This window comes from Nothobranchius furzeri, chromosome 12 (assembly GCF_043380555.1).
Source record: "Nothobranchius furzeri strain GRZ-AD chromosome 12, NfurGRZ-RIMD1, whole genome shotgun sequence".
Taxonomy (NCBI): domain Eukaryota; kingdom Metazoa; phylum Chordata; class Actinopteri; order Cyprinodontiformes; family Nothobranchiidae; genus Nothobranchius; species Nothobranchius furzeri.
In genome coordinates this window covers 51733296-51798049 of record NC_091752.1, presented here as the reverse complement: position 1 = coordinate 51798049, position 64754 = coordinate 51733296, and the positions used below count along the sequence as shown (strand labels likewise).

At 41.4% G+C, this 64754-nt stretch overlaps 3 protein-coding genes, 1 non-coding gene and 1 gene segment (V, D, J or C); all 5 read left to right on the top strand.

Moving 5' to 3' along the window:
* The first annotated feature begins 5345 nt into the window (after positions 1-5345).
* Positions 5346-10563, top strand: LOC139062162 (uncharacterized). Of its 3 annotated transcripts, XR_011515749.1 has the most exons (9): positions 5346-5864; positions 6329-6482; positions 7355-7477; positions 7548-7765; positions 7878-7954; positions 8039-8143; positions 8219-8251; positions 8324-8975; positions 9186-9262. XR_011515749.1 is itself a non-coding variant. In XM_070542681.1 (8 exons), the coding sequence occupies exons 2-8, from the start codon at positions 8111-8113 to the stop codon at positions 10274-10276; spliced, it is 789 nt and encodes a 262-aa protein (XP_070398782.1). In that variant the 5' UTR covers positions 7878-7954; positions 8039-8110; the 3' UTR covers positions 10277-10563. The 3 variants fall into 3 exon arrangements, 1 of the variants encoding a protein (XP_070398782.1); XR_011515748.1 differs by lacking the exons at positions 5346-5864; positions 6329-6482; positions 7355-7477; positions 7548-7765; positions 8324-8975 and adding exons at positions 9346-9437; positions 9518-9782; positions 9923-10129; positions 10212-10563 and having other exon boundaries at positions 9186-9233; XM_070542681.1 differs by lacking the exons at positions 5346-5864; positions 6329-6482; positions 7355-7477; positions 7548-7765; positions 8324-8975 and adding exons at positions 9346-9437; positions 9518-9828; positions 9923-10129; positions 10212-10563 and having other exon boundaries at positions 9186-9233.
* Positions 10564-14927: 4364 nt separating this feature from the next.
* LOC129166967 (uncharacterized) lies at positions 14928-44674 on the top strand. The gene is made up of 14 exons (XR_011515747.1): positions 14928-16011; positions 17156-17452; positions 23398-23706; positions 23791-24079; positions 24193-24504; positions 24587-24868; positions 41024-41320; positions 41411-41722; positions 41809-42087; positions 42206-42535; positions 42621-42938; positions 43009-43296; positions 43427-43575; positions 43734-44674. It is a non-coding gene; the product is annotated as an uncharacterized protein (transcript).
* LOC129166898 (Ig heavy chain C region-like) lies at positions 17505-20062 on the top strand. The segment is given in 3 exon segments: positions 17505-19072; positions 19154-19465; positions 19576-20062. Coding segments are annotated over 3 exon segments (1101 nt in total).
* Positions 44675-56793: 12119 nt separating the features above from the next.
* Positions 56794-57549, top strand: LOC139062261 (gastrula zinc finger protein XlCGF8.2DB-like). Its single transcript, XM_070543130.1, has one exon. It carries the CDS (start codon positions 56794-56796, stop codon positions 57547-57549), a length of 756 nt encoding a protein of 251 aa, XP_070399231.1.
* Positions 57550-63281: 5732 nt separating this feature from the next.
* Positions 63282-64754, top strand: part of LOC107374592 (gastrula zinc finger protein XlCGF57.1) — an 18272-nt gene continuing 16799 nt past the window's right edge. The window contains exons 1-3 of the mRNA XM_015942751.3: positions 63282-63340; positions 63571-63714; positions 63987-64075. Coding sequence (XP_015798237.3) covers positions 63282-63340; positions 63571-63714; positions 63987-64075 — 292 coding nt within the window. The remainder of the gene's footprint in view (positions 63341-63570; positions 63715-63986; positions 64076-64754) is intronic.

Sequence of the window (64754 nt, the reverse complement as noted above, 5' to 3'; positions counted from 1 at the left end):
CGCATAAGTCAGCTTGAAACTGTTTTAGCGGCCCTGAGACAAAAACCTTATTTCTCGGAAAATGAACTCTTGCAGGTTTGTGAAGTGTATAGGCGTCTTGTTCTGAGAGAAAATCGCGAGCCTTATCCGATGAAACTTTCTCCCCAATATCTTGTTGTAAACCGGTTCTAAACCTTTCCACACCACCGTAACTACCCTGATGTTCTGGTGTAAAATAAACCTTTTTCATTACCTCCTCCATCTCTGATGAATGGTTGGCAAAAATGATGCACATTTGTTTTCATTAGTTCTTTTTATTTCATAAATTGTACACACAATCTAATCATACTGTAAAAAACAGCAGTCATCAAATATAATCACACAGTCTAATCATACTGTAAAAAACAGCCGTCAAATATAGTGAATAAAATCACACAGTCTACAAATATAATCTAAACACTAGTCAGAACTAAAATCTAATCATACTGTCGTCAAATATAATAATAAAGTTGTAGAAGAGACCCTCCGCAGCTCGCTCACTCCATCACCACCCCGGACAGCGCGTCCAGGTCAGCTTTGGACAGGCGATCGTACACCGGAAAAATGTCTTTGTGAATGGGCATCACAGCCCTGAATCCGTGCAGCTGCGTCACAGCCATGGTGAACAGAATCTCAGTGTCCAGAGGCTGGAAGCCGTGCAGACTGAGAAAACTTTGAAGAGCCGGAATCAGTTTAGGTGTTAAAACCCTGCGAATAATGTCCGTAAAGTGAAAATCGTAAAATAATTCATTTTCAGCTACGTAAAGACATTCGTGTTGCCGTTGACTGGGGTGATCGATCTTGCATCCGTGGCAGATGGTTGGTAAGTGAGCTTTGATTGCCATGTTGACCAAGTGAAGAAGACCCATTTTCACACGGTCTACTTTGTCTTCTGAAAACACCCAGTCAGGCAGACGGTGAGGCTCCTCATCGGTGCTCTGGATGTCGAGGGGTTGCACATCCTCCTCCTCCTCATGACCTGGCGGCGGCTCAGGGTTTGATGTCACCAAAGGTGGATCAGCCCCATCGACCCAGGGCCTGAATGGTACGTTCTCCGGAACCTCCATGATGGTGGGGAGTCGTGGTAGGTTATCCTCTGGAAAACACGATGGTGCCGATGCGGGCCTCGGACTGCCGTTGTATCTCGGCGGTGGTGGTGATGGTAGCGATCTGGACCTCGGACTGGTGTTGTATCTCGGTGGTGATGAATCCGTTAGTACCCAGCTCGGTGGTGGGCTCCAAAGGTCTTTAAGGGTCGTCTGATTGTAGAACCCCGTCATGCTGATGCCTAGATCGTCTGGATGAAATGGTTTCTAACTGTAAGCTCTTTATAACTAGTGCTGGGTGGGGGGCGTGGTATGATGATGCAACCTCCTCCTCCTCCTCCTCCTCCTCCTCCTCCTCCTAAGGCAGGTCTTAGAACTCCAGCTTTTTTCGCACTGTCAGAATGTCGTTCCAACAGCGGCTGGTACGAAAAAATGAAGTAATACGATCCTCCACTTCATTTATTTTTTCACACCAGGCTTCGAAAGGTACAACCTGTAGAAGGCGGTAAATTCCGCATACAGAATGCACATTCTCCAGCACAAAAAAGAGCTCAAATCCTCTCACACGGACCGAGGCCTTGAACATCCACTCTCCATCAGCATCCTCTTCCCCCTCCCATGAAGCGCTGAATGCTGTCACAGCGTTCTGGATTTCATCCAACGTTGGAAGAGCTTGCGGCCCACTGCGATTGACAGGCGGACGAGGTCTCTCAGGATCATCTCTGTGCACCTTGCGTGGAACAGCCAGCCTGAGCACAGCCCAATCGTTGTAGGAGAGAACCGCTGGTGAGTTTGATAAATAGGATTTAAGAGGTTCGCCCTCAGCCACATCTTGGATTAAACACAGTTCCTTAGTGTCGTAGCTGAACCGGTACCCAAAACTACCGGTATAGCCGTAAGGTTCCAGCTGCCATATTTGCTCCAAGATCTCTTTACCGCCGAAAGGAGGAACCTGCACTCTGCAGATGTAAAATGTAGATTTGCGGGGGGCACCAATTCCAGCCGGCATCTGATGTATAGCGATGGATTTTTCACAAAGCATGGTTTTTGACAGCGGCGTATCCACGCTCTCTTCTTTCACTTTTTGAGTTGAAGTTGAAGCATCGGATGTAGTAGACACTTCTTCAGCGCGGCTTGGTGCTTCATTCAGCTCCTCGTGGTTCATCATTTTTTTCTTAGAGCTCGGCTTTTCACCATTCGGACAGATCTGAGCTTTTAAAGAGTTATGCAAAGGGGGTAACACTATAGGAATACACTCAGAAGGGAGGGAGGCTGTGGGAACCGATGGGCTATCACAAAAAGAAACTTCACACGCCATTACACACATTAGCCTATGACGTGGGGATCATGGACATCTGGACACGTTCAACAATACGCCATTGATGATGCGGCGTGGGGGGTCTAGGCCATCTGGACGATCAACAATACACCTGTCCATTTGATTAATGATACGGAAGGGGGGGCAAAGATTGAACAATACACCTGTCCATTTGATTAATGATAGGAAAGGGGGGCAAGGTCAAGGGTCAAATGAACAATAGGACTGAAAGGTCAGAAAGGTCCAAGAACAATAGACCTGTCAAAAAGTTTGACGAAAGGTGTCTTATAATTCTCTCTAACATTATATCTCTGAGCAAAAATGATAACAGAAGAAAGAGACCGTAAACAAGAGGAAAAACACATACAACATGCTTTAAAGACCTGCGGATACCCGGCATGGGCAATAAACAAAGGAAAACAACAAACAACAACAGAAAGAAAAGAACAACCAAAGCAAAGAACCAGAAACCCAGAAAGACAAGAACCAAAACCAGTGATAACCCTACCATACATCAAAGGCATAACAGAAAAAATAAGAGCAACAATGAAAAAACACAACATAAACACACCAACAAAACCATATGCAACAGTTAGAAACAGACTAGCGCACCCAAAAGACAAGATACCAGCTGGACATAAATGTGGAGTCGTTTTTGAAATCCCATGCAAACTCTGCAATAACACACACATAGGAGAAACCGGATGCCAACTCAACACACGAACAATAGAACATAGAAAGGAGTGCGAGAGAGAAACAAGTCGAAGACACACAAGAGCAGCAAAGCAAGAAGCAGAAAGTACAATAAAGAAGTCAGCCGTAACAGATCACTGCACAAGAGAAAACCATATAATGGACTGGAATAACACAAGGATCATAAAGACTGAACAACAGAAATGCAAAACATGGATAAAGGAAGCAATAGAGATAAGGAGATGTGGACGTGGGACTATGACCAGAGACAATGGGGTTTACACATTGGATCGTGCATGGGACTGCATCATCGGAGAGGGGAGATCGGGCAGCAGAGGGCGACAATGTCCTCTGCTGCCCGTGGATAAACGGCGTAGGAAGTGACGCCACCATCAGCGTCAGCTCTGAGGAAGTTTGCAGCCGCGAACGAAACTGTCAGCAGCAAGGTAAAAAAGAAACCTTTTCTATGTTTTTAAAAAAGAACCAACAATGCACCCGATAGAACTCTTTCTTCAGCTTGACAGCATCCCTAACCGCCGGTGTCCACCTGCGGGTTCGGGGGTTGCCACCACGATAGGCACTGACGATCCTGCAACCACAGCTCCGGTCGGCCGCCTAAACAATGGAGGCATGGAACATGGTCCATTCAGACTCAATGTCCCCCGCCTCCCCCAGAACATTTTGAAAGTTTTGTCGGAGGTAGGAATTGAAGCTCCTTCTGACAGGAGACTCTGCCAGACGTTCCCAGCAGACCCTCGCGATATGTTTGGGCCTGCCTGGTCAGACCGGCATCCTCCCCACCATCTGAGCCAACTCACCACCAGGTAGTGGTCTGTTTGACAGCTCCACCCCTCTCTTCACTAGAGTGTCCATGACATGCGGCCGCAGGTCAGATGAAACAACAACAAAGTCAATCATCGAGCTGCGACCTAAGGTATACTGGTGCCAAGAGCACATATAGCACACATAAGGCAGAGAAGTCCAATAACAAAAAACACCACTCAAGTTCAGATCAGGAGGCCCGTTCCTCCCTACCACACCTCACTGTTGTTGCCCAAGTGAGAGTTAAAGTCCCCCAGCAGAACGAGGGAGTCACCGGAAGGAGCGTTCTCTAGCACCCTCTCCAAGGTCTCCAAAAAGGGTGGGTAGACTGTACTGTAACTTGGTGCTTAAGCACAGACCACAGTCAGAACCTGTCTCCCCACACGTGGGCAGAGAGAGGCTAGCCTCTCATTCAGTGGGGTAAACCCCAACGTACAGGCACCAAGATGGGGGTCAACTAGTATGCCCACCCCTGCTCGGCGCTTCTCAGTGGGAGCAACTCCAGAGTGGTAGAAAGTCCAACCCCTCTCAAGGAAACTGGTTCCAGAGCCAGAGCCATGCATTGAGGTGAGTCCGACTATATCTAGTCGGAACCTCTCAACCTCACACACCAAGCCAGAGAGGTGACATTCCATGTGCCAAGAGCCAGCTTCTGTAGCCAAGGACCAGATCTCCAAGGTCCCCGCCCTCGTCTACCACCCGTCACACACTGCACCTGACCCCTTTGGCCCCTCCCACGAGTGGTGAGCCTATGGTAATGGGGACCCAAGTTTCCTCTTTGGGCTGTGCTTGGCCGGGTTCCATGGGTGAAAGCCCAGCCACCAGGCGCTCGCCAACATGCCCCACCTGACCAACAATGTTTCTTGTCAATTGTAGAATTCGATAAATTGAGTTCTTTAAGAGCTCAATATATTATCTCTATTTATGACCAATAAGCTGTGATACTCTATATAAATATAGAATATAAACTTGCTTGGTCTTTACTGTGTTTAATCAGAAGATTCTAGGATTCTTTGCTTATTCAGGGATTGTAAACACTTCATTTTGATTCAAGAAAGAGTCAGGTTTGAAAAATGTGATGATGTCCTTGTCATATCAAAACATTACTGATCCTTATATAAATTCAATTCACAGATTAATCAAAACATTTCATTTAGTGTTCATATAACATTTGTTCATCAAAAAAATTATTCTTCAATGACTAATTAACCTATAAGTTTTAAATGTTCACAGAGTCCTGTAGAACTGTATGGGAAGCTTTGGCCTTGAGGAGGGAACATGATTGTTGACGATACGTTATCATGTGTTCAGAGCTGCAGAAAGACTCTGAGCCAGCTGATGGGATGCAGGATCCGGCAGATTAAAGGAAACACATGCAGACTCGTGTCTCCATGGTCGACCAGATATTGAAGAGTCAAACTGTACTTAAAAACTGACCATTACCCAAGCCCCCACAATGCCGCTCAGAAAATGGTCCCAACCCGGAAGTAAGAAAAATTGCAGTTCCACCCTCATCCGCTGGGGGCTGGTGCCAGAAGCGAGCAAATCCTCATTGACTCCCATGTTGAAAATGCCGATTTCACAGCAGAAATAAACATGTTTACAGCCTGGTGCCAAAACATGTTTTTTGTCTAAATTATCTAGTTTATACTCATGACAACTCTGAGGGGGGTGAATTTTTTTCTCACTCTTCTGTTTAAGTGTATTGAAAGCCTAAAATTCTGTATAATTAATGAGCATCCGACACACGTGACCGCCGCCTCAGACCCACGTGACCACAGAGCTAGCTCCGTGGAAAGGCCTCAGTACAGCCTCGGCCCCTCCTGGAAGCTGTTTCGGGATTTTGAGTGTCTGTGCTTGTGAATTCTGTTTTGGATATTATTGGTGCAATTGTTGGACAAAATGACTTGCAGTGGTATTAATTGCACTAATAGAGCGTCCAAGGAGTCTCCACTTCATTTTTTTCGGTAAGTTAAAATCTATATTCGTATTTTATGTCACTGCTGCCTTTAAACTAGCTGAGTTTACCGAAGTAGCTAGCTAACTATCAGTTTAACATGTAGCATTTACTGTTTAACCATGAAATTTAAATGTAAAATACGGTAAAATAATTAATAGGGCATATTTAGATGGGTAATATGGTAAAAGATCAAAATGGGTTGAAATATGACGGAGCGCTAAGAGGGAGACTTCTGTGTCCAATCTTCCACCCGGTAATCCCCAGCGGTCAGGCCGGGCAGCCTGACCGATCCGGCGCCTACTTGCTGCGCCTAGCTGCTGCGCGGTCTGACCGCTCGTGGAGTTTTTCATGTCTGACTTTAACCGCATCTAATACTGTATTATGGCGTGAGCGCAACAGCGACAACTTAATATCGATGTGTAAGCAGCCTGAGTGGTAGGGTGTTTTCATCTCAACCCTTAAAACCTCCAGCAGGCTTGGAGTGACACCTGTGTCCATTCTAACATCCGGTAATCCCCAGCGGTCAGGCCAGGCAGCCTGACCGGTGCGGCGGCTAGTTTCTGCGCGGGCTGACCGCTCATGGAGCTCTCAGAGACAGATCTGACCGGAGAAATACTGCAGCTCGGTGAGAAGTCTATAGGGCATACAGCGTTTCCCTTAAATCCCACCGCCACGCCGACAAGATCCCAAGTTTCTTTGTTTTTGTTGGCGCTGTTTACCGAAGAAGCAGCGGGAACTAATATGTTGTCGCTTGTGATCACAGCCGGCGGGTAGCAAGTATGTACAGTCTATGATTTTACCTCTCCCTCCTGCAGTCTTCCCCTATTAAAATTTAAAATGTGTAACTTCATGTATTGGGATGAATGACTAATATTCATGTTAAACTCAAACGTTAGGCATTTAGGGGGAAAAAACAAAATAATAAACATTATACAGATGTCAAATAAATCAAACTGTAATTAAACAATATATTTTCAAAGTCTCGATTCTGGATAAAATCCAACAACATATGCTTTATAAATAAACACTACACATGGCTTTTACACACACACACACACACACACACACACACACACACACACACACACACACACACACACACACACACACGTTACATTGTGATTTCTTAGTAAATATTCTATTTGGCGAGAGATAAATTTTATTGTATTTATCCTAGTGAATCTATAATTAAACGGGTAAACTAGTAGCACCACATCCAACATCAAAGAAAGTAAAATGTTACTATCAGGAGAGGGAGAATGATTAAGTGGTTAGCAGCAGTGTGCTAGATGATGGCCCCCTCCATGAGGCCACCACAGCTCAGCAGAACATCATTGTAGCTTCTTCTGGGGAGAAAAACACTTGGAGAAAAAATAAAGTTAACAGCTGAAATAGCAGGAAATAATACAGTTAAAGAGCAGATTGTAGAAGAAAGAAACCCCTGGGTTAAACTGGTCTGTCTACTGCATAATGCTGAACTCTAACATGTGTCCTCAGGGAAGGACCTGATTGGTGTCCAGAACCTGCTGAAGAAGCACCAGGCTCTGCAGGCTGAGATCACAGGTCATGAACCTCGCATCAAGGCTGTCACCCAGAAAGGAGAGACCATGGTGGAGGAAGGTAGAGCAGGTCTGGTACTGACATGTTTCTGAGGTGTCTGCAGGTTCTGGCTCACTTTGTTTGGGTCCAGGTCACTTCGCTGGTTCAGAACCCTCGGCCCGTCAGAACATTCTTATCCACCACGTTCTAACACCAGACCTGTTAACCCGACAGCAACAAGTGGCTCCAACTGACGATGAGACCGGGAAGGAGCTGGTTCTGGCTCTGTACGACTACCAGGAGAAGAGTCCTGGAGAGGTCACCATGAAGAAGGGCGACATCCTCACGCTGCTCAACAGCACCAACAAGGTTCGTGTGCCCTTCACAGCCGAGGAACGACCTCCAGCTCAGAGCGAACATCTCCACACCTGCTTTGTGTTTGTGTGACTTTAGGTTGTTTTACTTGAACTCGCGTCTTTAGCTGAATGAGGATGGAGAGACGGGTCGGACCTGGAGCAGGTCGAGGTCTTGCAGAAGAAGTTTGACGACTTCCAGAAGGTCGGACTTTTCCTCCTCTCCGTCTTCCAGCAGCAGCTGTCAGATCAGCTCAGGTGATAATCAGCAGGTGCTTTTGTCCTGCAGGACCTGAAGGCCAACGAGTCCCGCCTGAGGGACATCAACAAGGTGGCATCTGAACTGGAGTCAGAAGGTCTGATGGCTGAGGAGGCTCCTATGGTTCAGGCTCAGGTGAGCGTCACCTGTCTGCAGCAGCTGGTCCCTCTCACTTCCTGGTTTGTTAACTCTGCTCGTCTCTGTTTGTAGCAACAAGAACATCTGGGTTCTGCTCCTGGAAAGGTGCGTGTTGTCCTCCGCCTCCACCAGAACCAGACGTGGTGTTTTTGTTACCACTCATTTGTTTGTTTACAGGATGAAGCCGACTCTAACCCCGGCTTTCCACAGGAGCCGTCAGCAGCACGTTACTGCAGCAGCACGTCATAGCTGCTGATAGGAACCGCTGTGGTCAACAGAACCTTTTCCACCGGAGCCGTCAGCAGCGCGAGTCGGCCGCGTCTCAGGAGCAGCATGTCGCGGCCTTTACGCGCCGGTTCTATTTTCTACGCGCGACGCCTCTGAAACGGGTCGAGTTCGACATTTTTGGGGGAGGAAAGACAGGAAATCGGACGTGGAAATTGAGAGAAGCTCCCGATATTTTCAGAATAAAGAAAGTACTGCCTTCCGGTTGCTTTAATTTTAAAAACAGTTACTAACTGTGCGGCCCCGTGAGAAGTTATCACCTAGCTAGCGGTCTCCTTTGTTTTTCAGGTCCGTATTGGCGATTATAAAATGGACAGAACATAAAACACAAACCATGTTGTAGTTTTCTCCTGCTTGTTGTTGTGTTTACTGACGAAGTCACTCGTGTGACTTCGTGCTCGGTCGGTGACAGCTGCTCCCCTGCTGCTTCGCGTCTCGTGGGAAGGGCCAAGCAGCAGCTTACGCGAGCAAGACGTGCTGCTGCAGTAACGTGCTGCTGACGGCTCCCGTGGAAACCCGGGGTAACACGGCGTCACCCTGAAAGGTGAGTTCATTCAGCTGATCAGAGGTCACCTCTGATGGCCGCAGTCACGGCCGACCGTGCTGACATCACACAGGAATTCAGGTGACCCGGCAGGCACCAGGTGCTGGTGAAAGTGGGGACATGTCAGCTGGTTGCCATGGCTACAGTTATCTTTATGCATCTGTATGACTGCTGACTGGTGTGTGTGTTTCCTGTGACCTTTGACCTCAGACCGTACGGTTGGGCGTTCAGACGACGGCTAACTTTAATTCCATCAAGGTAAGAGGAAGCTCTTCCCTTCCTGTCTGAGCGATCCGTCTCCAGGTTTCCTTGTCCGGCGTCCAGCCCGCTGGCGTCCACCTTCATCTCACTGGGTTTGGTTTCTCTCCAGGAGCTGAACAACTGCTGGCGCTCGCTGCAACAGCTGGCTGAAGACCGGAGCAACATGCTGGGCAGCGCCCATGAGGTGCAGCGCTTCCACAGGTACCCCGCACACTTATGCGCCGCTTACGGGTCAGTAGAGTTTGGACCCACACTCAGACGGAGTTCTGATGTCTTCTCAGAGACGCTGATGAGACCAAAGAGTGGATCGAGGAGAAGAACCAGGCCCTGAACACAGACAACTACGGCCACGACCTGGCCAGCGTTCAGGCTCTGCAGCGTGAACATGAAGGCTTTGAGCATGACCTGGCAGCTCTGGGTGATAAGGTCCGCTTCCTGATCGGTACCAGGACCCGGGTTGTCTCTGGAGACACGTTCTTCATGGTTCTGGTGACTCCACCCCAGCCGTTCCTGATCAGCAATCAGCGGGGTGCTTTCCTATTTAAGGTGGATGGAGGACACAAGTTGACGCCAGAAGATTGCCTCAGTTTTGGTAGTAACCAGCCACTCGTGTTACCTCTAGTGTTCCTAGGATTAATGTTATTTCGTAGTGTTTTTGCTCTTATATTGGATTTACCATTCTTCAGGATTCCTGTCGACCTCATTGGATACTGACCTCTACTCCAGGATTTGGATATTCAACACACGGACCTCATCACCAGCCTCCATAACCCACCTCTCATCTCACCCAGTGCCCCATCCACCAGGACGCCCCGCTTCTCTCCACCTCTGCTCCCTCTCCTGCGCTTCCTCTTTACCTCTCCCTCCTCCAGCCAACACATACACCCACCACAGTAAGTCTGCTGAACACCTCTGCCTGCCTACAATGGATTTTGAAACCAGAACCTAAGCTCACCTGTGTTCTCCCTCCTCCAGACGCTGAGCTGTTGTTGCAGTTCCAACCACAGACTTATCTGTGCACCTTAAGTTCCTCCTTATAAATAAATCATTTTTTCCATCAGTTTTTGGTCAGTGTTGTATTCTGCATGTCTTGGGTTAAGTACCTTCCTCCAAACATGACACTCCTCTTCAAAGAGCAAATCTGTTCAGCAAATTCTGACAGACAGACCACCATTCTTCTGTCATGATGCTGTACAGGACATTTTTAGAGTTTTTCTTTTTAAAGATAAATAGGATTACATTTAAATAGCAATACTTTCACATTATCATTTTCCCACACTTCTGTATAACTGTATTTTGTTGTTTTTCAATAAAGAATGACAAATTATTTAAGTTTGGATTTGTTGCACACAAATATAGATCTGTAAAAAATATCTACAAAGCTAATGTTTACATAAGTATGATTGGGTTTTGCAATACGCCACTATTTTAGTAAGATTTTCAAACCAAGTAAAGTTAGTAAAGAACACATTTCTATTGTCTGCTAAGAAACTGTTGGGATTTAAAATGGGCCTGTTGTACAAATAACTTGTAAATGATTATTCCTCACTTTTGTCTTAACCAAAGAAATTCCAGTAATTGAGCAAAAACATTTATTTTTAACACTACATTTTATAAAACAGGGCGCAAAGTGTCGGCACATGTATGCATGTATGTCGATGGTCCGCCCCAACCGAACCAGGAGACACAGACGTCAGGGAGGCCAAGGTTGTCGCTGCAGCTCTCTGGGCACCACGCCTCACTCAGCTGTCTCCAATGATCCAAATGGCTATGGAGGAAAAAATAACAGGTTTGTCATAATTGTTTAAAGTACAAAACCATACATGAAGTGGTGAGACAGGTATGTGGAATTTACACTTGCTGCTTTGTGTAGCTGATGTTGGAGACACACAGGCTGCGACCTTTTAACAGATCTAAGAAAAAAATGAAAATTAAAAACTCCAAGACCTCATGTCATATTTACTAATCAGCTATGGCTGATTTATTGTTTGGATCACAGTGAGTTACACTAATTCTAATATATTTTTATTTCTATTATACATACATACTTTTTAACTGTTATTTTCACATGACTGTTATCGGGCTCTCTTGTTCTGGTTCTCATGATAATTCCGTGTCTTCCAGTAAGTTATCTTGTGCTTACTTCATCTGTATAATGTCTCTTTACTTTTGGTAAATTGTACTGAGTCCAGAATAAAGACTAGTTGGCTGTACAAGATACAAACAAGTATTACATTTTGGAAATATATGAAATGTATTTAGGCTGCTAATTTAGCTCGAATACTAATAACTGCCATATTTTCCGGACTATAACTCGCACTTTTTTACATATTCTGGCTGGTCCTGCTACTTATACTCCGGAGCGACTTATATAACAAAATATGTAGGCTACACCGCGCTGCTGCGGGCCGACTCCGACCCACACAAGAATGAGTTCCCCTGTCCCGCTGGGAGGGTTTAAAACACCGCCAGCATCTGTTAGAGCCTGTGGCGGGGTGCTGAGGGCCGGCTCCAGCCCAGGAATGAGCTCTCCTCGCCGGCCGGGAGGGGTGGAAACACCGCCATCCTCTCCTCTGCTGGCTGTTGTTCATTCTGTTATGGTTACCGGTGCTTGTGTTGCAATGTGAAACGCTTGGTCTCAGATTTTGTAAGAAAGATAATAAAATGTCCCCCCAAAATACGACTTAAATATATTTTCTCTTCTTCATGATACATTTAATGGCTGGTGCGACTCAGGAGTGATAGCGCCGAAAAAAACTACTGAAAACTTGCTCAAAGCAAAATGTTTTCATTACGGAAATAAATTATAAACTTACCGATTTAAAACTTTTTTAATACTGGTACTTCTCACGAACAGGCGCAGAAAACCTCCACCTAAACTCCGTGTAAGGTTCAGGTCGATGGGTGTTCCAGTTAGCTCCGGTTGGGTTGAAGCTAGGTGGCTACATCCGTTAGCTCGGCTCCCACCTCCGCTTTAGCTTTGGGTTAGCCAGGGTTAGCTTCAGGTTAGCTCGTAGCTAGTTCGCCAGGGTGTCGTCACTCGAGCCCAGCCTTACAGCCACACCCTCAGCGCTTCCTCTCTTCCCTTTTATGGAATTGTCTGGGCTGGACGGAACCTGTGACACGGTCAAAATGGCGGTGGTGGCCACCTCCCATTATAGACAACAAACGTGTTATTGAAGCCAATGGAATCCGTTTGTCCAGTATATGTACAGTCTATGCCATTACCGGACATTACACAATAAAAAAAAATGGTATGGTATGATGTCATTATCTGTCATGTTTGTAAATGTTAACGTTGTGATCAATGTGCTGACGCTTGATTTGAAGAACATCGAGAATTGAATTCACGTTGGAATTTCTGATAGAAACATCATAATTCGATATTTTCCTAAAAGCTTTGTTGGCCACAGCTGCTTACCACTTTCAGTAACACATCAGCGAGCAGAATAAATATTTTCTATGTTGTACAAACAAAAACCTTATTCAGGGGATTCATTCATTCATTAGATCAGCTCTATCTGTGGCCTACTAATAGTGTTGGGAGTAACGCGGTACAAAAGTAATTAATTACTGTAATGCATTGCTTTTTGCTGTAATGTGGTAACGTAAGGCATAACAGGGAAAGAAAATGGTAATATTTACTTGGTACAATTGTCAGTAATGCTGTAATTACAATGCGTTTTAAACCCAGAATCAAGATGTGGGTTTCCTAAAAATTCAAATTGCGGGAAGCCTGAAAAAAGATCCAGTATCCACATATATTACATCATTCTTGGACTCGGCTTTGCGGGCATTCTGTGAGCAGAGAGGACGCAGCAGTAATGGCTCAAATAGTTCAGCTGTGTCCTGCGCGCGGCCGCTGTTATATTCACAAAATCGTTCCACCAAAACAAAGTAATTCGTTTGTGATAGTTTATATCAGCCCATATTCTCTGGTACTTCATGTACTTTTCAGCTGAGTTCATAATCTGTGCCCCGTTGATTTCAACTCATTGCTGCTGGAGCGCAGCGCTTTTTGTTTTTTTGCGTTCGGTAGATCCCTTTGGCTGACTAGTTAGAAAGTAGGAAATCTAGGAAAAAGTTTTTCTGTAAGACGGAGAAAACATGCAGCATGCAGGAAGGTTAGAGAGAGAAAGGGCAGGAAATCATTCAAATAAAATCAAGAAAAAAAACTAAGTGCTTGAAAAGAAAAAAGTAGGCAGATTTATCCCCAATACACATTTTTACCAGTGAAAAGCAATAATATATAAGCATTTCATATTTATACATGTGATAGAATCAGATCACCCCAGAAGTCAGTCCCACATCCAGGGCTGTATCAAGGCATTTGGGGACCAAGGCAAATATGGACTTGGAGTCCCCACCACCTCACTCCCTGCTCAGATAATATAAGATGGCAGCGTGCTGAGAGTACAGATTGTTGTTGCTTTTATTTAATAAACAATCATTTTAAAGCACTGTTATTATATCTGACTGTTTTTAACAGCAACCCTAGCTCAGATATCACATCACCTTCCACATATATGTCATGAGCTCACTGAGCTTCACATTACCAGATTCATATTGAAGTTGTTTTGGTGAAAGTAACTTAAAGTAATGCAAAAGTAGTGTAATGCCTTACATTTTAAAACCAGTAATATTGTAATGTAATGAATTACATTAAAATGAGGGTAACAAGTAATAAATAATGCATTAGAGTTTTGAAGTAACTTGCCCAACACTGCCTACTAACCAGCTTATTTTTCACTTTTGATTACAAAAGCTAAAGATCATTCATAAGATTAGAGTCTGTAGAGCAGGGGTCACCACCTGCAGTAGAAACACCTTCACACTTCAGCAGACCTGGTTTTAATAAATAAATAAGAGGGTAGGGAGGTGATTAAATCATCAGATACAGGTGTGCTGGAGCAGGAAATGTAAAACCAGTGGTTCCTGAGGACTGGAGTTGGGGATCCCTGATCTAGCAGCAAAACAGAAAATAAGAATTAGTAACAACTTTCTGTTATTAATAGTGATTTAAGCTGTATGCAGCCATGGGAATAGATTACTATTGGGACTGGAGCTGAAATGAGAGCCCAATAAAGAGGAAGTGTGCTGTAACTGATGGCAAACTGACATTATTTTGTACAACGTAGACATAAAAATGAAAAATCTCCTGAGAGATGCTAATAAATAGTGCTGGGTGCCAGGTGGCTTTTATATTTTCTTGATTCAAACAAAGGAAGTGTTTGTAGAAGAAACTCACTCCAGTCTATCACTGTGATGACTACTTTGACTACTGGGGAAAAGGAACAATGGTGACGGTCACATCAGGTAAAAAACTACATTTATTGTCTCTATTCTTTATTTTAATATAAATCACAATTTTAAATTTGGATGTTTCGACCTCATAGTCAATGTCTGTTTATTTTATGTTGAATTACATAAACATTTCACTGTGACCGTGGGGTAAAGGGACAACAGTCACGGTCAAAACAGGTAAAAATATTCTTTATTCAACTTGTATTAGTCACATCAGAAAGTTGTATATTAAGATGTTGATAAGACTGGACATCAGGGGCATCTGCAGGGTCTTTGCAGGGTTTTTGTATGTTGGACATGTTGAGTTATTACACTGTGACGGTGCTCTTGACTACTGGGGTAAAGGGACCGCAGTCACTGTAACATCAGGTAAGATCTTCATATTTATTTGTCTGTGTTGTTTATTTAGACTTTTAAAAAGTTTTATTTTTCTTTTTTGTGTCACACCAGTCCATTTATTTCTGCAGAACTTTATAGCAAACCCATTACAACCAGTAGACCCAGTTTAAGCCCTACTAGAGCAAAATGATTTAGTTAAATCTTTTGTATTTTTATTTCTACGATTATTACAGCTTTGAGACATTAGATTTCAATGAGACGTCCAGTCGTGGTAACCACGTTAACCTGTGAGTAGGTTTTAGTATTGGCTAGTTGGTGATTTGTTTTACTGTGACAACGCTTTTGACTACTGGGGAAAAGGAACAACGGTCACCGTCACTTCAGGTATGAAAATTGACCACTTCCAACTAGTTCATACAATTTGTTGTAACGTAAATAAAAATGTTTTGTTTTTCTAGTTTGAGATAGGAGGACAAACTACAGCAAATAGATTGTAGAGCAACAAAAATGACTCGTTATGGCTGTTAAATTTAGTTTAAACCAAATTCTAAAGGCAGATTTAAATTTGCTTTTTCTGAATTTAGTTATATTGTTAAATTAAATGTTTAAATTCTGAGAGTAAACTTAAAATTCAAGATATTGAGGGTAAAAACTGTTGTCGAATTTAATGAAATTGACAGTAGAGGTAAAAATGTGATGAGTGGCTTAAAATAAAATAAAAAATGATGAAATTAGTTCTAAGTTAGTCACGGAGTCTTCTTGTTGTGAGTTAAGTAGATTCACTACTTTGCTACGATGCTTTTGACTACTGGGGAAAAAGGACGATGGTCACGTCACTTCAGGTATGAAATTAGTCCTCGTTCAGCAAGAAACCCTTTAATTTAATTTATTTTTTCACATTTTAGTGTTCACTGTAATGTGTCAAAATTAAAATATTGTGCTTGTTAAAGTAGTTTCAAACATCAACCTTGGATAAATAATATTTTAGACAGATAAAAACAACATTAAACTATTAAAAAAACATAATTTTACTGTACTGAGTTTTTGTCATAAGAGTGAATCAGCTCTAGTTACTGTGTTAACTGGGCTTTCGACTACTGGGGAAAAGGGACGATGGTAACGGTGACTTCAGGTAAGAATTGAAGAGGCTTATATGTGTTTATATTTCAATAACATGTCTCTAAAACTAAATTAGTAACATATAAATGTAAACTGTTACGGTTTCTGTAAAACAAGCCAATAACATAAAGCGCACAGTTGTTAAAACTGATTATAACTGTGAAAATGTTAAATGTAATTTTAATTTCATTGAGAAAATAGTGATAATAAATACAATTTAAGTACTTTAAGTGAAACGTTAGTTGAAAAGTAGTTTTAGTACTACGAGGTGAGTAGATCCACTACTGTGTTACCACGCAGCTTTGGACTACTGGGGAAAAGGGACGACGGTCACCGTCACCTCAGGTATGAACAGTTTGTTTTAAAATGAGATAAAAGTAAATATATTAAATGTTCACTCAGACATTCAACAGTTTTTATGCTAATAGATGTTTTATATAACAAAGCTACTTGGTTGCTCAAAAATTTGACTCGATAAAAAAAAATGTCTGTTTGGCTAAAAGTTTCTGAAAAGGTTTAAATTATTACCTAAAAATTTTTTCCAAAGAAAAATAAAAATATTTAAAAATTATTTTTGATTCATAATTTTAATGAGCTTTAATTACCTTCTTAAGAAAAGTTATTTTTTATTATAAATACAGTTTTATGGTAACACTATCAAAGGGATTTAAAAGACCATAAATTTGTGATTCAAGACTCTTAAATGTCTTAATTTCGATTTTGATTCCCTGGCTGATAAAATGTTTCTAGACACTTTAAATGAAAGAAATCAATATTATTCAATTTGCAAACGTGAGTGTTTTGGGTAATTTGACTTGACCTATAATTTATTAATAATAATTATATGTTAAAGATCTGGGTTTACTTTAAGTACATTAGTCGTTTTTATACTGCGACACAAGTAGATGCATCACTGTGTCTACGCTGCTTTTGACTACTGGGGTAAAGGTACAACGGTAACCGTTTCATCAGGTAAGAATTTCTTTTTCAGAGGTAAAATTAAGCAAATGTTTAAAACCTGCTTTGTTTTGTGGTATAGACTTTTTTTTTGTTGTTGTTGTTGTATTTAAGGTCACTAACTTGTTTTATTTTTTCTAGGGAATTTTTCATATATCATTGAATTTTTTGTAATTCTATGCATGTTTCTCTTTTTTCAGAGACTTCAAAACCTCCGGTTGTGTTTCCTCTGGTGCCATGTGGCTCTGGGGGCAGTGACACGGTCACTCTCGGCTGCCTCGCCACCGGTTTTACCCCCTCGCCGCTGACTTTCACCTGGAAACTAGACAACACTGCTCTGACGGATGTCATCACATACCCTTCAATGCAGAAAGGCAGTGAATACATGGGGATCACTCAAGTTCGAGTCAGAAGAGCGGACTGGGATGCCAAAAAGCAATTCCAATGTGTCGCAAATAACGCTGCAGGGGAAAGTACTGGTCAAGTTGTAAAGCAAAGTAAGACCTATGCTACATTATAAATTATTGCTTTTTGTTACTTATTTTGAGCCGTAATTAGTTTATGTGTGTCTTACATTCTAGATAAATATGCAGAAATTAACTTATAACTAGATATGTGCAGTTTCTTCAGGTGTAACTTAAGTAATGTGATTACTTACTAATTAATAAGTACTGCTAGTCTGCAGCCTTTAATTGCATCGGTAAGTTTTTAATTTTTTTTATTTTTTATGTATAGGAAAAAAATCAAATATCAACAAGTTATTTTTGTTAAATGTCTCCTACTAAAACAATATGTTCAAAATGTTAAGAGAATGCTTAAATGGGGCAAATGTTTAAAAATGACGCTTATGTTCCGTAAGAAAACAATTACATTACACTGTAAAAAAATTATTTAGCTTTTTAGCTTCTGATTGTAAAACACGGAAAGAAAAAAGGAAAATTAAGGCTGTCCAAAAATCTGAGTCTAACCAAATATCTGCTTTCTCCTGAATTTATGATTTTATATACATGATATAGTTATATATGATATATGATATAGTCATATATGACATATGATATAGTTATATATGATATATGATATAGTAATATATGATATATGATATAGTCATATATGATATATGATATAGTTATATAATATAGTTAGCAGTTGAAAAATAATGTACATTTGGGATTTTTTTAAACACACACACACACACACACACACACATATATATATATATATATCATTTAGCTTATTTAGCAGCCTATTTGCCATTAAATCAAGGTCCACTTTTAACAATAATTAGGACAGCTTTGTTGTAATTCTTGATTTGTTTTAAGTAGTTTTTTTTCATGCTTTTCTTTTTCCATCTGACTGAATACATTTTTATTTTAACCAATGTCCTGTTTGTCTCCACCTCTTGTAGACTACAGTGGTTTGTTCTGCTTCTTTCTGCCTTAAAATCCTTCTCGTTCCTGACCTGTCTGTTGTTTCGTTCCATTAATAAAATCCACTTTCATCTGTGTTTGCTTGCCAGTAAATGTATATGCAGAAGTGAGCCTTACAGCTCTGATTTTCTATTTTACTATGAAAAAAGTTTTTATTCACTTCAGCATGAATACATGAGGAGCATCATCACTGGGTGAAAGTCACATGACATCAAGTTGGTTATTCTGTATGAAGCAGTGATGTTTCAGTAGGAACCTGATAGAACGTTGGTCACCAGGGCTTCTGCATATATATGTTTGATTGCTTGCTTCTGCAAACATATATCTGTGTGTTTGTGTGTTTTTCAGACGTGGTTTATTTGGAGCCAACTGTTAAACTGTGTTCCTCCACTAACGAGGAGAAAAAAGAAGCTTACTTCTCCTGCTTTGCCAAAGACTTTTCACCTCATAATTATGAGTTCAGATGGCTGAAAGATGAGGCGGAAATCACCAGCTGGCAAGACCAGGTCATTACTTCATCTGCAGTGAGAAATGACACGAATGGAACCATCCTGTACAGTGCAGTGAGTCTGCTCACACTCAAGACCGAAGGCTTGCACGAAACAACACTTAAATGTGTGTTTAAGGGGAAAGGGGAAAACAACACTGCAGTTTTCCAGAATGACAGCTTTTCCTACAGAGACGCAGCTCGTGAGTATTCTGTCCATACTTTAGTTCATTTGACCTTTATTTTGTGCATTTTGTAATTCTTGTTAATGATTCTTCACTCAGTACCTGTTGGGTGTAACAAAGCAGATGTAAACATAGAGATCCTAGAACCCACAAACCAGGACATGCTTGTAAAACAAGCAGGGAAATTAATATGTAAAGTCAAGGCCAGTGGGGGGAACTATGAGGTCTATTGGGAGGACACCAAAGGAACAGAACTGGTGTCTGCTGTGAAAAACGGGATAGCAGCACACACATATGAAGCTGTGCTTGACATCACCTATAATGAATGGAGTAAAGGGCTGGAGCGAATCTGTGTCGTTCATGGTGAAAACCTTGTGGATCCATTGAAGAAGCTTTATAAAAGAACAAGGGGTAAACTCCATTTCCTCTCGCTGTGAAACCAAAAGCTTTCAGAGAGTCCTCCTCTCAGAACAGTGTCAGTTTTTGTGTCTCGGGCTCTAATTGTTCTCTCATGCTTGCAGGAGCATCGCTTCAGAGTCCAGCTGTCTTTTTGTTGCCTCCAGTAGAGCAAACTAGGAAAAACATGGTGACCCTGACTTGCTATGTGAAAGACTTCTCTCCTAAAGAGGTTTATGTGGCTTGGCTTGTTGATGATAAGCCAGCAGTGCCAAAGTACCAATTCCTGACCACAGAGCCAGTGTTGAGCAATGGAAGCTACTCTGTTTACAGCCAGCTGACCCTCCCCCTAGCAGACTGGCACCAGACTGACGTGGTCTACAGCTGCACTGTTTACCACGAGTCTCTGATTGGCTCAGTGGGATCCATCGTTAGATCCATTGGATACAGAACCAATGAAAACACCAACCTGGTCAACTTGAGCATGAACATCCCCAACATGTGCAAGGCCCAGTAGACGTGTCTCTGTGTCTTCTGTTCTCTGTTGTTTGTGATCATATTGTGTTTGTGTTTTAATGCATATTAAAATCTAAATAAAAAAAACAACAATTAGCAACTGTGTCAGTGTTTGTCGCTTGTTCTTGTCTTTACTTCAACAGTTTTGTATCTGAATGTTTATCTCAACTTACTCTATGGGTACAAATTTAGATATGTGTGTCATTATATACTCAGTCAAAAAACACAATAACATAAAAGTATTTATAACATATTTGCAGCTAGACTAAAAGCATCGATGTTACTTGTCTCTGTGTTGCTGTGTTTCCTCTACTGGGTCTTGCCCTCTGAACAAGACAGACGAGTCTTTAGTGCAATTTTATTTTGTGTTATTTTAATCACACAAAATACAGATGAAACTCAAAAAATGAGAATATGTTGCAAAAGTTCATTTATTTCAGTAATCTAACTTCGACTGTGAGACCTTCTAAAGGCTCAGGAACTCTTTGCAGATGTTTTGGATTCATTAGCTGATTAGAGCGTTCTCGGCTCTTTGAGTCGAGAATATTGAAACTTTTCACAATATTCTAATTGTTCAAGATTTTGAATTTGGGGTTTTCATCACAATTATAACAAATACATGCTTGAAAAATTAAAGAGTCTGTCTCATATATTTAGTTGAATTACTGACATAAACAAACTTTTGCACCATATTCTAATTATTTGAGTTTCACCTATATATGTTCACAAGTCAAGTCTCATAAGCCTCACTGATGCCAGTCTCTCTAAAGCAAGTCAGTATCATTACAGAACTCGGTTATTAATTAAAATCTAATTACTGTAAATGAATCATTTTGAGTCAAACCAAACCAGCTTATTTATGGGAAATCAGAGTTTTTGATTAGAGATACCCCCATTCTGACCTTTGTGTGACTTTACATATTAAACTGGTTTAGGGACACTTTAGGATGTTTTTATTTGAGGTTTGGTGACAAATATCAGAAGAATTAACTGGTTTAATATTGTGTAGCAAAACATCAGATCCCAGAAAACCTGTTCTCCCACTGCAACAGCACGGCCAACATGGAGACCGAGCAGGATAGCATGGAGAACACAGCACTCACCTTCATCCTCCTCTTCCTCATCTCTCTGCTCTTCACTATTGGAAGTGTCACATTGAAGGTACTCTTGTTAGTGGCACACAGCTTTGAACAGCTTACTTAACCCTTTAAGGTTCCCAAAAATATTTTAAAATGCATAATAAATGTGTTCAATTCAGTAAGATGGTAGAACATAGGTTAAAGTGTGTTCCTTTGTTACAATAAAGTAATACTAAAGAAGGTACAACAATGGCAGGTAATAGTGATTTTAAGAGTGTTTTAATGATTTTTTGTTTAATTATTATTTTTTGTTTATTATTTTTTTCATTTTAGTCTAGAGTGTTAATACGGCATAGGGGCTTAAATGTCATCAGCGCCCCGACCATTGGGCCACTTAGAAAAAAAAACAATTAAAAACCTCATTAAAATAAATTTTACATCCATTTTTTGTGAACACAAATGTCTGCAGGTCAGTTTATTAAAATTAATTATTTATATGACAATATTTCTAACACAACAATAGACATAAAGTGCCTAAATTACACTGGTACTGATTAAAATCATTTTATGCTTTTGGCTTCTTTTTAATATGCGTGTCGACCCCCCTACTGGTTATCTAGAATGGGTCGGGGACAACGTCACCACCTGGTTGACCAGAATGGGAACCAGTTAAATAACATAATAGAATAATATAAGTGTAATTATTTAATCATTTATTGAAGTAATTATTTAAGCAGCTGTAATCAATAAAAAAGTATTAACCATTATAATAACCAAGATGTGAAGTGTTATAAGACTCTAACTGAAAAAAACTGAAAACATCAGTTCTGATCCAAAAATTCTGTTTAATAAAAACCATGTGAATGTTTTCTAGAGCTGTTATGGTTCTACTCACAGCTGAAACGTAACTCAGTCTTAATCCTGTTTGTTTGTTAAACATCATCAGATAAAACTGTTTAATGAGATTGGCTTTAAAACATCCTAACATGGCTTAAAGTGTAGAGGATGACAGAAACATAATTATATTATATTATATTATATTATATTATATTATATTAATTTATATTAATTTATATTATACTATATTATATTATATTATATTATATTATATTATACTATATTATATTTATGAAATAATAACTAAAAAAATTACCAAAAATTTGTTCCTAAAGAAAGTATTAGGTCAGTATTTTTCAAATTATTGTGCATTTGTAAAATGTATAAATGATACCATTTTACATATTTTAAGATGTTTTATTCTGTCCACACAATATGTTTTATAAGCTACTGGCTTCCATGCAAAACATTTTTAATAATGTGTGTTGTGCAACATTGACACATACATTATGATGCATTTAAGGGACATTTATTCATTTTTGCTAATTTCATATTTTTCCATCTCATTTCAGTTAAAATGAAAGAAGAGGATCGTGACACGAACTTTCTGTAAAAATCATTTCTATTTTCATGTATTTTCTCCATTTTACTCAACATACGTGTGATTTCAGCTTTTCTTTCACAATCCTTCTAAATCTAAAGCCTTTTTGTCTTTTTGTTGAATACATATTTGACATGTTCCCAGCTAGTTTCTCCTCTTGCATTAGTTTAAAGCAGCTGTATATTTGTACCGAACACATCAGACTGGTTTTATTTAACACTTTATTCTGTACTTGATGCTGTGTGATGTTCTGAACGCCAGCACCTGGACTCAACAGCCCGTGTTAACCTCTCTATGGAAATCGTGACATTTCACAGTTGGTTGCTTTTTCAGTCTGTTTTACTGGAAATGTAAATTAAAACTTTCAGCAAAGTCATGAGAAGACTTGTGTGTGTGTGTGTGTGTGTGTGTGTGTGTGTGTGTGTGTGTGTGTGTGTGTGTGTGTGTGTGTGTGTGTGTGTGTGTGTGTGTGTGTGTGTGTGTCAACAGACCTGAAATATTGAAATGCTGTTTCTGTTTCTGTAACTGGACTAATGACCCCGCCTCACACCTGCTGCCCGTGATGCTCTGCTGCTCTCTGCCTGCTCTCACTTCTGCTTTCTGGGCCTTTTTTGGAGCCGGGTGACACACAAAGCTTCTGCTTGTTGCACGCCCTGATCGTTCTGCTCTGTCACACTCCACATCTGTGAAACAGACTCAGAGCCCCATTTTTGCATGACTCCAAAAAACCCAAATAGTACAATGTTCAACTCTGCCATCTAGTGTCAGTCAGAAGTTACGGCATCTAATATTTATAATTGGTAACCAAAATTTGAAGGTATGTATGATTTAAAACATCTTGTTTTTTTCTAAAATTGACATAAGTAACTTTAAAATGAGTATTTTAAATACATGTATTCTCTTTTTTGTTGTAGTTGTCAGAGTTGTTTCTCCAAACATCACCCTGTACCCTGTCTGGGACGATAAACAAGTGAAACTCATCTGCACTCTGAGTGGCTACTTTCCCAAAACACTGACTGTGGAGTGGCTAATGGACAACCAGAAACTAGCAGGCGTTCAGCCGACTGAAAGAAGTCTGCAGAGTGCAGAAGGAGAAGAGACATCTTACAGTCTGACGTCTGAGATTGAGCCCAGAATGGAGAAGTGGAAAAAAGGATCCCATTTCACCTGCAAGGCTGTTCACAACCAAACTGAGTTTGTAGAAACAACAAGCATCTGTCAGTGTAAGCACGCACAATAACCGTGAGTCATCACATCTTGGAGAAATAAAAACAAATCTTGTGGACTAACGCTTGTGTCTTCTGCAGTCCCCAGAAATAATCCTCCTCCCATCCATGTGGAGACTCCCTCCTTCAAGACAGTGATGACAAATCCTGATGTGGAGGCAACTTGTTTCATCCATAATGTAGGTGATGTCATGCTGACCTGGCTGATGGATGATAGAGAACCGCTTAAAGACAGTCGTGCAAAAGACAAATGCGACTTTTACAATCAGCACTCTGACAGTAGCATCAAGTGTCTGGAGAACCCTGGATATTCTGAAATGTAAAGCTAAGCATCCCTGCATTTCTGATGAGAAGACCGTAAAAGTGTCAGGTAAAAGAGTAGGGCTCTAGAAAAATGTTTAAAGGATTCATTTATTGAACAAAAATATATTTATACATCTGTTTGTGGCAATGTCCGTTTCACTTTCTGCTGTTACTATCCAGGTCCTACAGTTAAAACTCCACAGATGAAGCTCAGGAGATCCCTCTCAGACCTGCTGAAGCCAGACGATTTCGTCCTTCAGTGTGACATCACACAGCTCTCTTCACAGGACCTTTATGTCACATTTCAGGCTGAAGGAAATGATATTTCTGAGAAGATGTTCGTTGATCTTCCTGAAGGCCCGGACCAACATTCAGTCACTAGAAGTTTCTCTGTGCCTAAAGAATCCAGGAACAGCTCAAGATTCACCTGCTCAGTGACTCAAGGCTTCTCCAGCACATATTTTAGGTCTAATGAAATCAGCATTGTTTACGGTGAGAAATGACTTCAAGTCTGTTTGGGCTGAATGTTGGCTTCACTGATCAAAAATGTTGTCTTCTTTTATCCAATATTTAGTGTCCCCTTCAGTAGAACTTGTTGTGGTCCCTGGTGAAGAATCAGGACGGCAGAGGCTCTTGTGTTCTGGATGGGGCTTCAACCCACAGATTAAGTGGCTCAGTGGGTCACAGCAACTCTCTCCATTACCCAGTGAAACCAGCATGGATACAAATGGACGAGTAGCTGTAACAAGTCAACTGACAGTTCCTCAGAAAGAGTGGAAGACAGGAAAGGTCTTCACTTGTGAAGTGTCAGACGGGTCTCTGAATAAAATCAACAAGCACATCAGTGTCTGCTCAGGTAAAGCTCCGGCAAAACAAACATTGTTCACTCATAAGTCAGACAAAATTAAAAACTAAATCTCAGTTTCAATTTCATTCTGGGAAATATCAATAAATGAGAAGGGGCCCAAGTTTCCAGGACAAGGAAACACAGATGCACCTGTCAGCTTAGCACACCAACCTAGCTTGATTGCTAACTCCACCTGTATTATAATAATGTCAACCTTTGAACTTAAAGCTAACTGTAGAAGAGGAGGGAGGAGAACTGAAAAAAAATTGTCTTTTGCATATTGGAGCTGATTAGCATTCGATGTTGTGCCACATCAGCAAAATGTAGCAAAACATTTAGATGTTCCCCGCTCAAACGCTGCAAATTGGCTTACAAGAGTGATTAGAACCAGATAAAGGCTAAGGAGATTATTCAGTTGTTAGAATCAGGTGTGTCTGAGCAGGAACATATTAAAAACATTACAGGTCCTTCTCAAAGAATTAGCATATTGTGATAAAGTTCATTATTGTCTGTAATGTACTGATAAACATTAGACTTTCATACATATTAGATTCATTACACACAACTGAAGTAGTTCAAGCCTTTTATTGTTTCTAATATTGATGATTATGGCATACAGCTCATGAAAACCCAAAGTTCCTATCTCAAAAATTAGCAAATTTCATCTGACCAATAAAAGAAAAGTGTTTTTAATACAAAAAAAGTCAACCTGTCATGGCTCGAGGTAAGTGCCTAACCCAAGACATGCAGAATCATCACACAAGTCCCAAGTAGTAAAGTAAAAATGTCTTTATTATAAACGGTAACTGAAAACTGCAACAGGGAAGTCCTGTGCTGAGGAGCCAAGACGGCTCCAGTCTCTGAGGTGTTCAGGTTGAATGATGAGGGGAAGGGAAGCCGAGAAGGACGCTGAGCAGAGGGGGAGAGATTTCGTAGGAGTGAGGCAGCAGAGGGAAGTCCGAGCAGGAACGGCGGAGGAGGACGAGACGTGTTGAATAATTCCAGAAGTGAAGACAGCGAGAGTGAGAGATGACGAGGTGATCCTGAGCGAGACAAACAGCTGTAAGGGATAATCCAAATCCAAATCCGAAAATACAATCCAAGGTCGATAATCCAAAAGTCGAAGGCGAGTCAAAACACGAGTTCACAAGTTTCTAAATTTCAGAATCGAGTGACTGGTGCTACCTGAACTGGTACAATCATCCGGCGAAATGAAGTGTCTCCGTCCTCCTTTTAAACCCGCGTTCCTGATTAGGGAATCGTCTGCAGCTGTAGTTCCCTCTGCTCCCCACCTGCGGAGAATGAACTCAGATTCTGGTGAGAGGAGATGGTGGAACTCACCTCTGCTCAGGTACATGACACAACCTTCAAATAATTTTGTTCAGTTATGCACTCAATACTTGGTCGGGAATCCTTTTGCAGAAATGACTGCTTCAGTGCGGCGTGGCATGGAGGCAATCAGCCTGTGGCACTGCTGAGGTGTTATGGAGTTCCAGGATGCTTCAATAGCGGTCTTAAGCTCATCCAGAGTGTTGAGTCTTGTGTCTCTCAACTTTGTCTTCACAATATTCCACAGATTCTCTATGGGGTTCAGGTCAGGAGAGTTGGTTGGCCAGTTGAGCACAGTAATACCATGGTCAGTAAACCATTTACCAGTGGTTTTGGCACTGTGAGCAGGTGCCAGGTCGTGCTGAAAAATGAAATATTCATCTCCATAAAGCTTTTCAACAGATGGAAGCATGAAGTGCTCCAAAATCTCCCGATAGCTAGCTGCATTGACCCTGCCCTTGATAAACCACAGTGGACCAACACCAGCAGCTGACATGGCACCACAGACCATCACTGACTGTGGGTACTTGACACTGGACTTCAGGCATTTTGGCATTTCCCTGTGCCCAGTCTTCCTCTAGACTCTGGTACCTTGATTTCTGAATGACATGCAAAATTTGCTTTTATCCAAAAAAAAGTACTTTGGACCACTGAGCAACAGTCCAGTGCTGCTTCTCTGTAGCCCATTTCCTGCACACACCTGTACACGGTGGCTCTGGATGTTTCTACTCCAGACTCAGTCCACTGCTTCCACAGGTCCCCCAAGGTCTGGAATCGGTCCTTCTCCACAATCTTCCTCAGGGTCCGGTCACCTCTTCTCGTTGTGCAGCGTTTTCTGCCACACTTTTTCCTTCCCACAGACTTCCCACTGAGGTGCCTTGATACAGCACTCTGGCAACAGCCTATTCGTTCTGATATTCATTTCTGTGTCTTACCCTCTTGCTTGAGGGTGTCAATGATGGCCTTCTGGACAGCAGTCAGGTCGGCAGTCTTACCCATGATTGCGGTTTTGAGTAATGAACCAGGCTGGGAGTTTTTAAAAGCCTCAGGAATCTTTTGCAGGTGTTTAGAGTTAATTAGTTGATTCAGATGATTAGGTTAAAAGCTCGTTTAGAGAACCTTTTCATGACATGCAATTTTTTTGAGATAGGAATGTTGGGTTTTCATGAGCTGTACACCAAAATCATCAATATTAGAAACAATAAAAGGCTTGAACTACTTCAGTTGTGTGTAATGAATCTAATATACATGAAAGTCTAATGTTTATCAGTACATTACAGACAATAATGAACTTTATCACAATATGCAAATTTTTTGAGGACCTGTACATGTCCATTAGCCCTGCAAGGCTATTTATGTTTATGTATTTAGCAGACGCTTTTGTCCAAAGCGACTTACAAGTGATAATCGGCATGTTGCCCTCGAGGCTAACAACAACAATAACAACAACTTGACAACAATCATGGAGAGGAGGGAACAAAGGAGTGGACAGTAGAGAGGGGGGACGGGTGCAGAGAAGGTGCTAGTTTAGAAGATGCTCTCTGAAGAGCAGGGTCTTCAGGAGTTTCTTGAAAGTCGAAAAGGAAGCCCCTGTTCTGGTAGTGCTTGGAAGATCATTCCACATTTGTGAAACGATGCATGAGAAGAGTCTGGATTGTCCTGAGCGTGGTGTAGGCACTGCTAGCCGATGATCCTGTGATGACCGGAGCGGCCGGGCCGAGTCGTAAGCCTTTGCAAGAAGATTCAGGTAGATGGGGGCCGTACCATCTCGGACTTTGTATGCTAGTGTTAGCAATTAGAATTTGATGCATCCTGCTAGCGGTAGCCAGTGGAGCTTAATGAGCAGAGGGGTGACGTGTGCTCTTTTTGGCTCATTGAAGACCAGACCCGCCGCTGCATTCTGGACCATTTGAAGAGGTCTCACAGTACAGCCTGGAAGACCAGTTAGCAGGGCATTGCAGTAATTGAGGCGGGAGATGACAGTAGATTGCACCAGGAGCTGGGTGGCATGTTGTGTTAGGTATGGTCTGATCTTTCGTATGTTATACAGCACAAAGCGGCATGAACGAGCAACACTATTTGTGTGTGTGTGCAGCATGAGGCTTGACTTTGAGCTCCTTCCTGAAGGGGAGGGTGTGCAGGGGCATGACCTATTGACCCTTTGCATCCATGTCTTCTATGTCACCTGATCATGTGGGTCCGCCATGGTGAACGTCAACATTAAATTACAGGAGTGTTGAACAGATGGCAAATGTAGTGACTGAGGTTGTAGATGTAACCCAGAAGCTAGAACCTTAATGAGGTATTAACTAACTGGCTTACTAATATGATCCATCCTCAATTTAGATAAAATATAAAATATAAATTAAGGAAATTAACAATACTAATTAATAGATATCTAATTAACTAATAGATAATTTCATAATGAATTATTGGAAGGATGAATAACTAAAATAACGAGTTTAATATTAAACATCGGTTAAAACAAGAATCTTGAACATCCCTAACAGAAACAGAAGAGGAAAGCTGTATACTATTGGTCCAGGTGGGAATCTGAAATTTCATTGGCTGAGAGAAATAAGTCCCGCCTCCGCGAAATAAAACCGTGCGACGCAGCTGAGCGAGAGGAGAGACAAACGGCTGTGCAGCACGCAGATACAGAAAGCAAAGACTGAGCGGTTAGAGAGAGAGAGAGAGAGAAAAAAAACAACGGTCGAGGCCGTGAAGAACCCTGATTTGGGTGCCGCATAGATAGAGGGAGAGGCGGACTTGACTCCTTCTAATAAGAGCTAGGAACTTGGAACCAACGCGGTGAGTAAAGAAAAAAGAAGAGAAAAAGCTAACGATGCAACTTAAAAAAAAAAAGGAAACTTAAATAGCTTATCAAATTAATTCCATTCTTATAGATTTGTGTGGAGACGACAGAGTGAACCAATCCTCTGTAGGAGGGAACCGTTGGAGCGCGTTGGTGAGTGAATGAGATTAAATTCAGTAAATTATTAAATTCAAAAAGCTAATTACAGCAACCGAGGTGACAGCAGTGGGCTGCTAGACGTTAGATCCCAGGAGTTAACATCTCAAACTACCAGTTAACGGTGGTAGGGCATATAGGAGTTAACGGCTCAAACCGCCAGTTAACGGCGGTAGGGCATATGGGATTCCCAGGAGTTAACGGCTCAAACCGCCAGTTAATGGCGGTACGGCCTAGATGTACAAGGTCCTCAGGGGCGTTATAGCTAACGCCATAGAATTAGCAATGCGTCCCTTAACCAAACAATAAATAAATAAACAAACAAATAAATAAATAAATAAATAAAATTTTCTATAACAAAATTAAACAAAATATAAATTCTGGTCCTTTGGTCCACCTTTGTAAAATAATTCCTCCCTAATCAGTTAGCTTTTATTTATTTTTATTTATCTATTTTTTTTATTATTAAATGTTTGGTTAAGGGACGCATTGCTAATTCTATGGCGTTAGCTATAACGCCCCTGAGGACCTTGTACATCTAGGCCGTACCGCCATTAACTGGCGGTTTGAGCCGTTAACTCCTGGGAATCCCATATGCCCTACCGCCGTTAACTGGCGGTTTGAGCCGTTAACTCCTATATGCCCTACCACCGTTAACTGGTAGTTTGAGATGTTAACTCCTGGGATCTAACGTCTAGCAGCCCACTGCTGTCACCTCGGTTGCTGTAATTAGCTTTTTGAATTTAATAATTTACTGAATTTAATCTCATTCACTCACCAACGCGCTCCAACGGTTCCCTCCTACAGAGGATTGGTTCACTCTGTCGTCTCCACACAAATCTATAAGAATGGAATTAATTTGATAAGCTATTTAAGTTTCCTTTTTTTTTTTAAGTTGCATCGTTAGCTTTTTCTCTTCTTTTTTCTTTACTCACCGCGTTGGTTCCAAGTTCCTAGCTCTTATTAGAAGGAGTCAAGTCCGCCTCTCCCTCTATCTATGCGGCACCCAAATCAGGGTTCTTCACGGCCTCGACCGTTGTTTTTTTTCTCTCTCTCTCTCTCTCTAACCGCTCAGTCTTTGCTTTCTGTATCTGCGTGCTGCACAGCCGTTTGTCTCTCCTCTCGCTCAGCTGCGTCGCACGGTTTTATTTCGCGGAGGCGGGACTTATTTCTCTCAGCCAATGAAATTTCAGATTCCCACCTGGACCAATAGTATACAGCTTTCCTCTTCTGTTTCTGTTAGGGATGTTCAAGATTCTTGTTTTAACCGATGTTTAATATTAAACTCGTTATTTTAGTTATTCACCCTTCCAATAATTCATTATGAAATTATCTATTAGTTAATTAGATATCTATTAATTAGTATTGTTAATTTCCTTAATTTATATTTTATATTTTATCTAAATTGAGGATGGATCATATTAGTAAGCCAGTTAGTTAATACCTCATTAAGGTTCTAGCTTCTGGGTTACATCCTCCCCCATTAAATATCATGCACGTCCCTGTGCATTGTTTCTACGGGGTACACAACTTCTTGAGTAAGAGAGTCAATAAAAGCTTTATTAAGTCCTTGGAAAAGGGACCTAACTACGGTCACTAGTGGATTGCCCAATTGAGAGTAAGTTAGTCTTTGAGGAGGCTGACTACTTCGTTCAGATCTCCTGACATACATCTCTGGTTGCACAGTATCATGCTCATCCGTTTCGGTTTGATTCTCAACTGAGACAGGACGAAGTGAGCTCTCTGTTTCCGACAGAGCTGATGAGCTATTCTCTAAGACTTTGGTCTTTTCAGATGTATGTGTCTGATCGTGTATGATGGGTTCAAAACTTACATCACGTTGCTGCGACTTTAGGACACCATCCAATTGAGGTAGGTTTGTGTTAGTTTCATCCCCCGTTTCTACGTCAGGTAAGTATACTTCGTTTTTTTTCGTTTTTTCAGGTAAGTATGTTGCTGCTTCTTTCACTCTTTCAGGTAAGAATGTCGCAGTTTCACTCATTCTGTCAGGTAAGAATGTTTCGGTGTTGATGCCTTTGTCAAGTAAGGACAATTCAGCATTTTCATTACCAGCTAAGGTTGGTTCCTTGCGATCCCCTGTGTGTAAGGATAGTGTGTTTTGTTGTTGAATATTATTTACCGGTCCTGAATCTGCTATGAGTTCCCTATTTGGCAAGGTGACCGCTATTTGATAGGATGGTCGGTTTAGCACTTGTGGAAGATCAGAGTAATAAAACTCATCTACCTCTTCGTCAAGTGGCTCATCTGGGTCAGGTTCTAAGGCTGAACTCTGTCTTGTATGAGGTCTGCTAGGTTTCGTAACGCGTTCTGTTTCATTTTCTAATGAAGAGAGAAAACCACAAGGCAGTAAAAGATCTCTGTGGAGTGTTCTGTTGGGTCCTTCTCCGTTCTCTGGTTTTACAGTGTATACTGGCAAGTTTTCCATCTGTTTGAGAACTATATACACTGTTTGCTCCCATTTGTCTGCTAATTTATGCTTTTCTCTTAAGCGAAGATTTCGGACTAAAACACGATCTCCCACACCTAGTGTGGACTCACGAATGTTTCTGTCGAACCGTTCTTTGTTCTTCCTCGCTGTTTTTTGAGAGTTTTTTATGACAATGTCATAACTCTGTTCCAGATGACTCTTCAGTTCTTTAACATACTGAGAATGAGTTATAGAGGGCTTGTTCAAATGCGGTAACCCAAAGGCAATATCTATAGGCAACCGAGGCTGCCTACCGAACATTAGCTCGTAGGGAGAGTATCCCGTCACGTCATTTTTTGTACAATTGTACGAGTGAGTAAGTGGTTTTACAAAATCGCGCCAGTGATGTTTCTCAGTGGCTTGTAAAGTTCCCAACATGCTGAGTAATGTACGATTGTACCGTTCAACGGGGTTGCCACGAGGGTGATAAGGGCTCGTTCTGACTTTACGGATACCAAGTAAAGAACAAAGTTCCTTGATTGTACGTGATTCGAAATCCCGTCCCTGATCACTATGAAGACGCTCAGGAAACCCGTAGTGGACTAAAAAATGTTCCCACAGGTTCTTCGCGACGGTGGTGGCTTTCTGATCTTTGGTTGGGATGGACACTGCATACTTTGTAAAATGGTCTGTAATCACTAAGACATCTTTAGTGTTCTTACTGTCTGGTTCTATGGAGAGAAAATCCATGCAAACTAACTCCATAGGTCTGGTGGTGGTAATACTCACCATTGGAGCAGCTTTGTCAGGGAGGGCCTTCCGACGGATACATCTTTCGCAAGTTTTAACTTTGATTTCGATATCACTAGCCATTCTTGGCCAGTAAAAACGGGACCGAATGAGATCTGTCGTACGTTCAACCCCAAGATGCCCCATATCATCATGTAGGCTTTGCATGACTGTTGAACGTAATGAATCAGGCAAGACTAACTGCAATGATGTCTCTGGTCCTAATTGGCGTCTCCGGTACAGTAAATCATTTTGAAACTCAAACCGTTTCCACTCTCTCAAAAGGTTAAGAACCACCGGGGGTTCTGCAATAGTATCAGTTGGCGGTTTATTGTCAGTCATAAGCAGCTGAATGACTCGGCCAATGGTTGGATCTTTCCTCTGCAAGGAGACAAGGTCAGCATGGTTATACTTGGGCACAGCAAAGAAACTGTCACTATTGTCTTCCAACTGGAATAGGTCTGGAATGGCCGCTGCAGACATGGCAAGTGACTGAACTAAACCACAAGGAGAATCAGTCTCATCCAAGACCATGTGCTTTTGGCATGTTGCCTTCACTGCTTCGGCTTGAAGTTGAAGCTCGACTTCTTTGACAGAGGATAAAAGATGAGATCGGAACTCATCTAGTCGTTGGCATTCCTCAGTGAATTTTGAGTTGTCTTCAGGTTTATCATGCAGCCTCCTAGACAGGCCATCCGCGTCAACGTTCTGTGTACCTGCACGGTATCTGATGTCAAAATTATAGGTGGACAACGCAGCTAGCCAACGATAGCTCGTTGCATCGAGTTTTGCCGTTGTTAAGAGGTAAGTTAACGGATTATTATCAGTAATGACAGTGAATGTGTTCCCATACAAATAGTCATGAAACTTATCTGTTATGGCCCACTTTAAGGCTAGAAACTCCAACTTGTGCGCAGGGTACCTAGTTTCACTAGAGCTTAAACCGCGACTTGCATAAGCGATTACCTGTGTGACACCGTTTTGCACTTGGTATAGCGCTGCACCGAGTCCGGTCGTACTAGCATCTGTGTGTACTAGATATGGGAGTTTTGCGTCAGCGTAGCCAAGAACTGGCGAAGTGGTAAGTTTTTCAATAATAGTTTGAAAGGACTTCTCACAGTCTTGGCTCCAACGATTCCCAAAGGGTTCTTTGGGGTTCAAGTACTTTGATCTACATGGTGGTGTTTTAAAGTTTTTCCGTTTGGGTGGATAACCAGCCGTGAGAGATGTTAGTGGCTTGACAATATTTGAGTAATCTTTAACGAAGCGTCGGTAATAACCGGTAAATCCTAAGAAAGATTGGAGTTCCTTCAAAGTCTGAGGCTTCGGCCATGTTTTGAGTGCTTCCACCTTATCTGGATCGGTTTTTATGCCATCTCGAGATACTATATGTCCAAGATAACGCACAGATGTCTGGAAAAAACGACACTTATCTGGTGATAGCTTGAGTCCGTATTCTCTAAGCCGTTCAAGAACGTGAGAAAGTCTGGTTTCGTGTTCTTCCAAGGAGTTGGAAAAGACGATCAAGTCGTCTAGGAAAACTAACACTTCCTTCAGATTAATGTCCTTCATACACTTTTCCATAACCCGTTGGAAAGTGCTTGGAGCATTTGTTATTCCTTGTGGCATACGGTTAAATTCATAAAACCCAAACGGGCAAACAAAAGCAGTTTTAGGTTTATCCTTTTCACACATCTCTATTTGATAGTAACCTGACTTGAGGTCCATCACAGAAAACCACTGTGATCCAGCGAGAGCAGAAAAGGACTCCTCCAAGTTAGGCAGGGCATATGCGTCGCGAATGGTTTGCAGATTAAGCTTTCTATAGTCTATACATAGACGTACCTCACCATTCTTTTTCCGAACTACCACTATTGGTGAGGCAAATGGAGACTCCGACTCTCTTATTATACCGGTTTCCAAGAGGGCTTCCAAATGTTTTCTCACAGCTTCATAATCATGTGGATGGATCGGCCGAGATTTCTGTTTGAATGGGGTCTCGTCTTTTAAGTTGATGTGATGTCTTATCTGTTGTGTATGACCAAAATCAAGATCGTGGTGCGAAAACACATCGGAGTAAGTGTTAAGTTTGTTGGTGATCCTCCCTTTCCATTCTTCGGACAAGGGCGAAGTACCGAAGTCAAAACTGAGAGGAGGGTTTGAAGGTGAAGTCTGTTGCTGCGAACTACACGCCGCAAGTACTTTCTGATCACTTTTGTCAGGTTCTGGATATGGCATAACACGATCGGCTTTAACTAACTCAGCGATCACACAGTTAGTGGGTAATGTGATGTCATGGTTAGTTTCGTTTCTTAGTACAACAGGTACTTTGTATGGACCATGTGAAGGTAAGGAAATGAGGCAACAGTCTACAATTATACCCCCTGGTAGAGAACCATTGGTGGGTTGTTCAATGAGTGCATAAGGCTCATGCTTGTTTTGGCTGGGTTGCATAAACCCTTCTAGTAACAGTTTTTTATTTGCAGGGAGAACTTCTTGGGTTCTCCCTCGAAGCTTCACCACACCAACTCGTCCATCTTTGCTTTGTTTTTTTCTGACTGCTAAGGCTTTTAGCACGTGTTGGTACCCATAAGAGAGTGCCTTGGAATCAGGTAAGTTATTGGCAGACAATTGCTCATACAAAGGATCGAGTGTGTTTGTGCCAATGAGTAGTGGTGTATCAGAGTTTGAGCTTATATCCGGAACCACTAACGCAAGGGTAGGTAACTCAAGTCCAGACTGATCGAGCTCTTTTGGAAATGTGACACTTATCTCTATGTATCCTAAATAAGGAACTGCTTGACCGTTTGCGCCCTCGACTTCTAACAGATTACTGATGGGTTTAATTGAGAGGTCAGGTAAGTGTTCTTGGTAAAAAGAATTGGCAATGGTGGTTACCTGGGACCCTGAATCCAGTAAACAATTACATTCAACACTGTTAACTGAGACTGTAGCTGTGCATCGCCCACCCACTAATCTTTTGGGAAGTTTTGGCACTGAATGAGCATGAACTGGCTTGCAAAAAAGTCTCTCTGTCCTTTCCTTAGAGGGACTTGGTTCTACTTTAGCACCTATCTGTCCCACGATAGGAGCTTCTACCGGTTTAAAGGAGGAGACTGAGCAATTGGCTTTGACATCTCCCACTCGCGCTGCTTCTGTCTAAGAGCAAGTCTTTTAGTTGCAACTAGTGCTGGATTTGGCTCGTTGCTACAGCTAGAAGCTATGTGCCCATCTTCTCCGCACTTAAAACAGTATCCAGGCTTTGGTCTAGGCACCACTGCTGTTATCTGCTGAATCTGTTTGGGCTCATCTGGAATTTTAGTCCCCACACGGGGTTTTGACTCTTTTTGAGTTTTCTTTGCCTTTTTATCTGTGTTGTTAACCTTAAGCTGTGCAATTTGGCTCCTGAGCTCAGCGATTTGTTTGCGTAAGTCATCACAGTTATCATCTATTTCCAGTTCACAAGTGTTTTTACTCTGAGAGCATGTTGTTTGCACATTTGAATACACTCTAGTTCGTTGTGCCCCTAAGTGTTGTTTCATGCGTGCTGCTTTAGTAGCCTGTTTGTCTTCTTCAGTGCGCAGTTTGAGGAGAAGTGCTGTAAAATGAGGCGGGTTGTCTTTCTTTTGTTCGAGTTGCAGGTTTGAAATCAGCGAGCTGTCCCAACAGCCTCTGCAAAACTGCTTGAGCAGCTGCTGGTCGGCGTCACTGGAGGAAATTCCATTCCTCTGAATAACTAGGTTTAACAAGGTGTATAACCTCTGAAAGTAATCGGAAGGTTTTTCACCACTGTCCTGGTTTGTGTTTAAGAAGCGAGCAAAGAGCTCGTCGCCGTCTTCGACAGCTGCGTAAGCTGAATCGAGATGTTCAAGGTACGTTTCCGGGTCGGATTTTGGACTAAGAGCTTTAACGATGCTCGCTGCTGGGGCTGACAGACTCTCCACGATTCTTCGTACAATTTGGGACTTGGTGAGTGAAGGATCATTTATGCATAACACTACACTACTACGCCAAGTATCATAGTCAGTTTCAAAAGAAGGGTGTGGAACTCGCCCTGAGAACGGTTTTAGTCTGTATTGTGAAGTAGGCGGAGGGATAACCTCACTGCTTTTAACAATGTGTTCCACAATAACTCGCTGAACCTCAGGTGTGTTTAAAAGATTTGGTGGAATGCAAGGGTTTTGTTTTCCAGTCTCTGTAGGTGGACAATTGTCCTTTGAGTTGTTCATATAGTTAACTTCTGGTGTTAAAGGCAGGGAATATGTAACTTGGTCACTATGGAGCATTGGCTCTGGTTCAGTGACTGGTTCAGATGCATGGGTATCCCTTCCTAAAGATTCCCCAATTTTTGCCAGTTCCTCCATTAGAAGGTCTTTAAATGATTGATTGCTACGCGCAGCTATGTCCCTGAGCTCTGACAGATAGGCATCAGTGGCAGATGTGCTAGTTTCTAGACTGTACGCGCTGGCTAGGTCTTGAATATGAAAGAAAACATCTGGGTTCCTAGTACAAGGTTTGTCATAGGGTAAACATTGTTTCTTTAATTCCTTAACAGTGGCTTCATGTTGAAACTCCACAATAATCTGATCACAGTTTGGTAACTTAATGCGCCTGTTAACTAGTCCGAATCCTTCCATAAACCCAAAGACTTCGTTATCAAGGTCTGTATCAGTTAACCCACTGATTAAAACAGCATTTGAAACTTTGACCTTTTCTGTTTTCACAACTTCCATTTTAAAACACTCAAAAGTACCAATAATGCCAAAATGGCAAACCACTGTGACCTCCAGGCACTCTTATGATGTCAGTCAATGGTTAGCTAAGGTAACAACTCTACAATTCTCCTGGCTGGCTCGCCAAGTTTTATGTAACCGGATTACAGGATACAATAAGATAATTAAAAGAAAAAATAAACAAATGGGCCAATAATTAGGTTCGGGGAGAATTGGAGGTTGTTTAAGAATGACTGGAGTCACGGGTATAGCATGAAACGGTTTATATACTAAATTTTAATAAAAATGGGAAATATAACACATAAAGATAACACACAAAAACAGATGAAAACAATCGACAATAGTAAAATGGTCGGTATGAGATTTGATCATATGAGTCACAAGTCAGCCGGCGTCAAGTCAAATCCCCACGCTTGGGGTGAAAGTCAGAGTCCGGTGGTGCGATTTTTTCCTACCACACCGTTGAGATTGTTCACAGAAGAGAGCAGTCTGCTCTTCAGTTACTTGAGATGTCCTGGTTCGTTCAGTGGTTAAGGCTCGCCATCTCCCTCGTCAGGAAGAAATCCAGTTCTCGTTCCAAGTGAGTGATCATAGGAGTCGGGATCAAACCCAAGGAAAAAAAAAAACCCAGCCTGTAAACAACAGGACTGTTAGCGAGTTGGCATCGACCCTTCTCGTCACATCACAGCATAAAGTCTTACAGACTTAAACAAATGCTTCACTCTATTGGCATAGCCAATCATGTTTGGGTTCACAGTTCAACTAACATAACATCAATTTGATTGTCTATTAAAATAATTCTCAGTAGCTCTGGAAATATAATTACATATGACAACAATTGTTCAGCTCAATAGGCTCAGTTAGATTCTATTACTCTACACTATTCGACAAGAAATACATTCATGACAACAAGGATACATTTAGTTGTGTTTCTATACAGCATTGTGACACCTTGTATATCTGTAACACAATAAATAAATAAACAAACAAATAAATAAATAAATAAATAAAATTTTCTATAACAAAATTAAACAAAATATAAATTCTGGTCCTTTGGTCCACCTTTGTAAAATAATTCCTCCCTAATCAGTTAGCTTTTATTTATTTTTATTTATCTATTTTTTTTATTATTAAATGTTTGGTTAAGGGACGCATTGCTAATTCTATGGCGTTAGCTATAACGCCCCTGAGGACCTTGTACATCTAGGCCGTACCGCCATTAACTGGCGGTTTGAGCCGTTAACTCCTGGGAATCCCATATGCCCTACCGCCGTTAACTGGCGGTTTGAGCCGTTAACTCCTATATGCCCTACCACCGTTAACTGGTAGTTTGAGATGTTAACTCCTGGGATCTAACGTCTAGCAGCCCACTGCTGTCACCTCGGTTGCTGTAATTAGCTTTTTGAATTTAATAATTTACTGAATTTAATCTCATTCACTCACCAACGCGCTCCAACGGTTCCCTCCTACAGAGGATTGGTTCACTCTGTCGTCTCCACACAAATCTATAAGAATGGAATTAATTTGATAAGCTATTTAAGTTTCCTTTTTTTTTTTAAGTTGCATCGTTAGCTTTTTCTCTTCTTTTTTCTTTACTCACCGCGTTGGTTCCAAGTTCCTAGCTCTTATTAGAAGGAGTCAAGTCCGCCTCTCCCTCTATCTATGCGGCACCCAAATCAGGGTTCTTCACGGCCTCGACCGTTGTTTTTTTTCTCTCTCTCTCTCTCTCTAACCGCTCAGTCTTTGCTTTCTGTATCTGCGTGCTGCACAGCCGTTTGTCTCTCCTCTCGCTCAGCTGCGTCGCACGGTTTTATTTCGCGGAGGCGGGACTTATTTCTCTCAGCCAATGAAATTTCAGATTCCCACCTGGACCAATAGTATACAGCTTTCCTCTTCTGTTTCTGTTAGGGATGTTCAAGATTCTTGTTTTAACCGATGTTTAATATTAAACTCGTTATTTTAGTTATTCACCCTTCCAATAATTCATTATGAAATTATCTATTAGTTAATTAGATATCTATTAATTAGTATTGTTAATTTCCTTAATTTATATTTTATATTTTATCTAAATTGAGGATGGATCATATTAGTAAGCCAGTTAGTTAATACCTCATTAAGGTTCTAGCTTCTGGGTTACATCTTAATTTACCGGTTTAGCCTGGTTTCTTCTAGTTCAAGCCCAGTTCACTTGTGAGAAGACTTAGCACCCCTAGGTGGGGCTCATAGAGTGGTAATTCCAAAAGTGTCAGCTAGCTTACAAATGTTAGCTTATTTCTCCCTGCTGCTGTGCTCACTGATTTGATGAAGTTGCCCGCTTTGCCAGAATTCACCCTGATGTTTTGTAACATTATGTGATAAACAGCGTTTCATTTTACACTGAGCTGATTTAAACAACACATTGAAAAGTCCAGATCCCTGCCAGATAGTGTGGCTGGTTGGGTCACCAGGACCAGCTGTTACTTTCACATAGTGGAGAAGACATCTCTTAATGGTGAAGCTCATCATGCTAAAGAAATAAATTTGTTACAACCCGTTCTTAAAAGGGTGAAGACGGGTGCAACAGGTGGGTGCAAAAGTAAAGTAGCAGCACGTTTATTTACAGGGAGGGTGGCAGTTGTTGAGAACACACTTAGGCTGTTTATCATTTAAACAAAGATACGCTAAACAAATGAATCCGAACTACAGCTGAAAATAACTCCAAAGGGAGAGAAAATCAGCAAACATGCGACCATGGGAAGTTAACTAATATTAACCAGAGGTGGCTCTAAGGCTATAATAACAAACTAACTAGGCACAATCACTATTTTTTACACAAAACCACAAAGCATTTCAGCTATTTCAACAAATCTAAGAAGCATTACCATCAACTAAAAAACTCTGACATGCATCTATTTCAACAACTCCACCAAGTATTTCTGCCATTTGCACAACCTAAGAGGAGCTACGTCTATTTAAACAAAGTTTATTTTTTATTTTTTATTTGCTGCAACAGAGCACCCTGGCCATCAGCACAGATCTGAGCCCCCTTTGCTACTGGCAGCCTCCGCCTTTCAAAGCTTCAGGTGTTGTCAGAAGATTGAAAGCTGCTGTGTCGGCTTCCTAAAAAAGGGTAGAAGCCCAAACTCGGCATACCGCTGTCCGTGGTGCTGAATCATAGGACAGCTGAAGCAGTGTTGATCTGTGGTACTGTCCATGGTGCTGAACCCCTGCTTCCAGAATGGACAGGCAGTGGCCATAACAAACTTAATTTTAATACACGTAGTCCAACATTGGATCAATATTAGTATCTATCAATTCACTATAGTGGATATTAACGCACATCACCCATAGTGAAATATAGGATAATCAATCCTACATAAGTAATACAAACACATGACATTTATCATTTCACATCCATCACAGTCAGTCCCTTTCTTGCTCAGGAAACACATGAATGTTAATTTGAAATATGTTTGTTGCAAATCTGAAAATAATTTGATTGACAGCTGCTGTCCATTGCTGTTTTCAGTCTCCATCCAACTTGAGTTTCCACCCTTGTCTGTTCCAGCTGAACATGCAACTAATACTCTTTTAGTGTGAAACCAAAAAAATAGAAGCAATATAAGGCTACAAACCAGCTTGTTTGCAAAAAGACGTTAACAGTTCCTTTGATGTTGATCATGGCAAATTAGTATTTCATTGAGTAGTGTGACGTCACTTGCAAAGGGTCAATAGCCATTCAAATTTCTAAACCGTGTCCTCTCCTTGATGATGACTGCCATTTTAAGAGCATTTTGCTTTGTCTACATTATTGTAACCATAAAGTCATTTAAGATAATTTTTTTATTTACAGATTAGTATTACTCCTTCATGCAGGTGTATTTAAATATTATAAAGATCTACATGTTATGTGATTTGGTGTGTTTCACTTTCAGCTTGTTCAAGCCTCCCTCCTTCGATTCAAGTGGAGATTCCCAGTTTTAGGACTGTGATGAAATCAGTGTCGGATGTTAAAGCTACGTGTTTGGTCCGCACCGCTTTTGATGCTATAGTCACCTGGCAGTTGGATGAGAACATCTTACCAAGGGACAGAGTGAATCAGGAAGCAAACACAACTCACACAGTCAGTCAAGTGATGGTTTCCTTGAGCCAGTGGAGGACCCTGAAGTCTGTAACATGCAGAGCAGAACACCAGTGCTTTCCACTCACCCAGGAAAGAGTACATCTTAGAAGTAAAACAATAAAACACAATAAAAATCACTTTTTTCACTGTAATAGAGAAACTGAACTAATCAATAAAATATTTTCTTGTTACCATCCAGGTCCTACAGTTAAAACTCCACAGGTGGAGCTCAGGAGATCCCTCTCAGACCTGCTGAAGGGAGACGATTTCGTCCTTCAGTGTGACATCACACAGCTCTCTTCACAGGACCTTTATGTCACGTTTCAGGCTGAAGGAAATGATATTTCTGAGAAGATGTTCGTTGACCTTCCTGAAGGCCCAGACCCACATTCAGTCACTAGAAGTTTCTCTGTGCCTAAAGAATCCAGGAGCAGCTCAAGATTCACCTGCTCAGTGACTCAAGGCTTCTCCAGCACATATTTTAGGTCTAATGAAATCAGCAATGTTCACGGTGAGAAATGACTTCAAGTCTGTTTGGGCTGAATGTTGGCTTCACTGATCAAAAATGTTGTCTTCTTTCTTTCACACATTATTTAGTGTCCCCCTCAGTAGAACTTGTTGTGGTCCCTGGTGAAGAAGCAGGACAGCAGAGGCTCTTGTGCTTTGGATGGGGCTTCAACCCAAAGATGAAATGGTCCTCTGAGTCAAAGCCACTCTCTACTGACATGATCAGCATGGATACAAATGGACAAGTCACTGTAACAAGTCAACTGAATGTTCTTCAGGAAGAGTGGAAAACAGGAAAGGTCTTCACTTGTGAAGTGTCAGACGGGTCTCTGAACAAAAACGTTTACAAGAACATCAGTATCTGCTCAGGTAACCATGGCAACCTGAAAACAGTCATAGCCTCAGATGTTTGGTTAAAATACACGTGTGGTAGAAAAGTTCACTTGTAGACACGTTTCTCCTCTTTAACCTTGTGCTCATTTCCCAGTGACTTCAGCATCCTCTCAGAGAGTTGCCGTCTATCTTCAGGAACCACCATTAGAGCAGCTTCAGAAGAAGGGACAGCTGACTCTTACATGTCTACTTGTCGGCACTGATCTCAGTGGTTTCTCCATCACCTGGAGAGTAGCTGGTTCCAAATCTCCACAACGTAAAATGTGTATGAAGGGACCTGAGGGTCACAAAAATGGGACGGAGACTTGTTACAGCTTCCTTAACGTGTCATCAAAGGATTGGGACTCGTATAAGACAGTCTCGTGTGCGGTTAAACATCTCTGTTCCAGCAAGGTACATGAAGACTCCATCAGTAAAAGTAAAGGTAATATTAAAAGTTCATTGTCCTCCATCACTGTTTTTGACTCAGATTTAAAGAAGGGTTTGTTTGTTTGTTTGTTTGTTTAAAGTGGTACATCCACCAGTCGTGAGGATCATCCAACCAACTGCTGCTGAGCTGACCCTGTCTGACAGCATCGTGCTAACTTGTTTAGTTTCTGGGTTTTTCCCAGCAAACATCATTGTGCACTGGGAAGAAAATGGTCAAGAGCTTCCGTCTGTTCGCTACATTAACAGTCCTCCATGGGGAGAACAAGGAAGAGACTTTTATTCAATGAGAAGCAAACTAAATGTCACCAGAAGCCAGGATGAAAAGTCCACTTATGCCTGTATTGTCAGACATGAGTCATCTCAAACTCCAGTGAAAACCAGCATAAATGATGTGTTTGGTGAGCTAACAACAGATATTTTATTTTTGGTTGCACATCTTTCTTCTAACTTCATGACTTTCATCTGCAGCCTCAGTGACCTACGCCAAACCTACAGCCGTCCTGCTCCAGGGCTCTAATGAACTCGTGTGTCTGGTCTCTGGCTTCAGCCCGGCTTCCATTAACATCACCTGGTTTCGCAGTGAAACCACTAAACTGGAGAACTGCAACACAAGTGAGCCCCTCTTAGGTCCAGATGGGAAATTCAGCATCCAAAGCAACCTTCGTCTATCCCAGACCCTCTTCCTACCCGGGGTGGTTCTAACTTGCAGGGTGACTCATGAGAACATCACCTTGTCCCTCAACATATCCAAACCTGGTAGGTGTGACCATTTGTTCCTCAAAAAGGACTTTAATCCCTTAAAGTCCAAAGATGTCGTTGTCCATCTCTCACAGCAGCAAACTCATCTCAAGAGATCCTTTAAAACCTGTTTCTGCATCCTTTACAGACACACTGGAGCACTGTAATCTATTTGATGACATCAGAGACGCTGATGTGAGCCAAGACACACTAAAGCAGACCTGGACTGTGGCTTTGACTTTTCTCATCTGTTTCTTCATCACCACCATTTTCTCTGTTATCATCACCATCATTAAGGTAAGATTCAGCTTTAGTCTGCTCATCTTCTGTGGCATTGCAATCCATATGAACATTCCTAAATACTGATATTTATTTATGTGTTTATTTTATTTCTTTTTTTCATCTTAAAAGAAGCAGACGAGATGTTGACAGATGTCTCCTTCTTCTCTTTTCAGAATAAATAACGACAGCCACCAGAGAAATTTAACTTCTCTGGACAAAGACATTTTTAGATTTTTAAAGCATCTGAACTGGTTCACCTTCAAGTGTTTTTCAGTTTTTTATTCATTTTTTGGTGAAATTGTTTTGTTGCATTTCATTTAAGATTTAGTGTGATGTGTTAAAAAATAAAAATAAAGGCAATACATGAAGTTCAAGAATTTTGACAAAAGTGTTGCTGTCATTCTTTTTTATGAGGTTAAAATAAAACATTTTGTAAGAATTAAGAACAAATTTAGTAAAAATTACTCAAATAATTTATTATTACTTGTAATACACATATTCTCCACAAGATAGAAACAAATCTTCACAAGCAGTTTCTGCAACCTTCAATATCCTTTAAGATTAAAAGATCCTCCTCTGCCACCATCAAACCCTGTATAAAACTAAATGAACAAAGATAAACAGTAAGGGGATGTAAACTATAAGGGCATTTTGGCTGCGTACGTATTTGTGCAAATGATGCGTTACATTAGCTGGTGTGTGCAACAGTCAGTAAAACAAGTATTTTACAGATGATGTGTAGATAATCCCAGCATCAGAAAAATGCATGGTAACAAAATAGTAATCAGTTTCAAAGCATCTAGCCTAAAACCTGTAGAAAAGATAAATTAATTTTGTGGATGTCAGGAAAAGGTCACTCTGTCTGGAAGCCTAATTAATAAAGTAACAAACAGGTTAACAAGTCATTAGAGTCAACATGTCTGTTAGAGTTGTCCAGTGATTTCAATAACATGTTTGTATTAAACTTGACTAATACTAATAACTGCACTGTTTCTTAAAGATTTGATTAAATGTGTGTTTGTAGATTATTCATTCAGTTTACACACAATTTACAAGATATCTAAGTTACAACTGAGGAGACATTTGAGCAAAAAGAGACGTTTTATTGAGTCAAGCTGTAAGAACTGGCTTTCGTACAACAGCCAGAGTTCCCATCAATGGGGCCGTTATCTCATCTTCTGCTGGTTTCCAGATGCAAACTGGAGAAAGAAGCTGGAATTGAGAGACTGTTCTGACCTCAGCAAGCTTTTTATCAGAATCCCTGCAGCACTGCACAGGAACTGCACTGCAACCGTCTGCAGAGGCAAAGAGATCCAAAATAAAAATAAAAAATGCACATATTTTGCTTTTTTCAGCACCCTCTACCATTAAGATCTGATTCCTGCCTCTCCATCCACTTCTTCTTGGAGTCCCTTTGTTCAGGATGTTATCTGGAAAAGTTCTTTGCCTCAAACGTTTCCTCTTTTAAAAAGCTGAATGTCATTCAGAGGTGTGGCATGGATGTTTCCTGCAATTTTTGTGGCCTTTGCTCAGTTGATCCCAGAGCAGAATAACTTTGATTGATCAAACAACTTGAGATTCACCGAGAAGTGAAAAATGAAAGCAGGGAAACGTTCCAGCAGCTCCAGTTACAACTTCGATTTTATTCAACCGTACCAGTTACCTAAAAGCAGTTCACACACCTCCAGAGGTGGAATCAAGTCAGTATCCCACCTCTGGACCCTACACCTCTGGTCTAACAGAGGTAGTCACAGAGCTGTGTAGGCGAGTGTGCAGTGGGAGACAGGATGTCTAGTGATTTTATTAGAGACCCATGAGAAAGAAATTCTGGATTCAAACAAAGTTTTTATTCTATTGCAATAAGAAGCATACAGAGCAATGCTAAGATCTATAGTAACAAAGACGACAACAGTCAGTAAATGACCCCAAACCACTACTACACATTTAAAGGTGAATACATGTAAAACAGTCTTCACACACAAAGTGGTAAAGTTCTAAACTAATTATAATGGAAAAAAGGAAATGTAGTTAAAGATATTTAGAAAATAATAAACTAAATTGCTTCAACAGGAAATCAAAGAGGCTTTGTGAGAACATTTAGATCACATATGTTAGAATCAAGGCCCGCGGGCCAGATGCGGCCCGCGGAGCATTTTTATGTGGCCCGCGAGATAAATATCAAAAATATATTAAAACTGGCCCGCTGGCCGATTTTACCGCAAAGACTACAACTCCCATGATGCTTTGCGGCGCCAGCGCGGAGCAGACGCGCCCCCTCCTTTGTGTTTTTTCAATGTAATGGTTTTTTCAGCGTCGAGGCAGTCAGAGGGTGTCTGCAGCTCCGCTGTCTCGGACAAACCAGTTGCCAACTTGGCGACTTTGTCACTGTTCCTAACGACTTTTTGACCCCCCTCAACGACTTTTTTTCCAAAAAAGCGCCTAGCGACAAACTTAGCGACATTTATCAGGACCCGTTGCTACTTTCTGTAGAACTTTCATGTAGATATTCCCTACAGATTAGCAACAAAGAAACCGTTTGCACTCTGAACCGTTCTTCCGGGAGTAAGGAAAGAGAACGATAATCTGCGCATGTGCACGAGGACTGACCAATCATAAACCGTTTTCGGCCGGTCTGATTCGCTGAAGCTGCAGAGCTGGAGACCGCCGATTTACGTCTGCTGCTTTCATATTGCTGCAGGCTCACGCTTCTACTAGAGACGGCGCGGGCGTCAACCTGCGACCTCTGGTTCTGCAGCCGTCAGACACTTTGGTTTTTCCTGCATTTGGCAAATAAAGTCATCGGGAGTTTCAACTACCGTCCCGTTTACACACGCAGCTCTGTGGCTCATCTGAATTTCCTTCAGTGACACAGGGATGGTTATACTATGAGACACCCGCTCCCTTTTGCTCGGAGCGCCGTTATTATCACGATGGAGAGAATACACAACAGAGAAGTTGAGAAACTATGAGGTGTAAAAAAACAGCTTTTTAGGAAAATGTCTGTGAGAATGAGGAGAGCAGGAGGTCTGAGTTATATCCTACAACAGAACTGTTTGGATCACCACACCATATCTGTCTTAATGCCACTTTATTGGTAGTTTTGGAATTTATTGTACATATCAAAGCAATTTGGGCCATTTTAATCATACTAATTAATAACTTTAACATATAACATAGTATTTATTTTCCTCCCTTTTAGTCCTATTATATATATATATATATATATATATATATATATATATATATATATATATATATATATATATATATATATTAGATATATATATATATATATATATATATATATATATATATATATATATATATATATATATATTAGATGCCATAGGGAAAACGAACGCTAATGTGGCGTGATGACGTCATCAATATGTAAATAAGCACGTGACATCATCTGGCGACATCTAGTGACTTTTGGGGGGAACTTCAGCTACTTTCAGTCAAAAACAGTTGGCAACACTGCCTGCTGCTTTCATATTGCTGCAGGCTCACGCTTCTACTAGAGACGGCGCGGGCGTCAACCTGCGACCTCTGGTTCTGCAGCCGTCAGACACTTTGGTTTTTCCTGCATTTGGCAAATAAAGTCATCGGGAGTTTCAACTACCGTCCCGTTTACACACGCAGCTCTGTGGCTCATCTGAATTTCCTTCAGTGACACAGGGATGGTTATACTATGAGACACCCGCTCCCTTTTGCTCGGAGCGCCGTTATTATCACGATGGAGAGAATACACAACAGAGAAGTTGAGAAACTATGAGGTGTAAAAAAACAGCTTTTTAGGAAAATGTCTGTGAGAATGAGGAGAGCAGGAGGTCTGAGTTATATCCTACAACAGAACTGTTTGGATCACCACACCATATCTGTCTTAATGCCACTTTATTGGTAGTTTTGGAATTTATTGTACATATCAAAGCAATTTGGGCCATTTTAATCATACTAATTAATAACTTTAACATATAACATAGTATTTATTTTCCTCCCTTTTAGCCCTAATATATATATATATATATATATATATATATATATATATATATATATATATATATATATATATATATATATATATATATAGATGCCATAGGGAAAACGAACGCTAATGTGGCGTGATGATGTCATCAATATGTAAATAAGCACGTGACGTCATCTGGCGACATCTAGTGACTTTTGGGGGGAACTTCAGCTACTTTCAGTCAAAAACAGTTGGCAACACTGTCTCCTCTCACTCAGCGCCGAGTTCACTCAGCTGTTTTCTGACGTTGAAGCCCAGAAACGGAGATTCTAGCCGCTCAGTAATGTGTTCACGACTTAAAGAGAAAGTTTTCAAACTAACTTCCAGACAGAGCTGATATAACTCCAGCGAGCAGCGACTCGCTCAAACCAGCACGACTCTGGTTGTGTTTCCTCCCCGACACACAACAACATGGTCAAGCTGCTCAGACATGTTCATCAGCACAAACCTATGTGAGCAGCTGTTGTCATCTAATGTTGTCATTATTATGATGAAGATGAACAAAACAACAGGAGTCTCCTCCTCAGCTCAGATCAACCCCATGATGCAGGTATCTGGCTGGAACAGGTGAGCATCACAGTAAACCAGTGGAGCAACCTGAGCTTTAAATATGTTGGTTTTATGCTCTTTTTCTGCTGCAAAACATGAAAGTTAACAGGTGAGATGTTGCATTTTCATTTCAGATAAAATGATATTTTTATTTTGTTGTTGGCCCGTGAGAAAAGATTTAACCTACAGTAAACAGGAAGTGGAAAGGCTGCAGATAGATGAATAGAATAGACAATCCCAAAATGGCATCCACTAACTGAGAGTCACGTGGGGTCCGGAGCTCTATAGAATAGAAAATCCCTTTATTGTTCCTCAGTGGGGAATGCTAGATGTCACAGCGGCGATGGCACGTATTACAGGAGAAAAAAAGGAGAATAAAAAATAAGAAAAATGAATAAACAAGAAAACATAAATCCTGAATAGATTTTAAAAATGCTGAATATACCACAAATAATGAATACCACTGATGTGTTTTATTTGTAACTGACTTGCTGGTGTGTAATTTGGTTATTCCACATTCAGTGTTAATGCAGAAATAAGTTTGTTTCCAAATTTAAAGGTTCGAAATTGCATACATGTTGATAAAGAAAACGTGCAAATTTGCCGTCACTTTTTCAAAAACTATTAAGTTTGGCCCTCGACTCCGTCCCAGAGTTTCATTTTGGCCCCGTGTGAGTTTGAGTTTGACACTCTGATTTAGATGAACAATTTCAGCACCTGATCTACAGTATACAGTTAAAACCTATGTTGAACAAAGATATCGATCCCAGACCTGTATAATTATAAGAATCACTTCTGGATTACATCTAAATCTGTGTGTGTGTATGAAACCAAGCAGTAAAGGCCTGTTACCTCCTTTTCTCATGCGTGTGTGTTAGCCTCCTGATGTCATAAATAATGGATGTTCATTACACTGTTATGGCTAGAAAATGAATATTGTAGATATAACCTGTAATGAGGAGGTTAGGACCCAAGATGCAGAACCAGATAACGAGGCAGGAGGTGGAGAACGTAAAATTTTTTATTAAGGAGTAAATCTAGAGAATGCAGGGCGCCAAAAACAAAATCCAAAAATCCTAATAACTAAATCTAGAGATTCCAACAACACAAGAGACCTAGAGATACTAAAGCTAGAGAGGGGGACGAGACCAGGTTGACACAAACAATGAACCAACAACACACTGAGACGCAGACAGGGTTAAATACACTGGGGCAGGATGAGAAGGAGATGAGCTGCAGGTGTGTGGGGAGAGAAACCTAATGAAAACAATTAATAAGAATAAAGACAAAACCTAAAGACAAGAGCAAGATAAATAACTAATGATATAAGGAGGAAGGAGAAAGAAAAGAACCGGTGGGGAAAGAAATGCACTAAAAGAGACTAATAACAGAAAAGCTGAATCTATAGGTGTCACAGTCTGTCCCGCTCACTAATCAGCTCTCATAATGCACAACAGTTGTTCCCAGTTTGTGTTTTCAGGTGGGCGTGTCAGAGAGCCAGCTGCTCCTGATCTCCTGATCAGAGGACCAGGGGTACTTAAGGAGCGGTGTGAAAAAACTCCAGTGCCGAGGTGATTGTTTGCTTGAAAAAGCTACCACATCAATTTTTGGCAAGGGAGATTATCTTTTATTTTATTTTATTTTTTAGCCATTTTTGGGGTGTTTATGATGATACAGTAGACAGTATGAGTACAGTAACATCAACAGATAATACATAAAACCCTTATTTGGTCCATTTTAGCCTCCATGAAAATGTGAGCGATTCAATCACTTTTTGGCAAGTAAAATGCCATTTTAGTTGTCTACAATTAAATCATCAATAAAGAATTTAAAGATATTTTGAGGCGTTTCTTATAGGTAAACAGGAGGGTGTAGTCTCTAATTGGCAAGTGACAATCTTAATTTTATGTGCTGAAGTGCTTTTATCTTGTTTCTTTTAAATAGAGCAACGTAATGTAAAGATAGTAACCTACACAGTGTCATTAAAGCCAAAGCTTGATCAGTTTAAATACTATTTTTCAAGTAAAAATGTGCCCCAAACTAGTTAACTGTGGCTCCATGTCAAGTGGACTAAAGAAAGAAAGGGGAAAAAATCAAATCGCTGGAGAATTGTTTATTTACATTTATACGACGTTTACATTCAATACAGGGTGCCATTTTACATTGTTTATTTATTTTTTAGTATCAAGGCTGTAACATAAAGATAGACAGTTCTTACCACAATCCATCTTTCAATCGCAAATATTGCAAAAAGGATTAATATATCCTCATTGTGAACATTTAAGACAATAGCAACACTTAAAGCAACTTCCGAACTGGAAAAACTAATATCCGCGATAAACATCTGTTTAAGTACCGGAAGAGGATATCTCTGCTTTCTGAATGTCCATATTGCTAGATATGCTGAGTTTTAGGGCGAAATCCCGGGGAATTTCGTCTAGAAATGCAATTACCTAACTTTGCGCGATCCCGCGGTGGCTAATCATTTTTTGGCAGCGAGTCGATTTATGGCACAACACCTGTCGATACTCGCCTTTGAGTAACACTAGCTTTGTCTTGAGTTTAAGCTTCAAATATTCAGCATGTGTTTTAGTCAGTCCGTTCCTGTCAGCCCTGGTCTTGTATTTTGAAACTTCTACTCATCTGTCACTCAGGATTACTCACTGCTGCCTGGAGTTGTTAAACCTACTACACGTCGCTCACCGTCCCTTGGTCTCCTCGCTCTCTGCCACTCGCCTGTCACCCTACCTGTTACCTGCCTGCCTACCAACCTCCTCCGGATCTACAGCAATACCCGCCTTCCTGTCTGCCATTTACCTGTTCACGCATCTCAGTTTGGATCCTCAGCCTCGTTCTCTGTCCCCATTTGGCTTCACCATCCAGCCCCGTCTCACCAAGGATTTTTAACTTTCCCAGTAAGAGAAAACTCTCCTAAAAGCCATTCCTGTTTAGTTCTCTGGTTCCAGGGTTTGTTTTACTGTGAGATTAATTCCCGTTTGTTTTCTCGTTCTAGATCGCGGTTCTTCCTGTTTTCGTTTGGAGCAGCGCTTTAAGTTTACAACACGCTCCTTAATAAATTTTATTTGTATTCTACTCACTTGTCTCCACTTGTGATTCTTTCATGTCCTGGGTTAAATATATACCCAACATGACAATAGGAAAAAAACTACAGAAAGAAAAACTACAGAGGTGTGACTAAGATAGACCATGGGAGCAATATTTCAAAATGTTTTACTTCTAATTTTTCCTACATGATGACACAAACCTAACTGAAATTTTTAAATAGTGTTTTATTTTTCCTGAATTATTTGTTGCTGTATTTGTTTCCTTTGCACATTTTAACATAAAAAACTAAAGTTATTGTCAGGTTTTTGTTATAAAAGTATCAAACGAAACTTGATACTGAAAAGGAGAAAAAAACATTATTTGGCAATTCAGTGTTACATTTGATTAATAAAATCTTCATCACTGCAATATTTCTAACTCTTCATTAACATAAATCTTCTCAACATCTTCTTCAGTTAACAGAAATCAAACAGCTGAGCTCCAGCCACTGAGATGAGAGCAGCTTATTCTGCTCTAATCCTCCACTCTGAGTTCTGCTTAGCTATTAATCCTAAATCATTTAATGATGTGTTAAATCATTAAGCTTGTTTGGTTTAATATGAGAGAACTTTGTTCTGTGTGAGGAGCTGGTGGTCCTCACTATGCAAACAACCTTCCTGCTGGGGAAGATATAAACACTTGGTACAAAGAGAAGCTCAGTCAGATCCTCTTCATCATCATCTTCATCATGTTCCCTGCTGGTGGCTGCATCCTGTGAGTCTCCCTGAGACAGAATCAGTCGGATTAAACTACACTGGCTGTTTATTTCAATGACTGATTCTTAATCTGATCCTCCTCAGGTGTGAAGTGTGAACAGCTGACTCAGCCAGCCTCTGTGACTGTGCAGCCAGGTCAGCGTCTGACCATCAGCTGTCAGGTCTCTTATTCTCTCACCAGCTCCAGGACACACTGGATCAGACAGCATGCAGGAAATGGACTGGAGTGGATTTGTAATGATGAAACCATCAAATATTCATTAAATGATACGTTCAGCGTTGATTTAGACTCTTCCAGTAAAACAGTGACTCTGAATGGACAGAACACACAGCCTGAAGACTCTGCTGTGTATTACTGCGCCAGACAGGAGCACAGTGACACAAACATCAGAACAGCTGATCAAAACCCCCTCAGAGTCTGAACAACTGTTACATAAAACCACCATAGAGGGCGCTCTAGGACCAGTTTTAAAATAAAAGACAAGTTTTAATAACAAGACAAGTAAAAGCAAGAGTGAACAAAGAGTCACGATTCAGGTGAACAGATAAAATGTGTTTACTATGAAGGGACATTTTAAAGTGAATTTGTTGTTTCTCTGGGTTACTTTATGATTTTAAACTTTTCAATGATAATTAAATTAAATTATATGCATATATATATATATATATATATATATATATATATATATATATATATATATAAACACAAACCTGCAGGTTTTATCACACACATAGAGACGCAATGTATCGACAGCCGTAACAACGTTCCCAGCCGTGTTTTTGTTTTAGCGCTTCGGCACAATCTTTAAAACCACTACACAACACATATACTCACAAAAACGACTGCTGACAATATTTCAGCATCAAATCACAGAACCATAAAGTTCTGCACAAACAGAAGTAGCCAACCTGACACAACCAATCACAAATAACACACAGCAAAGGCAAATTTAGACCGACTTAAGATCATTTGGTCAAATGTAGCGGTGATTAATTTTGTGTACCTCCGTAGCACCAAGAAATATTAAACAAACCCAGCGACAGTGTGTTTTTTTAGCAACTTTCCTTTCCATTCGACACCAGCACATAGAGTGCGGACATTCACCTGTAATTACTACCCACAGCTCTGCGGGACGTTTGCAGTGCGCGCGGACACAAGACTTATTACGACCTCCTAAACTCAAGGACAGGATACAGCCCGGTTCACGTTTCAGTGCAACCCCACGGTTCACATGTGCAACCCCTAGCTGGACACGAAAACGTCTTTTCGTGTGTGAATGTCAGTCACCACAATTCAGCTTAAAAACACACACTGCCAGCAGTCAAAGGTGCAATTAATTTAGGTACTCACTCTCTCCCTCTGCGTAGCAGACTCACCCTGAATCTGGGCGCGAGAGCCTGTTAATGGAAGGCCGTCTGCGGAGCTAAACAGCCGGCCGATGGGGCAATTCTCGGCCCCCCGGGCTTTGATGGAATGTGGCGCCGTGCGGCTCCCCGAAGGCGATCTTCCACTGCAGGCTCTGCGTCCCAGCTTTCGGCACCAAAATTTGTTGGGTAATTCTATATTACGTCCAAATTACCTAAAAAACAATTCAGAGCATAGACAGAGAGATTAGATCATTTTGGCAATTATAATCATCAAACAACAATCAATAAACGAACTTTGCAAAGGGTGAAACATACACACCAGAGTCAGAGGCGGTTTGTTCTCACACAGAAATAAAGCTGCGGAGCGCTTTTATTAGGACCAAGTCAAAGATAACCACACCTACATCAGAAGATAACAGGAAGTCTTCAAGGGGGTCTTCACAGCTGGATGCTACAGACAGACTAAAGAGTCACCAAGTCTAGCCTTGATGTGCCTGACAATTTGCGTTCAGGCAGGAAGCATTTCTACAACACTTTAAAATGTAAAAACTCTGTTTGATTATGAATTTTTACCGGACACCAACCGTTATATTTTAAATCTTAAATGAACCATGTAAAGAACATGAGAACTAGAAAGTTAAGATAGAAAGTAATACACTTTATTTTACAATTTAAAGTAATATGAAGCTAAGTTCAGTGAAAGGGTAGGTTAAACTAAACTAAAATATAACTCTAACCGTTACTTTTTAGATTTATACAGGTGCTGGCGGGCATCTCAAAGGAACCACGTAGGCTGTGTAAAGAAAACACGAGGACTAGAAAGTTCAGATTGGAATAAAAAAAATGTTATTTTACTGTTAAAGATAATATAGTTAAGTTCTGTGCGATGTAGCTTTGAAAATGTAGGTAGTAACAACTACCAAAAACCGTCAAATTTAAGGCGGGCTTCAAACAATCAGTCTGGAGTTGAGCTAGCAAGCTCCGTTTTTCTACACATCAGCTAAGTAGTCTGATTAACCTGCAACGTATGTACAAGCATTTAAACAAAAACACAGTTACCTTGTAATTCTGGCAATGTGGTTAAAATTCTCCGTGTCGAAAAATGCCTCTAATGGCCGCTGGCGCTGCTGTTGTCGATGGCATAGCACCCAGAGCTGTGATAGCACCTCCGTGTGCAAGGCTCAGTGATGACGTAGGAAAAGCAAAAGGGAGGGGTTAATTTTTTGTGTGAAATGAGCGATCTCAACTTAAACAGTTTAAAATTACTCCAAAGAAAAGATAAACACAATTATACTAATTATGAATGAGTTTTAACATCACACTGTTAGTTTGGGGTTTACTTAACTAATTGTATAAAAGTAAGTATAACTATTTAGTTAAAGTGAGTGAAAATAACTGACATCATTTTAGAAAGAAGCACTATTGGGAATTACAGTGAACATCATTCACAGAGTTATTACAGTCATAAGCACACACATTCCCCCCAGTGAGTCATTTTCGTGGTTGCTTTTGGCGAGGTTCCTGCGACTGTGACTGCCAAGACGGTGTCTGCTGGCTCTTTCGAAACCGTTGGTCCCGCTGAGGTGGAGCCGAAGCGGGAGGCCGGCTCCGTGGGGCGGGCGGTGCAGCTGGGCGCCTGAAGTTTCCGCGCCGTTCGTCCCATCCTCTGGAGGAATGGCCGGAGTGCGAGGCTGATCGAGGGTGGACCAGGTCTCGCACCGTGGCTGACAGTTCAGCTGTCTTCTGAGCCCTCTCCATGACGCTCCTAAGATGGGGACCAAACAGAACGTCAGAGGTGATGGGGCCTTCCAGCATCTCCCTGTGCAGGAGATCAGGAAAGGAGGGCAGGGCCTTGAGTCACAAGGCCCGCTGGATAAGGGTCTGCCAGGCAGCAATGCGAGCAGAACAGGTGAGTACAGCAGCGCACAGGTTGAGAATGGCATCAGCAGTTTTAGTAATGATGGTTTTTGACTCGTCAGGAACGTCAAGCTCTTCCACCATTTTGGAAACGCCAAAGGTGAGAAGGGGGATGTTATTTCCTGCAGCGCCGGTCTGGAAGGCGCACTGGTGTGCGCGATCGGTGAGCCGCATCAACAGCTGGTCATGCTTCGAAGCGGGAACTGCTCGCGGGCCAGCGAGGTGGTTCTTGGCGCCAAACAGCGAGGCCAAGTCCGGCTCCAGTGGAGGAACGGAAGGCCAGCCTTGGTTGGAGAAGCCCTCGACCTTGGTGATGGGCGCATATGTGGAAATTGGCGCCTTGAGCTTAGCAAGTTCGGAGAAAGCGGCGGACCAGCAGCTCATGGCAGCGGGGAAGCGTGGCCAGATGGGGTCTGGACAGCGCGTTTGTGTTGCCCCGAAAATTCCCGCCAAATCATCTGCTTCAGGCGGAGCTGGTTCTGGCACGGCTAGCTCCTTGCGGACCGCAGCCGCGGAGATGATGGCAGGCAGATCCTGGAGCAGTGCTCTAACTGCTGGCAGGGAGGAGCGAGAAGTCACTGGAGCAGAAGGACCCGCTGAGCGAGGCTCATCGACCTCCGTGTTGTCCAGGAGGGAAGAAGGGCTATGGCAGCCAGCCTCGTCGTACTCCTCACTGTCGATGACATCGTCCAGTCGGTTGAAGCCAGCCGGTTCCTGGCCGACATTGAAGAACTGTAAGGCCTTGTCCAGCGAGTACGTGTCAGCCACCGGAAATTCCTCGTTGGCGGCGGGGGTGAAGTACTCGACCCGGCGGATCTTTTCAGCCACGGGCAGAGCGGCACAAAATGGGCACGAGGCCTGGGGGGTCAAGGCCAGGCCAGCGTGATGAGACAGACCCGAGACAGACCTCACACTTGGCGTGCAGGTCGCCGCTGGAGATGGAACCCGTCTGGCAGGCCGGGCAGGTCCTGGCGTCGCTGGACATGGTAGGTGAGTAGAATGCTTCTTGGATAATTGCTCTTTAAAGGAAGCTCTTAAGCTTGGCTTGAAGAGATAACAGAGGCGAACAGTGGAGTCGCTCCACTTATATACCCACAGGGGTGCCCACCATTGGTGGGCGTACATTTAAGCTCTTCATGATTGGCTGATGCTGAGATCATCCTTCCAATAGCAGCTAGCTTAAGGGCTAAGACTAGACGAAATAGAATATAAAGTTACAGTGGTTAGTAATTCACAAAATGTGTTTATGTGCTTCATATAGATGTTTAACAGATGGTGCTGGTTAAAGAAGAACCTCCTGAAGAGCAGAGTGCCAGTGTGGACCTGCAGGACCCAGATCACCTCCACATAAAGGAAGAACGGGAGGAACTCGAGACCAGTCTGCAGGGAGAGCAGCTCCAATTGAAGGAGGAGGAGACTGATGCCACCAGGTTACCCTTCACAACAGCTTCTATAAAGAGCGAGGATGATGAAGAAAAACCTCTGTTCTCACACCTTCATCAGCAGTAAATAGAAGACAGAGATGTTGCAACCAGCAGCTCTGCTAACAAGATGACAGCAGAAACTAGCAGGAACTCAGATCTGAACCATCATCAACAGACCTCTGATTCTTCACAAACTGAAGTTAGTGGAGATGATGAAGACATTAAACTGTCAGACTCAACTAAACAACAAAAATCATTTAGTTGTGATGATTGTGGACGAATATTTAGACATGAGAAACCTTTCAACAGACACAAGGATGTCCACGCAGGACAGAAGCCTGTTACCTGTAAGGTCTGTGGACAAAGACTTCGCAATATAAGAAATTTAAAAAGTCACATGTCTCTCCACACAGGACAGAAGCCGTTTGCCTGTGATCTCTGTGATCAAAGATTCAGCAATAAGGCGTTTTTAAACAGTCACATGAGTTTCCACACAGGGTACAAGCCTTTTGCCTGTGAGCTTTGTGAAAAAAGATTTAGCCATAAGACATATTTTAACACTCACATGAGTTTCCACAGAGGGCACAAGCCATATCCCTGTGAGCTTTGTGAACAAAGATTTATTCAGAGAGCGACTTTAGTTAGACACATGAGAGTCCACACAGGAGAGAAGCCTTTTTCATGTGAGCTCTGTGGAAAAAGGTTTAACCAAAAGACGAGTTTAAACCGTCACATGAGACTCCACACAGGGCAGATGCCTATTGCCTGTGATATCTGTGGACAAAGATTTAGATATAAAATGAGTTTAAACGCACACATGTTAGTCCACACAGGACAGGAACATTTGCTTGAGAGCTCTGCGGACAAAGATTTAGTCAAATGACACATTTAAAGTATCACACCGGTTCACAAAGAATGTATTTAAGTAAAAGAGTAACAAAAGGGGTCCTTTTTACAATCTAGATGTCAGTCTAGTCCCTCTGGTGGCTTTCCTTTACCCACCGCCTCTGCTTTAAAGGAGTGTTTCACTGAAAAAACATTTTTTAATCATTACTTCTTATTATAATCAGTCACTCTGGTTTTTCGTGCAGGTTGAATGTGAAAATAGTCGTACACCTATCTACTGCATTAGCTTCTAATAGAAAATAGACCGTGTAGTGCTAGGATTTGAAAATCCAGAGAGATTACACCACACTGTGAATTAGATTCATGGATGGACTCGCTTAACATTATTCACAACGAGGGAGGTTGTTGTTTTAGCGTCCAGAAAACCACAGAGAACGTCCCGGCTAGTAGGAGCTCACCGGTAGCATTGGCAACTTTACAACATGGCAGAACTTCAAATTTGAGTTGGTTGTGGAGGTAAAACATCAACGTTGCAGAGCCAGTGGTAGAGTGATGTTGCGTTATTCAGTACCTGAGGATCATATTCTGGCCAAGAGTGCTTTTCCACCAGTCCCACCAGGGCTACAAAGGGCACTCTTTAAGACAAACCTAACAAAGTGAGGCCCAAACTTCACACCAATGGACAATTTTGCTGATTGTTGACCATTTCCTCCCTTCTTGACAATCATAAGGATGTGAACAATTACTGTAGCAGCTCTGCAACACTCTGTCACCTTTCTAATAGGATGAGGTCTTTAGATGTAGGGAAAGAGATCTACTAGACTAATGATCAGTATAACTTTGTTCATAGTTTCACATCACATTGAGATTTTTTTATTTTAGCCAATAGAAAAAAACAGTTTTCCATAGTTTATAAAATGAGAAAAGGTGATAAACATGTGTTGTTCCTTATTGGTTTTAACTCAGATGCTGAAATTGTTCTTCTAAATTTTCTCATTAAATCTCTACTTTGGTTTCCTAGTTGGAGGGTATTGAATTTTGTTTTCTATTTGTATTTTATGACTTTTTTTATTTTACTTTTTCAGTTCCTTGAGAACAATTTGAGTGTGAAGACCGTTTTTATAGTTGTTTACCTTTAAATGTGTAATGGTGGTTTATGATCATTTTCTGACTGTGGTCTGTTTAGATTCAGCTAAACTAAAAAATAAAGTGTCTAGGAAAGTGGAAGAGATTGAAATGTGTGTTTAGATCGTCTCTAACCCCTGAGAATAAATGGGAGTTCAGAGTGCTTCTGTTTCATCGACCTATGGGATAAATAACACATGATAGTCTTTGTATAAAGAATGTCTTGTTTCTATCTCTCATGATTCTTATGAGTACTTTTATTTTGTAAATATTTGAGCGTTACATTTTCTTTGCAACACAATTTGCTATATGCATGATTCAAGTGTTTTGAGTGTGTTCTGTTGACTTTTTGGGTATGTCAGCTGTTACAGGTTGCTTGGAATATCTTTAAATGTTTGTTTTTAGGTTGTTGTTGTTATTTTAGTTGTGTATGTTTTAAGTGATCCAGGATGCATAGGAAGGGCTACAGCTAGCTGATTCTAGAGAAAAAGAAAAGTCAAAGCAAAACTCAAATCTGCTTTCAGAAAAACGCAAAAAAAAAATTAAATAAAAAAGATGAACAATTAACTATTTATCAAATATCACTATTGAAAGCTTTTCCAGCAGAAAAAAATAACTTGCTAGCTTCACAGCTAATTCTGCGGAAAAGCATTAAATACTTGTATGTTAATAACCACATAACTCGTTTATATAAAGGCTAGTTAAATAGTGTAAACATGAACCACAGTGATTTTGTTGACATTCGAATTGTTTTGAGGGGACAGTGTCCTTACTTGAACTAGCTGTTAGCTCATCTATCTGGTCAGAACCTCATTTACAGAAATAACTTCAAACCTATACTATTTATAACTTTTACACATTTTAAATGCCTCAAATGTCAAGTTTCAAATCTTGAAACCTGAAAGAGCCAGTAGATTTTCACAAAAGAAAATTGTGAATTTACTTAACTGAATGGACAATTAGGAAACATACAGTGTATTTGACGCAATATTTAAATAGAAATTGGAAAAAAATATTTAATCAGACCTCCAACTTGGTGTCATTAAATATTGTGGCCAAGTCCACCTACAGCACTGCTAAGGTTGTCTTTCAAACTGGCTCCACACACATTTGGAGGACCAGTCAGAGCAATGAACAATATAACTTATTCATCGCTACGGAAATCTGTCAACAGGGCAGTCCGCCATACAGAAGAAGCAAATCCATCCTTATTCAAAATGAGTAAGTACTGCTCATGTCTCAAACGCCCAAGTTTAAGTAGTCCAAAGTTGATATCAAAGCTGTTTCAAGTGTTTTCTGAGCTGGCGCCATCTTTGTAGTTTTTCCTCAGTCGCAGCTCTGGCGCAAAGCCTGCCCATCAAACATAGAGTACTGAGATTGGCATGACACAGAAACTTTAGGGCCAGTGGTAGACCTACTAGGCTTCAATAGAGTCACAACCCAACCTAAATCTTTGCTGCTTCTACAGTTGGACTAGATTTCTAGGGTAGCTTGGAGGTGTGCGGACAGTTTATAGGTAACTGGGACAATTTAAGATTTTGGGAAGGTTCACTACTTTAGTTTCTTCACATATTGGTGAGATTCAAGCTGTTTGATGAATTAAAGTTTTTCTTCGCTGCTCTGGGATCTTGGATGATGTCTGAGCAAAGGCCAAAAGGATTAGGAGACATCCACGTCACTTTAGATTTTCAAAGGAAGACTTACTAGAGCTAAACTGATCGCTTTTCAGAGAGGAAGCATTTCTGAGGCAAAGAGCTCTTTCAGACATCTTGAATAAGGTGACTCCAAGTAGTGGAAGATGGAGCACCAGGAATTGGATCTTCATGCTAAAGGGAGCTGATATTAGCTTACACACCTTTCCTTTGGTACAGAGCAAACAACTTTCTTTTATTTTGTGGAATTTTCTGCTGCAGTGATTAGCGGTGGTTGTGGAAGGCAGCCTTAGATATAAAACTAACGAGACAGCATTTTATCATCCATCAGATGTTTTTTGTCTTTCTAACAGCACGGGGGTCAGTGGTAGAAAAAAGCTGACAGGAAGTCCAGCAGAAACAGAGGGATTAGGGTTTCAGGAGGGAAAAATCCAGTTTCTACAAAGAGACACTTCTTGAGACAGTAGACACTTGTTCTCTGTCCAGGTAAAATACTTTTATTTGTGACTGAAACATTCTAATACATTAACATTAAAACACAGATTTATAAATGTGTTCTAAAAGGCAATCTAGATTCATTTAGTTCTATGTCGGACCCTTTGTGACATTTGACAGCCTGTTGTGATCAGATGCTGCCACCTGCTGGCTGAGTCCTGGAACTAAAGTTGTCACTAAGGAGAAAAATGTTCAAATGTAAAAAATTTTATGTCTCTTCAGAAGTTTAGCAGCAGCATGTTGGATCGCCTGGGAGCCTTTGAGACAACGTTAAAAAAATCTTCATTGTTGCTTGTCTTGAGGACATAAAAAATTGGGTGACTCTTAACTTCTTGCTTTTAAATCAAGACAAGACGGAAGTTCTCATCTTTGGACCAGAAATCCAGAAAAGGAAATTGCTTAGCCAATCGCCTGACCTGAATGGCATTACATTAATCTCTGAGAACAAAGCAAGGAACCTTGGTGTTATCTTTGACCAGGACATGTCATTCAAATCCCAGGTTTCACAAGTTTGTCGGATTTCCTTTTTCCACCTTCGGAATATTGCTAAGATTAGAAGCATACTTTCCAGGAGTGATGCTGAAAAACTAGTTCATGCATTTATTACATCAAGACTGGATTACTGTAATTCATTACTCTCAGGAAGTCCACAGAATGTAGTTAAAAGTCTTCAGCTTGACCAAAATGCTGCAGCTAGAGTTCTGATGAGAATTAAAAAGAGAGATCATATCTCTCCTGTCTTAGCTTCCCTACATTGGCTACCTGTTAAATTCAGAATAGATTTTAAGATCCTTCTGCTCACATATAAAGCTCTTAATAATCAAGCTCCATCATACATCAGTAATCTGATTGTTCCATATGTTCCTAATCGAGCACTTCACTCTCAGACTGCAGGTCTACTGGTGGTTCCAAGAATATCTAAACTTAGGATGGGAGGCAGATCTTTTAGTTATCAGGCTCCTCTCCTGTGGAACCAGCTCCCAGCCTTAGTCCGTGAGGCAGACACTTTGTCTACTTTTAAGAATAGGCTTAAAACATTTTTATTTGATAGGGCCTATAGTTAAAATCTGATGTTAGCCTAAATCTGGACAAGTGGGGGAGTCCAGGGAGGTGGAGTGTACAGTCGGTAAAGACGGCTCTCCCTTGCCCTGCCTCCAACATGCCTACATCTAAATAGGATAGATTATCCAGAGTTAACTCTGTAGTTATGCTGCTATAGGCTTAGACTGCTGGAGGACACACTGACGACTTTTCACACTCTACTGCTTTATTCTACAGTCTGCTCTTTAACTGTACTATTTTGTGCAATTTCAGCTGTTAACTTTATTTTCTCTGTAAGTGTTTTTCTCCCCAGAAGAATCTACACTGACGTTCTGCTGAGCTGTGGTGGCCTCATGGAGGGGGCCATCGACTAGCACACTGCTGCTAACCACTAATACATTCTCTCTCTCCTGATAATAACTTTTTGTTTTTGACTTTTGATGTGCTAATACTAGTTTATCCGTTTAATTATATATCCACTAGGATAAATACAATAAAGTTTATCTTTCACCAAATACAATATTTACTAAGACATCACAATATAACTATAGACACATTACTTGTCTGTCTGTGTGTGTGTGTGTGTGTGTGTGTGTGCGTGTGCGTGTGCGTGTGTGTGTGTGTGTGTGTGTGTGTGTGTGTGTGTGTGTGTGTGTGTGTGTGTGTGTGTGTGTGTGTCTGTGTGTGTCTGTGTCTTTGTCTGCCTGCTCTGTCTTCTCGATCCCCAGTGAGTCGTGGTGGATGGCTGCTTATACTGAGCCAGGATTCTCTGGAGGTTTCTTCCTGTTAAAAGGGAGTTTTCCTCTCCACTGTCACTGCATGCTTGCTTAGTATGAGGATTGCTGTATAGTCACTGACACTGGTCAGTGACTTGATGCAATTTGCTGGGTTCCTTATATAGGAAACATTATTTCTGATTGACTGAATGAACTGTGAATTGGAATGTTTATTATGTGAAGTGCCTTGAGACGACTCTTGTCGTGATTTGGCGCTATATAAATAAACTTGAATTGAATTGAATTGAATAATCACACTTCTCCTTGACAGTTGTGCACCTGCACAACAACTTCTATGTCCTCTTGGTTCCTTAGGTGTCTCACATGGACACCCGTGTTATCTGTCCAGTTCAGAAGGCCAAATCTGTTCTTGTGCATTTGATGACCCTCAGTTTTGAGTCTATGGATCTGGCAGCCCGAGCAGATCTGGTAATGACACCGGTCCAGAAGGGTCCAGCATGTTTTTGTTGTTCCTCCCTCCAGTGCACTTGATTCAGTGGTTAAATCACATGTTAATCAGGCTCCGCAGAAGCCTGTTAATCACAGGTGTGCTGAAGCAGGGAAACAACTAAAACAGACTTGAGACTAGCCCTTCAGGACCTGGATTAGAACCCTTGGGATACATGTTTTTGTAGTTCGTGCCGTTTCCAGCCTCCAGCCCTGTCCAGTAGGTGGCAGTAATGCGCCTGAAAAGCTTAAACAGAAGAAGAGGAAACGGAAGCTGGCCCGACGGGCCTAGGTATGATCTATCAGGTGATTTGTTGCGTTATCAACACAGGTGTGGCTGACAGGTTGTTACTCTCCATCTAGGCGTGTGTTGTGCTGAAGCAGCTAAGGCAGCGACACGCCTTTTAGAGGCGTCCAGCATGCTTATAGAAGAAGAAGAAATCGGAAGCTTTTAGCTAAGCTAGCTTGTTGTTTTGGTGTGATGTGACTATCTTTGAGGCTCTGGAGTAAACATTTCTTTAGGTCAGTCTCTGGGAGAGTATTAGAAAAAGCGTCTAACTGCTGCTGTGGAAAAATCCTCACCAAGCTTTGGAAACAGTGTTCTGCTTCTCAACAACGTGGTCCCAGTTCTCCCAGAACCAGAGAAAATCGGAGCTCCAAAACAAGGTCAGAAAACCTTTTACAGACTTCTGGATCTGCTGCTGTTCCATTGAGAAACGCGTTCTTTTTGTGAACAGATTTATCAGACTTGGTCGTTTTATTTGGTCATAATGCAGGATCGCTGCTCGGTCTCTGATCCATTCGACTCCGAAGCAGGACGGAAAGCACCGGTTATCTCGTCTCCGTGGCTGATTAGAGCCAAACCATAGGATCTTTAAACACTCGCGTTCTTCAGAAGTAGCATCTTAATCAGATCTCTTTCTTTGTTTCTGTTGCAGCTGGATAAATACACCTAAGGGTCATCGATCAGCTGTGACGGATCCGTCTTGTGTACTTCCCCATATGGATCTGGACAGCATGGATCCAGGTGTGTGTGTGTGTGAGTGAGTGAGAGTGAGAGAGAGAGAGAGAGAGAAAACAATAAATACCTCCACATTATTAAACCAGTATGCCTCATTAGATGGCCTGTGGCTCTGCAGACCTACTTCAGTGTGCACCAACACAAGAAACCAAAAACGTTGGCTCCTGTAAGCAGAAATCAACTCCATCTTCCTTCTGCTACAATTCATTTAACACATTCCTTTATGGCAATGGAACTCAATGGCAGCCTGCGTGCCACATCCGGCCCACCAGACCTTTCCACCCCCCAACTCAACCCTTTAGGCTGTAAAGTCCCCCAATTGGGGGACTTTGAAGAATTGACCCTTTGCTCCGAGTCACCTAATCACGTGGGTCCACCATGCTGGATGGTAAAAGCATGTAAACAGTAAGCTACACAATTACTAAACAAAGGGGAAAGTAGAGCCTGAAATTGTTTTTGCGATCAAAACAAAAACAAAACTCCTCCAGCATGCCTTCAACTAGTTCATGCCCAGTTCAGTTATCAGAAGAAGTACCCTTTTTAGCCGGGGCTTACCAACGTTAGCTTACGTTCTCTCTGCAGCTGTTCACCGATGTAAACATGTTACTGACTTTGCCTAAATTCACCCCGCTGGATTTATAACTTTATGTTGTAAGCAGCGTTTCACTTTACACCAAAGCTGATT

Coding starts and splice junctions, on each gene's coding strand:
- LOC139062261 (XM_070543130.1), top strand. CDS start 56,794: ATGACAGCAGAAACTAGCAGGAACTCAGATCTGAACCATCATCAACAG.
- LOC139062162 (XM_070542681.1), top strand. CDS start 8,111: ATGGCTGAGGAGGCTCCTATGGTTCAGGCTCAG. Junction 8,252..9,185: donor TGGGTTCTGCTCCTGGAAAG/GTGCGTGTTGTC, acceptor CTTTGACCTCAG/ACCGTACGGTTGGGCGTTCA. Junction 9,438..9,517: donor GAGGTGCAGCGCTTCCACAG/GTACCCCGCACA, acceptor ATGTCTTCTCAG/AGACGCTGATGAGACCAAAG.